The 72,089-nt window shown below is 33.2% G+C and overlaps 7 protein-coding genes across 7 annotated transcripts in view; 2 read left to right on the top strand and 5 right to left on the bottom strand.

The window, feature by feature from the left end:
- LOC134239435 (tetraspanin-9-like) overlaps nt 1-243 on the bottom strand; it is a 4,730-nt gene extending 4,487 nt beyond the window's left edge. The window contains exon 1 of the mRNA XM_062721620.1: nt 156-243. The gene's annotated coding sequence lies outside the window, so the exon portion shown is untranslated. The remainder of the gene's footprint in view (nt 1-155) is intronic.
- A 15,679-nt stretch (nt 244-15,922) lies between these two features.
- Nucleotides 15,923-21,232, top strand: LOC134239434 (Golgi-associated plant pathogenesis-related protein 1-like). The gene is made up of 5 exons (XM_062721618.1): nt 15,923-16,277; nt 17,376-17,522; nt 17,839-17,980; nt 19,192-19,266; nt 20,793-21,232. Exons 1-5 carry the CDS (start codon nt 16,092-16,094, stop codon nt 20,945-20,947), a joined length of 705 nt encoding a protein of 234 aa, XP_062577602.1. The 5' UTR covers nt 15,923-16,091; the 3' UTR covers nt 20,948-21,232.
- A 2,161-nt stretch (nt 21,233-23,393) lies between these two features.
- LOC134239424 (tetraspanin-18-like) lies at nt 23,394-26,008 on the bottom strand. Its single transcript, XM_062721608.1, has 7 exons — nt 25,883-26,008; nt 25,385-25,511; nt 24,801-24,949; nt 24,628-24,702; nt 24,287-24,394; nt 23,776-23,985; nt 23,394-23,495 (listed from the first exon to the last, which is right to left on the bottom strand). Exons 1-7 carry the CDS (start codon nt 26,006-26,008, stop codon nt 23,394-23,396), a joined length of 897 nt encoding a protein of 298 aa, XP_062577592.1.
- A 567-nt stretch (nt 26,009-26,575) lies between these two features.
- On the bottom strand, nt 26,576-33,214 carry LOC134239423 (uncharacterized). Its single transcript, XM_062721606.1, has 6 exons — nt 33,096-33,214; nt 31,774-31,894; nt 31,029-31,154; nt 27,892-27,998; nt 27,658-27,741; nt 26,576-26,811 (listed from the first exon to the last, which is right to left on the bottom strand). The coding sequence occupies exons 1-6, from the start codon at nt 33,153-33,155 to the stop codon at nt 26,719-26,721; spliced, it is 591 nt and encodes a 196-aa protein (XP_062577590.1). The 5' UTR covers nt 33,156-33,214; the 3' UTR covers nt 26,576-26,718.
- Nucleotides 33,215-36,859: 3,645 nt separating this feature from the next.
- LOC134239433 (uncharacterized) lies at nt 36,860-37,946 on the bottom strand. The gene is made up of 5 exons (XM_062721617.1): nt 37,871-37,946; nt 37,517-37,645; nt 37,301-37,429; nt 37,018-37,131; nt 36,860-36,921 (listed from the first exon to the last, which is right to left on the bottom strand). The coding sequence occupies exons 1-5, from the start codon at nt 37,944-37,946 to the stop codon at nt 36,896-36,898; spliced, it is 474 nt and encodes a 157-aa protein (XP_062577601.1). The 3' UTR covers nt 36,860-36,895.
- A 152-nt stretch (nt 37,947-38,098) lies between these two features.
- On the bottom strand, nt 38,099-49,641 carry LOC134239422 (uncharacterized). The gene is made up of 16 exons (XM_062721605.1): nt 48,677-49,641; nt 45,906-45,931; nt 42,663-42,788; nt 41,418-41,549; nt 41,176-41,301; nt 40,763-40,891; nt 40,523-40,651; nt 40,286-40,414; nt 40,069-40,197; nt 39,835-39,966; nt 39,380-39,508; nt 39,071-39,199; nt 38,834-38,965; nt 38,576-38,707; nt 38,351-38,473; nt 38,099-38,232 (listed from the first exon to the last, which is right to left on the bottom strand). The coding sequence occupies exons 1-16, from the start codon at nt 49,597-49,599 to the stop codon at nt 38,099-38,101; spliced, it is 2,760 nt and encodes a 919-aa protein (XP_062577589.1). The 5' UTR covers nt 49,600-49,641.
- Nucleotides 49,642-62,369: 12,728 nt separating this feature from the next.
- LOC134239432 (large ribosomal subunit protein mL41-like) lies at nt 62,370-66,786 on the top strand. Its single transcript, XM_062721616.1, has 3 exons — nt 62,370-62,628; nt 63,748-63,848; nt 66,473-66,786. The coding sequence occupies exons 1-3, from the start codon at nt 62,433-62,435 to the stop codon at nt 66,635-66,637; spliced, it is 462 nt and encodes a 153-aa protein (XP_062577600.1). The 5' UTR covers nt 62,370-62,432; the 3' UTR covers nt 66,638-66,786.
- The last annotated feature ends 5,303 nt before the right edge of the window (nt 66,787-72,089 follow it).

The raw sequence follows: 72,089 nt of genomic DNA, 5'->3' as shown, positions 1-72,089 counted from the left end.
ACATCAACTTTTATATTTCAAAAGAAGTTTTTAGTTTTTCATGTTTGTTAACCTTTCCCCTTCAAAATAATGATGAATTTTAACTTGTTAAAAAGTTACTGCTAAAAAGGATCTCTAATGACAGCATTATGTTTAAAATAAAGCATAAATCTTACCTTCAGAAATATAACTTCCAACGTTTTAAAAATCTCTTTTATAATAAAGAATCCAGATAAACCTTGCCAGAAACGTCGATACTGTTGTTCAAATTCAAATCAGTTCATGGAAATCAGGAATCTTCCACCGACTTTTAACAGCCCCAGCTTTGTCACATTAAACAACGGAGCGGGCGATCCATTGTGCTAATTAAAATTTTAACAAAGACATCAGGTAGGTGTATAGTTAATACGTGTAAAATGCACTGTAATCAAAAATAAGTAAAATAAATTTAAAAAAATACATAAATAAAAATTTCATTGAAGATGTAAAATTTAGATTTTACTGGATTGCAGCAAATAATTCAATAATTCACGAATTTCAAGTGTCAAAATATCAAACCTAATCATTGAAGAACTTGACAATGAAATACAAGGATTCAGGAAAGACTCTAAGGTATTGGTCATCTTAACCAAGGGGAACATTAATTCAAAATTAAATGAGTAATAATTCATATCTCTACTACCCCAGTCACTCAGAGTGTATCTTTAGAACGGTGGAAGAAATACCTACAATAAACTGAATCGTGAACAAAGCAAAATACGGATCCCTTAAAATACCAGAGGATGGATCACGTGCCTAGAAGGAATAAGCATGCCTGCCGACACGTATAAACAGTTGTGAGCAATTAGATCAGAAAAACGGTATAATCCATAATCAAATTCAGCATAAAAACAATGACATAAACTGTAAAAATGGGTATACAGATTGCGCCAAAAGTAACTAGTAGCTCATCTATTTTTGTAAAAATGACACAGAATTTATTCGTAAAATTATATACGAGAAAGAGAAACACATGCTGAGGCCTCAAAAAAATTTAGGTCGTTGTTTCAAGAATTTCAGCATCTTCATCTGGGGTCGGCATTTCGTAGGTTCTGTTAACGTTGTCGTTATAAATACCTTGTCAGGAGTAAATATAACCTTTCATATGGTCGTATTTCGGCCGATTTATTTCAAGTCGATTCTTGGGTTTTTTTGTTTTGATACCAGGCGCGGATCCAGAAATTTTTCAAAGGGGGGGTTGAAGTATTTTTCAAAAGGGGGGTTGAAGGCGAAAACAGTTAAAACGTACGTTGTACACATACATATAGTTAAATAACTCAATAGAATATCGATACAGGGTGGAGTATGGTTTTTGAAAGTGGGACGTTGCTCAATTGTTTACTTGTATACATTACCAGAAAGTTTTTGAAAAAGAAAGGAAAATAAATCTCCGAACCTGAAAATCCTATTTTGTAAAGGGATGGGGTTTTATTTTGTTTTTACAAAATTTCTTTATATATTACAACATTAACCTTTCACCTTACATTTTCTATAGTAAAACACAACAAAAAAATTGGAACTTTCTTATTTCTCTTTCTTTTTGCAAATCCAAAGGGGGGGGGGTTGCAACCCCCGTAACCCCCCCTCTGGATCCGCCACTGGATACTGAATTTGACTTCGTTATATGGCCAGCAAGGAATTCTTTCTTCTCAAAGACACGTGATCCCACCTCTGGAATTTACAGTGAATTGTTTTTTTTATTTACCTTTTCAAGATAAAGTGTTTATTGTTTTTTTGAGATCGGTATTTGTTTCTTTTTCATCCCAGTGAACTTGAAATAAAAGATACCACAGTGTACACCATCTGTCTGGATATTTTACTGGAAAAAAAGTTAATACCAACCTAACAAAAAAACTTTCTGATAAACTTGATGACCAACTTTTCAATCGTTAACTTGGCTTATTTATGTAGCAATATACCCTGATCACCTGCAGACCGAGTTAATGTCTTCCAGTTGATGCGACATGTCAGAGTTTACTATAACTCTTCGTACGAACAATTTCTTAAACGAGACAAGCTACTTACAAACAAGGTGTTGAAACAAAGATAACAAGTTCTTTGATCGATTCAACGAACTTTACAAGCAAATACAACCTAGCATTCAATCGAACATTGACTAAGTCTTATGTTTTCGTTTTGAAATTGGGAATGAAATAAAAGATACCACAGAGCCTGACACATCTGTTTCATATTTGGATCTTTTAGAAGAAGAAGGCGCTAATTATTGTCTAACAACAAAATTTTATGCAGCAATATACCTTTGTCATCTACATACAGAATTAATAGTCATCATTTCGTAAATTATATGGTCGATACTAGGGCTGTTCAATAAATAATGTCCTCGATGCTCGGAAAGAAACAAAAGGCGCTTTTCAATGATTTAGTTCTTTTTTTAAAGTAAACCACATGTCCCTGACAATTTATTCAATTTCTGATTGCTTTTAGAACACATTTCTGATTATGACCCTTCGTATACTGGAATATGGCAGATCCTATAATTCCTTGACTTGTTTCTTCTTTCTGAAAAGTGTTTTTGTTTAAGTTTGGAAAGCATTAACTTTCTATTTATGTCCAAAACTCCTAAGTTACTCTTCATGGCGTGTGGGTTTGAAGGCTGTCCTGAAGAAATTCAATGTTGTGGATTCCTGATTCTGGTTCCATCCTCTCATAAACCTTTCAATTTTTTTTTTTTTGCAAAAATTTGCTTTCTACACTTCTCCAGAAATTGAACTGCCTCCCTGAATAAAAATTTGCTAAACAAGCCACTAATGTTAAAGAAAATGGCATATAAACTGTTTTGGGGCTTTTGCAATTCTTGGCTCTTCTCAGACCTTGGCTGTTTTTGTCAAGTGCATCTTATTGTAAATTTGTTTTGAGAGTTTGAAGCAATGTATTCAAGTTTCATTATCAGTTTGGATAATTACAATTTTTGATTTTTTTTAATTGTTTAGATATTCTTACACTCTGTTGTTTTCACTTACATGTATTTTCAAAAAATAGGGTGACCATTGAGAACTAAGCTTTTTTACTGTCAAATGTTTCTTTAAAACAGTGTTAACTACCCGCAAAATGATGCCTATCAATTTTGCTATGTGTCATGAAGTCAATCAAACATCATCAGTGATAATTTGTTGAATTTTGGCAAACAGTGCACTTGTTGTTGTAAGTCTTTGTCGCCAAGGACGGTACCCATTTTTTGATGCCCATGTGTCTTTAAAGCAGATATTGGTTGCTGTAAATTACACATATCTCAGTGAATATTTCTTTGGGATTCTTAACGAGATTCACAGCAGCTTTCATGAAGCGTTTGTTTTCACTCTAGTTTACTTTACCATTCATTTTTAATGCAGTGTCTCGAATAGCCCTTGTTTTCCAGCTTCTCATAATGAAACTATGTAATGAAAAGTGGTCACATAAACTGTAATCAATTCATTAAAGATTAAATCATGAGAGAAAGTCAAGCTTTATGTCATATATTGTATATCATAGAGCTCAGGACATTGATTATTAAACAGCCCTCGTACAATGTCCTTGTCAGCAAAAAGGTTTATCACTAAGTCAAATGCTGATTGACTTTTTTCATACTGATTGTTAGGCCATTATTTGTACACTGAGCTGTCGACAATTTTCTCCCGTTATTTCCCAATCATGACAAGAAGCACACAGCCGTTGTGACCGGTCGGCAGGGGATGCTCACTTCTCCATGGCACCTGATCCCACCTCTGATGTTTCAGAGGTACTGTTTATCTCCATATATTTCATAGGAATGAGAATGAAGACCAGAAAAATAAAAAATACTCCACCTAGGGAGCGTTGTGGTCATTGACCTCTTGTTACGCTGTTAAACTAACTTCAAATTTTCTTTTTTAAGGTAAAGGAAATAATAAAGATTTATTGGAAAGAAAATATGTATATTTAGTGTTAAATCATTACCCCAAGGTATCCGCGAAAGCAGTTACTTTAAGAACCGTATATAAGCAGAAGTTTTAGTGAGGATTTAAATTTAGAAATAATAGCGAGGGTGTCGGAATCGCTAGAATTGAATATCGCTAAAATTAATTCGTTTAATTGTAAGAATTTCTCTATTTTAAAATCGCTATAATTACACATCGCTAAAAATAAAATACCAAGTATAAGGACAAATCCCTGAATTTGCGTCTCGCTAAAATTTTTCCACTTAGTAGGTTTATCGAACAAATTTCAAATTTATTACTTAGGCCATTTTTGACACATAAAATTGTAAACGGATTTCCCCGTTATTTTCCCTTAATGACAAAAAGCACATGAATGGTGTGACCGGTCGGCAAGGGATGTTCACTTCTCCTTGGCACGTGAACCCACCTCTGATGATTTGAAGGTCCGTGTTTGCTCTGCTCCAAATTGTTTACTGATAAATGAACTTTCGAACTTTGATACTCTTTGTTATCTCCATATATTTCATTAAACAAATGCATAGCATTACTTAAGGATATATAACACAAAATTTTTATGCATGAATTGATAGATATTTTTATACTGATTCTAAACACAAATAATCAATCCAGGAAATATTTAGAAATCTTAAATCTTCTTTGGTGATTAGATATGCGACGATGTGTCGTTTTCTGTGTAATTCTGTACAAATACATATTTTTGACATTGTGACAAAAGCTTACATAATTCTCCCATTAATCTATGAGAAAAATTGCTGATTTCTTAAAAAAAATTCTATGGCATTTATACTCACACTATTAGGGATTATTCAAACTTCAGATGGAAGTAAAAACCAAAATCATGAGAAAATTTAGTAACCAAATTTAATACACGTATATTAAAAACAGAAATATTTATCGATCTTTTATATTAATCCTAAGAAATTTTAAACCCAATAAATTATTCATTGGCTCTCATGTTTTACTGTCAATTTAGTTAAAGGTGGAGTATTTTTTCAGTTTTTCTTTGTATAATTTTAGTGCTATCATAAGGTTGTTTATACACTTATGTGTCCCTATGTAAAAAAGTTTATCTTAATTATTAGTAATTAAACAAAATGAATCAATCAATAAACTTTCATTCTACCATCTCATGTCGAGTTTCTCGACAGAGGGCCTGGAGACGACATGCCAATGCAACAAAACAATTTGGATGTGTACGTGATTTATAGTTTTAGTCACCATCTTAGATATTCAATAACTAGTTTAGTATATATTTTGTAATACTTTGTAATAAGGGTTTCTTAATGATTTGATTACAAGATAATGTATCATTGCGACCCAAATGCAGAGACGTCTCAGTATTGGTGAAATATTCTCAAATTTTGAGTTAAGAAAAAGAAATAACTAATTAACCGTCGGTCAATTAGACGTAACAACATACGTTTCGATAGATGTACGCAAGAGCATGATCTACAAATTAAAAATTTCTAAAACGAGTTCAGCTATTGACCAACAAATTGATGAACAAGAGTATCAGCAGTCTCATTTAAAGTCATCATTTAAAAAGTTTTATGGTCGATACAATGACCTTGTCAGCAAATATAATTTCTCATTGAGTCAAATGCTCATTGACGTTTTTCATACTAATTGTTAGTCCATTACTGAATTGTCCACTGATTTTCCCGTTATTTCCCAGTCATGACAAGCACGGCGGGTTTGCCCGGTCGGCAGCTCATTCCTCCATGGCGCCTGAACCACCTCTGATATTTTAGATGTCCCTGTTTGCTCTGCTCCTAGTTTGAATTGTTAAATGAATTCCGTTTTCTTCACATATTTCATGTGACACCATCTTTTTATTGCCCAAGCTATTTGTTAACCTAGATTTTGTCCTCTTTTTACCTTAATTAATAAATGATTTTTCCCACATTCTACTTTTGTTCTTGAGTGATTTTGAAAATCAAATAAAAAAGTGAAGATAGCGAACAGTGATTCTACTTACTATACGAATCTTGAACAGGCCAAAAACACGAGTCCGAGGTGTGGGATCAGGTCACAAGGAGAAGTAAGCATCCCCTGCTGACCGGACACATCCGCCGTGAGTCCGATACATGTATTGATCACGTTTTCAAAGTTAGCATAAAAATAAAGGCATACCAATGGAAAGGAAACACGTCAGCCAAAATACGACCCATTGATACCGAAAATATTTGCTAGCAAAGTCTTATGATGAATATAATCAACGAAATATTGTCCGTAAGCGGAGATGTCACAATCCCTGTAAGATCAATTTATTTTCAAGTAGCAGTCTCGTTTGAAATATTACCCGTCATACAAAGAGCAATGGAATAGCGAATACCGGTAGATTGGGAGACAGAAATGCCAGCTGCAGATGATAGCGGAATACTACTGCATAATTACATTATAATTACCAGGGGGTACTTTATAATAAGCAAAGCTGAAGTCTTCTTATTTGTCATATTCTGTAGTTGCTAGTTTGCAGTTATCAAATATGAGAAATACCGTTTAAAAATTTCGGTGTTTTCGATTACTTTTCATAATTTTCTCATCTTGCCACTAGAAACTGAAGTTGATTTTTGAACATTATTTATGGAAGTGAAGCTGTAAGATTTTCTGGGCTTCAGTTTTCTATTTATCCTTAATAAAATATTAATTTGTTGAAAGTGCATGTTTAAAAGTGAAAAATGGTTAGCATCATAACAGAACATTTTAATAAACTAAATATGCAAATATTAACCTTTTTTTTCAATAATAATACATAAATATTGAATAAGATCATTAAAATATTTGACTCATTCTGACATATCATATAAATATTGTAAGTTAGATACTAGTATTTGGACACCGAAGAATGGATCTATTTTAAGCGTTGACGATTCTTGATAATGTTGGCACATCCGCAAATATATCTCGTCTTTCAAAAGTACAACAAAGGGACTGTAATATAATAGGCATATTTAGATGTATAGCATTATTATGTCCTCACGTTTACAGATGTACAAGTGAACCACTCCTCAGCCCGCATTCCTAATTAATTACAAAAAAAGGGTTATATTTATTTGACAAATGGAAATAATAGACGGAATATTTAAGATAAATATCACAATTGCTCGTAAGCCTTTGTTTTTATGAAAAATTTGTCCAAAAATTATTCCTTGAACCTGTGTTATTTGTAACACTCAAGAAAGAACTATTGGTTGTGTATATAAGAGCTACATGCAGTTAAGCACCCACTACAGAAATTCCGAAGGTTCATATTTTATGCCGTGCATGTTCGGGGAATTGTACTATTTGTCTGTTTGTGTGTGTAGGTGTGCTCTTTATTTTTCATTTAAAGCTGGTGTGTCTGACTGAAAATAATATTTTTAGCATGTTTGTTTAACGTCCAATCGAGAATTTTTCAAAGCGACGTTAGGATCGAACCCTCTACCTGCGACTCTAGAGCAAAAGTTCAAATCACTGCATCATGCGGACGATTATTTAATTCGCTAATAAATTTTTAGTTTTAAGAATATATTTTTATGTACAGACCACGCTGGCATTTTTGATTCTTTGTTGGAATCTCTAGTTAGACTACATGTTGTAGTTTGTAATCAATAACTATTTTTTTTGAATTACTAAATTCTATTTTATTTCAAACTTTTACCTCAAATTATAATCTGAACAAGTAAATTCTGTCTAAAGTAAGGAGAAATAGAAACAAATGTCCCAGGAGCTTTAACTTCATGATACGGCTTGAAATTTAAATTAAAATGTACTTAAGTCCCTTTAAATTATGAATCCATAATTTAAAATTCCAATACAATAGTTTACTAATACTAAACATTTCGTTTACCTGATCAGTACTTAACGGTTAGTGTGATCGGTCAACAGGGAATGTTTACTCCTCCTAGCACCAAATGAAACTCCTGGATTTTCCTGACGTCCGAGGTTCATGTATTGTTTGTGGGTTTTATTGAGATTGGTCGCTTTCTTATTCTTCACCCGTTTTAAAATTATTTATTTTAAAAGTAGTTACTTAAGAACTATAATTGTATATTTTTCCTGAAATTGTTGATCTTGAACATCAATTTCTGATGGAGGTGTTTGCATTTATCTTATTTAGATCTTTAATTAAAGAAGGATATGGAGATAACGAACAGTACTCAATATCAAAGTCCATAAAACAATACAATATAGGAGCAGAGCAAACATGGACCTCCGAAACATCAGAGGTGGGATCAGGGCCATGGAGGAGTGAGCATCCCCTGCTGACCGGTCACACCCGCCGTGTGCTCCTTGTCATGATCAGGAAATGACGGAAAAATCCGTCGTCAATTCATTGTATAAATAATGGACTAACAACTTATGCAGCAATATACCTTCATCACCTGCATACGGAGTATATATATCTCAGTTGATACGCAAGAGCATGCTCTACGTATGAACAATTTCTTAAACGAGGTAAATTATTGACAAGCAAGTTGATGAAACAAGAATATCAACAGTCTCGTTTAAAGTCATCATTTCGTGTGCCAAATTCTATGGTCGATACAATGACCTTGTCAGCAAATACAATTTATCACTGAGTCAAATGCTGACTGACGTTTTTCATACCAATTGTTAGTCCATTATTATACACTGAATTGACGACGGATTTTTTCCGTTATTTCCTGATCATGACAACGAGCACACGGCGGGTGTGACCGGTCGGCAGGGGATGCTCACTCCTCCTTGGCACCTGATCCTGAAACACCTCTGATGTTTTAATTAAAGAAGGATATGGAGATAACGAACAGTTGTTTGCTCTGCTCTTATTTTGTATATTGTTTAATGGACGTTGAGATTGAATACTGTTCGTTATTTCCATATCCTTCTTCATGAAAAACGACAGTCAGCATTTGTCTCAATAATAAATTGTATTTGCTGACAAGGTCATTGTATCGACCACAGAATTTACGAAATGATGACTTTAAACGAGACTGTTGATATTCTTATTTTATCAACTTGCTTGTCAATAATTTACCACGTTTTAGAAATTGCTCATACGTAAATCATGCTCTTGTGTATCGAATCAACTGAGATATATACACACCGTATGCAGGTGACGAAGATATACTGCTGCATAAGTAAGGAAAGCTGACGACAGAAAAAGTTAAAGTCATCATGTTTATCATATAGCTTGGTTGTTAGATTCCCATTAAAGTCTTTTTCAAGTAAAATATCCAGGTATGAAACAGATGTGTCAGACTCTGTGGTATCTTTTATCTAAAGCTCACCGGGGTATATCGTATCGTTATAAGAATGGAAATGACCATTGTTAATTGACAATACGTCATCGATATACCTGAATATCGAGTTGAAGGCCACAGCCAGTGTTTTCTTCTTTTCACGAATAAGATTTTGCACAAATTCTGCTTCATATATTATAAAATTAGATCTGCTTACAACGGAGCGCAATTGATACCCATGGGAATTCCAATAGCTTATTGGAATACCTGGTCTCCAAAAACCACATTGATATTGTCAATCAGAAACTCAAGCATCTCTTTGATGTCAACTTCAGAGTACTTGTGTGTGCAATCAGAATGTGTTTTAACAAAAAATTTTGCAAATGACCAATGACCAGGTAAGTAAATTTACGAGTTCCAATTTTATTGAAAAAATAGCTGTTAGTGATATCAAAAAGCCTGGACTTTAATTTATGATGGGGAATGTTTGTGCATAAAGTTGAAAAGTCGCAAGTTTTTAATGGCCTTCTTTGAATGTTTTTATACATGAAATATTTGATAGATAGCACACAGTATTCAAGGTCAAAAGTTCATTCATCCAATACAAATCAGGAGCAACGCTATGTTCCATCTGGTTGCAAAAGCAGACATTTTGGGTTCCAACATATAGAAGGAATTTCAATCTGCAAGTACCCAGTCGTCTTCTTATATTACATCACTCCGTCGATATAGAATCCAAAAGCTACATTGTTAACAAAAATAGATTAAATTATATAATGAAATATGTGGAGATAACGAACAGTATTCGAGATCAAAAGTTCATTAATCAGTATAAAATAGGAGCGGTGTAAACATCGACCTCCAAAACATCAGATCAGATGCCATGGAGGAGTGAGCATCCCCTGCCGACCGGTTATATCCGCCATGTGATCTTGGTCATGATCAGATTATAACAGAAAAATCCGTCATAAAGTTAGTGTATTAGTGATGGCCTAATAATAACATGTATATAATAAAAACGACAGTCAGCATATGTTTGATGATAAATTGTGTTTGATGATAAGGTTATTCTTTCGATCATAGAACTTCCGAAATGATTTTTTAAAACCAGACTGCTGATGTTCTTGTTTCATCATTTTGTTTGTCAATAATTTACCACTTTTTAGAAATTGTTTATACGTAGAGCATGCTCTTATCCATCGAATCAACCGAGAGATATAAACTACGTATGCAGGTGATGAAAGTATATTGCTGCACAAGTAATAAGGGAAGTTAAAAAAGTTGAATTCATCATGTTTATCACAGAGCTTGGTTGTTATATTATCATTAGCGTCTTTTTCAAGTAAAATATCCAAATATGAACCAGATATGTCAGAATCTGTATTGAGGATCACCAAAGTCAAGTTCTTTCATTAATGTTGCCCTGAAAAGTAGCTACTGAAAAGCTTTTTTCTTGGTTTCTGTCTTTATATAAATGAAATTCTAAATTTGCATACCTTTTCATGTGTGAAATATGGAGATAAAGAACATTTATTGATATTTATTACTTATAAAGCCTCCAAATTTTCTATATATTCTTTACTGTTTTCCGGAATTTCTTTTTGCTGTGCTTGCAGATGATCCCAGCTGACTTTAGTTCGTACTCTTGATCTGACTTAGAATTAAGTCTAAAATTCATGTTGAGTTCCATGTTGATGGATGAAACATGAAGATAATTAACAGTAATCACTTCCCACCAAAGTTTTCCCCCTTAATTGGAAAATTCTCTTTCTTCTATAGTGTTCTTGTAGATTATTACTTATAGTATTTCAATATGTTATAACTGATTAAAAAAATTAAACAGCCATATTACAAACTACCATTTCCCTCCATTGTTACTTTCTCAAGCTTAGATTTTCCATTGCGGTAATGACACTCGTGCTACTCACGTATTAACTTGATGGCGCGCCATTAATATACAAAATATAGTTAAAACCGATCTTTATACCCCTTATTCCATCATCCCGGAAAAGTGTAGACCCCAATTTTTTTAAACTTAAAATTCACTCGAGTTTATGACACTTTAAAAATGCTATATTCAACGACTGTATCTCCCTTTCAACCATTGTATAACACTGTGAAAATAAAGACTCGTCTTTCTTTGCAAATTCTGATTTTATATGACGTTTAAATGCATAATATTATTATATAATGTTGCATATTGAATGTTTAGTAGTAACATTTGTTAAACATTAAGAAAGGTTGGAATTATCTAATTGTTCTTATTTGTATTTTTATTTCTATAAGATTTATCCAACACGCAAAATCAGCTTACATAAGAAATACCAATTTCTAATCAGCATTGAAATTATAATGCATTTGACGGTGAAATCTTGTCCAAAAACAACTCGACATTTAAAACCGGCTTGAAGTAAATTGTTTCAATATTTTGATTGGATTGGTAAACATGAAGTACAATCAAGGTTAATTCATCAGATACGTGTATCGACTACTAGATTATCACTGCTGTGAAGGTATTGTATTAAAACATACCGAAGGAGCAGTGTAATATCAAATGAGGATTTTAAAAGTCTTCAAAAAATCTTTTGGAAAATCGAAAATTGAAAATCTCAGATTTTTCACACATTAAAACACATGACCTTTCTGAGATGTGCAATCTTTTCACAAGACAAATTAAATTCTAGGTTTTTCAGTTTCCACGAATACCTTAACATGTTTTAAGAATGGATTTGATGTATCAGATATATGTTAAAATCTCGATTGAGGGGCAAAATCAGAACAAACTTTCAGTAATTCAGAAGTGAAAAATGAATTAGATAGAATACACATACGGTATGTACGGGTCCCTGTTGACAAAACAAGTAACAACGCTGTCTTTGTTTGCAAGACCCTCAAAACTGTATTCTTGAGAAACTGTGATCTTAATTCTACTAGAGGTAATCCCTGACCTATCCTATGACTTATCCATAGATCTCCTTCCAAAGAAGTAAATCTTCAAAATCATGTCAGTTTTCAATATTTTTTTCAATCCTTTATGCAACAATATACCTTCATCACCTACATACTGGTTTTATATCTCTCAGTTCGATGATTCGATGTGCAAGAGCATACTGTACGTGTGAACAATTTTTTAAAACAAATTTATGACAAAAAAGTTGCTGAAACAGGAATATCAGCAATCTCGTTTAAAGTCATCATTTCGTATGTTCTATGGTCGATACAATGACCTTTTCAGCAAATTTAATACAATTTATCATTGAGTCAAATGCTGACTGACGTTGTTCATACTAATTGTTAATCCATTATTTACATACTGAATTGTCGACGATATTTTCCGTTTTTTCCCGATCAAGATAACAAGTATACTGCGGGTGTGTTCGTTATCTCCATACATTTCATTTCACAGACAACTGCTTTCTCATTAAAAACGACAGTCGGTCGTTCTTTTGTCTTTCTTTGGATTTATGATCTATAAAATCATTTTGATTGCACATACTAGTACTTAAAACTTTAAAATTGATAAAAAAAAGATGCTGAAGTTTTTCAATGACAATATCTTTGTAGTCTTTGGAGCCCAGTTTCGGTTCGCTAACAATCTGTTGGATATTCCGATGGGTACTAATCGTTCTTTTTTCTTAACCGAGCTTTTATATGAAGTAGGATTTATTCAAAACGATCTTCACAATAAAAGAAATCTCTTGTCTTGGCTTTCAACTTAACATTTAGATATATTAACTTTGTCAATATACATGTATATGGAAAGTAACAATAATCAAGAAGTGGGTTGAAACAATACAAATCGAATTAGAGAAAACACAGACCTTAAAACACAAGGTGGGAATCAGGTGTCATGGAGAATAAACATGGCCTTAGAAAAAAAATGTTACTATCATTCAATAATGTAATTGACATTTATCCTACTGAACTCAAAATAAAAGACATTATAGAGTCTGTCACATCTGTGTCATATTTGAATGTTTTATCGACAATGTACGAAAGTGGCAAACTAATTACTAAATGTATGAGAAACAAGATCAGCATTTCATAGTCAACTTCCCTTATTCATGAAGTGAATAGCCCTGATTTTAAGCTTATTAACTTTTTTAAGCCATTTAAATGCTTTCTTCTCTATTGATCCGATGAAGACAAAGGGCTCACATGACAACTGACCACCAGTACACAGAGGATACTGACTTAACCACGACACCTGATCCCTTCTGTAATGTTTCCAGAGATTTGTGTGTGATCTGCTCATCATTTGAATTGTTTACTTTCACTTTTGAAAAAAAATTCTGTGTTTCCTAAAATTTCATTATATAAACCTCATAACTTTTTCTTAAAAAAGAAATTTATTTCCATCTACCTGTACACGTCATGTTCTTTGTTAAGTGAAACTAAATGTTCCAGCAACAATAGACAGAGGTATACAGGATATGTAAGTACGAGGGGTTATCAAAAAGTTCGTGGACTAGCTTCATAAAATTAAAACCGCTTCAGGCACATAAATGAATTTTAGAATATCTAGTTGGCATCATTTTTTCTATCTAAAGAATAAACCATAAACCATAAATTTTATTTTTTTAATAAATTAGTAATGTTTTTGTATGCAATGGTATGTCCAGGCGGCGCAGCCTCGAACACGACTTTTTTGCGACCTATGTGTAACTGAGAAATACTCTTTTGATATGTTTATATGACATCCAAAAATTTCGTTAATTCAGGTATTTTTTCGAGATACAATTGTTCCATCAAATATGAAAATTTCACCTCATTCTGGAAATTCTATGAAATTTTATCGTATATCTTACACGGAATGTCCAAACAAATGAGGCCTTGAAAATGACGTCAAAAGAGGGGAGGGGTTTCCGTTTCCAACATTCTATAAAGTTTTGCCCCTGAAAAAACTAGTATAGACCTAAAATATGTTGAAAGTAGCTACAGAGAAGTAAAATGCATCCATATTACTTGTCTTTTAATGTCAAAATAGATTCAGAGAGTAAAGGGATACACAGTTAATGTCGATTTGCAGTCAAGGTGTGAAAAATTAATCACGTCAAAAAATGACATTGATCATGTATTGTAAATATTGAACTCCCAAAACCAAAATATGCCAGTACAATCAAGCGCGGATCTCTCCCCATGTATTAATCCATTTGGAATATTGTATTCAATGAAGGCCACTGGTCATGGCATTGTAAAGTCATATAAACAAGGCTGGTTTAAGTCCTTACTCAGCTCCAGGCAATCTCACCAAAAAAGTGTATGAGGTAGAAGAAGCGGACATTGAAAAAACAATGACGTTATCGAACGTCATGGAAATAAATGACGACAGCGCCGGGTGATCATATCATGTCGTTTTCATTTTATAATAATTTGGCAAATAATGACGTATCAGGCTAAATTTTTCAACATTTCTTTATTTTGTGTTGTTTTATGTTCCATATAAATTTTGAAAGCACAGACTACATAGTACTAATTTTATAGCCTCAACAACTTTTTGATAACCCCTCGTATGTCCTGAGTATTTATCTGTTCCTTTATTATATTTATATATTCTTGTCGCTTCTTTCCTTTTTGTTAAGGTAATAAAGAGGATTGTCACTGAGATTCTTTACAAGGTTCGGTACATTACCTTATCACAATAATCTGTCTTTTTTTTAAAAGTGCAAATCAATTTTGCGAAAGAACTAAAAAATAAATTCAATAAACCACCCAATGCTTGGTAACTCTGTATACTTTCATTATTATATAAGACAGCGTTGCACAAAAGCGGGATTTGCAGGAAGAAACCTCTTTTTGTCGAATCATTTTTCCAAGAAAAACTTACTATACTTGGATAAGAGACAACTTTAGGTCTATAGACTTTTAAAAGTGGGAGAATCAAGTAAAACCCTGTCTGGAAAAAAGGTGTCAATCCTAGTGGCTGTTCTAATCCAAGAAAAAGCTTTTTTTTCATAATATCAAAGGCTTAATACAGTAAATCTGTAATTTTCATCCCCTCGCAGCGAAGTTTGAAGGGGAGGGGATACAATTGTTGGTCGACGAGTGCGCGCGTAATGGGTGTTACGCAAGTAAAATATCATCTGGGTGTAGATATGCACTTTTACGAGCTGATCCGCCACTTTACTTTTGTATTCAAATGTCATATTTAAAGGTCAAATTCAAAGGTCATGCAAGGTCGTAAATCCATACATTCTGTATGTGTGCAAAACTTTCATTTCGGGTAGACATCTCAAGAAAATTTGAGTTTTTGTAATTAAATTTTATACCATAACTCCCTATGACTCCCCCTGCCCTTCTTAAAGTGTCCCCTCGACCCCCTTCACCCCCCAGGTCAGCACATTTTCTTTTTTCTTTAACAGGGCACACAGATTCTTTGAATAATTTTCCTTTTTCATTTCGATTACATAAAGATAGATAATTTGAAGAATTTGTTCTATTTTTGTTAGCTTATATTAAACTAAAAAAACAAAACAAAACAAACAAAAGCACGGGTAACATTCGCAGTAATCAAACTCGAACGTATTAGAAATCAGTAATAATTTTAAAAATATATATTACTTGATGTACATGAAATACCTCTATAATTATATCCATTTAAGTATAAAGCGAATAGTTGTACATGTAAATCTAATGTATATTTTAATTAACACAAATTTTCTCATTGTGTTAGAGTATAGATAAACACAATGCGGATATAAGTACTAGGATTAGGTATTTAAAAAGTTAAAATGAATTATTCAAATATCCCGTACACGTATTAGCACGCCATGCCATTTCGCTGAAATACCCGAAGTCCTGGAATTCACCGTACTAAAGGTATTTAAAGCGTTTGTTCCTGAAATAAAACTCTCAGAAAGGAAAATTGGCGTGAACAACCATACAAGGACTAAACTTTAATTTTGATTCATATTAAAAAATAAAAATAAAAATGAGGAAATCGACGAAGAAATCTACAAGAACAGAGACAGTGAACGGGAAGACCATCACCACGACGATAGTAGAGGAAACAGTGACGTACCCGGACGGGCGGGAGGAGACCACCGTCACAGAGACAGTCCAGGGGAATGACGGGGGACCCCAGGAGTCGGTCAGCAAATCCACAAGACAGGTGGAAGTAAGTCGACAAGCGCCATTATGTAATATAATTAAAATTAAAACCAAAAAGCTCTTTACAGTTGCTGTCGTTTAAAGGTATGTAAGTTTGAATTTCTCATATTATTTTTTTCATTATTTCAAAATAGCATTTCTATCCATATTGTATAAGAAGTATGTTTTCTAATTGTGCTATTAATAAGTTTTTCTAAAATAAAATCAGTGTTTGTGTGAAACCGCGAAAATGATTCCAGATGAAAATTAAAATTGTTTTCATTTCATTAATCAAAATAGCATTTCAACTAAATGCTTTTCCCTCCGTTAAACATGATTTCAGCAAATGCGCTTTGTTGAAACTAGTGTTGTCAAATCGGTTGAAACTCAGAATCGATTAATCGGTAACATCTGTTGACCCTAACCGACTGATCATCGGCCAATAATCGAATCGGTAACCCTTTGCATAAAATAGGCATTAGATTTTATAAAAATTAGAATTTTATTGTTAAATAATGTAAGAAAGGTGCATTGTACAGATCCAAATTCTAAAAACAGTATATATATGCAGTTTGATTAACGATTTCAGTAATACAGATTTTTGCATGATTGTTACTTGTGCATTGACAGATCAGGTTTTAATTTACATGATCATCTAAAATGTATATGGAATTAATTTTTTAAACTGTTATAAGACATTTAGTATTGAATATTCCTTGTAATTCCTTATGAAATGACAAGTGAATTCCCCCAAATACTGAAAATTAATATATTTTATTTAAACAAGTAGTTTAGTTTCTTCATTTATACAAATATCATTATCTTTTGATTTATTTTAAACAGATTTTAAGTCCATGTATTTTAAAATAGTAAAGGACAACTCTTGAAAGATATATATTTTGATAATCAAGAGCCTGTTCTTGAAATAAAGGTGAAAAACTGTAAAAAAGATATGTGCTGAAATATACCTTAATCGATTGTTAAAATCATGATTTCAGACAGCCTTTCCGAATGCGATCATTGACAACACTAGTTGAAACACTGTTTATCTTTTTTTAAATGTGAACAAATTTTAGTTACCACGTGACAAAATGAATAACTAGCATCATCACTGCTGATATTTCAGGCTTCCCCTTCTGCCTCCAAAGCAGTAGGCAATAGCTGTTCAGGACCACAGGAAAACCAGGATCTGGATCAGTGTAATCAAGACGCTTTGAAGAGGCACAACGAGTTACGCGCCAAACATGGCGTACCACCCGTCAAACTGGCTAAGGTAGACTTGAATCTCTTTTCTTCCATTCTTGATCTTTGACTTGAAATACGAATAAAATCCTTTCCTGTTTCCAAATATAGAATCAAAAGACATAAAATTATTTTTACTTTATGTACAGCATGAGTATTTTCAATGAAATATAACTGTTTAATGGTAATTTGAACACTTATGAAATCATCTCTGATGAGAAAGCCATATTTTCTAACAGGAAGGGGAAAACCCTTAAGTATACTGCATGGCACATGTGTAAACCCTTCAATATACCCAAACTCAAAATCTGGTCATTTTACGGATGTTTTTGTTTTATTTACCATAGGATCTACAAGAATATGCACAGAAATGGGCGGAACACATGGCCCAAAAAGGCAGTTTAAGCCACAGCAATTGTACCCTGAATGGAGGAAGATTGGGGGAAAATGTGGCCTTCACGGGTTCCTCAAGACCCACCGACTACGCAGGTATTCTAATAAAATAACACTGTCACACCCACCCCTCCACGGAAAATCTCAGCATGCAGGTATCTTAGCAGAATAACGTCGTGATATGCACCTGCTCTTTCCCCCCTCTTCTTCTGAGAATCTCAGGTGGAAGGCAGATAACGTCCTCACCTGTGTCCTTTCCCTGAGGATCTCAGGTGTTACAAATCCGAAAACAAAAACTTCATGTCATCGATTTGTTCATATTATTGATTTTGTTTGAAATGAAAAACTTTTATAAATGTTGACGATGTAAACTCGTCTACTTCAAGGACTTATCAATAATAAATGAAGGCAATTGTTAACACACTAAAGCACGTACGTTTTGTTTTTATCGAGGATTATAGCTAACCCCAACACCAATATAAAACAACACAGATAAAATACTTGACTGAGGATTCTCTGTTATGACCAAAAAATAAATTATAACGATAGGTTTATACACTGTTTACAATATTCGTGCACAAGAGTATACGTTATTTTATCTAACAGAAAGTTTCCAGTGAAAAATATTTTAAAAATCTACTGGGTTTAGTTCAATGTTTCGCAATGTCAATTACATGCGAGTAAAAATGTATCAATCTATGTAAATGTTCCACAGAACAAAAATATACTTGAATGCATATCGTTTGAATTATTTCTTATGTCATTATGCACTAATGGTGTATTTTTAAATCATTAGCTTTAATTTCATATCCATTCAACAAACAAGAAACCCTTCGCTTAATCTTCATTTTTATACAATAATTATACATATAACAAACCAATAAAATGTGATATTGTCACCAAATGCCACTCTGCTTTCTGAGGAGGGAGATCACAATGACCTCTCCTCGTTGTAAGAAGTCAAAATGTTGGGAGATGAGCTTTTCTTTAAATTCTTTATATTTTTTTAAGAGTGTTATTTACATTGTAACTTAATATTACAGAAACGCGATCAAGAGCAATTCTATATAACAAGTATACCGGTGTATTATAACATTAAGTATAATCACAAAAATAACAAAAAGTCAGGGAATTTTAAAAACGTGTTTTCCCTCAATGATATTTTTTTTTATCTACATGGGAATTACCCTGAAAGATTAGAAAATTTTATCTGCTTCTTGAATTGTGATAATTTGTCATTTGTTATGTAAATGATAATTTTGTTATTCAGTGTTCAAAGGATAATTTCAGCAATTTTAATTTTTCAGGGAAAGATTTTACAGACTCCTGGTACAGTGAGATTAAAGACCATAACTTCGGCAAGGACCATCAGCCCGGAACAGGTAAACCATGACCCCCACCCACAAGCCTGGAAAGGTAAATTATGACTGTCTCCGACAACCACAAAACAAGCACCCCCCAAAACACACACACACTAGAACCACCAGTCTTCAACAGTTTAACTCTGAACCCCCCTCCCCCTTCCAAGTGTGGAGTAGATAAATTATTTTAAAAAAGACTCCTCCCATTAAGCCAGAGCAGGTAAATTCTAAAAAAAAAACCCTCTTTCCCCAATATCTACAATTACCAGCCTGGAATAGGTACATATTCCGACAAACCCCATACCCTCCACCATCAACCTGGACGAGGCTAAATTTGATAGAACCCGCCTCCCTTATTACCATCAGTCTAACAAAAATAGGTTATTCTGAAAGACCCCTCCCCATTCTTAGATTCATCTTGCAGAAATGTCTGTATGTTCATCAACCCCGCCCTAATTTGGTATGGAAGTACTGTTTGTCCTCTTCAAGTGAGAAATTAGAGCCTTAAATATTTGCATTTAATTCTTGGGTCGAGTGGTTTTCAAAGAACTCATATCATATGTCATCAGATATATATATAGGATCTCTTTACATGTTTAGCTATAAGTATATACAGATGGATATTAGTAAGTGAAGATGCTTAAAGTTCTGTGAAACTACAAAATGATATTATCGTCACTCTTTTGGCACACATCTATATATGAAATACAACACTAAGCAAAATTAACATGCTTTAATTAAAATAATAGCCAAAATAAAAACAGTTCAACTTCAAAGTGGACAATCGATATTCATGACTGCAAAAAACGTGTGCAAAGTATAAAAGTATTTTATTAAATGGACGTGTTGAATAAAGAGAATTTAAACTCCCCAATATAATGACTTTATGGGTAATATTTAATTAAAGAATAACACAGACGTTAAAATAGCTTTAAAGACTCAGCCAACAAGGGCATTTAAAATTTAAAAACACAAAATCAGAACAATTGTACAAGAGATTAGAGGAATTGAATGGGATTTCTGGAACTCGGTAAGTTTTGGACGTGCTAACTTGTTCATCAGTATTGCAATTGTAATATGCATCATTGATCCTATTGAAGCTTAATCATCTTTTCAACGAATTCTAGATCCTTTTTTCAAAACATATCTCATTTTATATCTATTGATTTAATTTAAACCGTAAAAAAACCCCTGAAAACTTTAAAGCTAATGCAGTAAGAATTATTTTCGTAGTTACTAGTGGTAAATTAAATCCACAGAGATAAGGGCCAGAGTACTTTATGGCTTCAGGGAGAATGTTTAGGATGTTTCAAACTAAATTCATGTAAATAAAAAAAACTGTGTAATTTTGAGTCGAGTCAGAAGTCTGATTCTATCTCGCCCTTCTTTGAAAATCGCTATAAGGTACATATACGCCGTCAAAATGTAGATTTGTGCAGATATCTTAATAAAATGTAATGTATTGCAATTTTTCGTTGGCCGTTCACTTGACAATCCAGAATAAGAAAAAGAAAATATAAAAATAACAACCATTTGGTGTCTTTCAGGTCATTTTACTCAAGTTGTCTGGAAGGGCACTACGGAAGTCGGGTTCGGGAAGGCAAAATCTTCAGACGGATGTCGTGTGTATTGTTGTGGGAGTTATCGCCCGCCCGGAAATATGCTTGGAGATTTCAAAAGCAATGTTTTCCCGCCTAAATAATTATTCACTAAGATTTACGTAGTCACACCATTTGGACATTCCAAATTATCTTCACATCCTTATTTGGATATGGAAAATATTTATATCATAGTAGTACATGTACATGTAGACGAATTAAAATAAGCCATGACATTAACTTTTATCATTTGTTATGCTGTGGGCATAAAAAATTATAAAACATTAGGGCATAAAAAAGACTGGTAGTAAACGTAAACTTTTTAAAAAACTTATATACACTGTAATTAGATCTATTTATTAAAGCACTATATATTTTCTCCATATAAATCTGTGATATTGTTACCTTATAATAATAAATGAATAAAAATCAAAAGACTGAATTTATTCCTTGAATGTTGGTACATTGTACAATGTATTTCAATATGAACAAATATACAGTACATGTACGTCATTGTACAAAAACAAATATCGCATTGAAATGATATAGAAATCAATACCGTTTTTTTAAACATCAAGATTACATTTTGTGTCTTTTAGTGTAAAAAATACTTTTCATAATATAAGTTAAAATAAATACAGGTGTTTGCTCAACATCTGTATCAAGATGACAAAGAATCATTCTGCATGTTCCTCTTCATATTTTCCAAGAATTAAAAAAAAATTTAATTTAAAATGCATCAACAAAACTTGAAAATGACACATGCAACAATTTTCATACAATAAGAGGCAAGTCTTTGAAGTCTTAAAAAGAAAATGTTAAATTTGTACTCTATAAAAGGTGAAATCAAAGTACTCAGAAGTACAGAGAGCGGGTGCATTTACAGGCGATAACATATTCTGATTTATTTTAAAACTATCAATAATTATATCACTGACAGTGATTTTTCTTAAATTACATTCATTTTGTCAAATTTAATAACCCGGCTTCAAACAGGCCAGTCTTTCCCTCTCCTGCTTTACATTATGTGTAGATGATTTTATCAAAAATCCTTACGCTAATGAAATATGCCTATGAAGTTTTCAAAGTCATTCACAATGTTTATTTTATATAGGCTTTGTTTTTTTTTGTTGCTTTATTTAAACACAAAAGCGACAAAGTAAAAATAACGTGTTTAAAATTCAACATCCTGCCTGCATTCAATTGCTCTTTGAGTAAGCAAAAATTTGAAAAGATAAGATCATATCTTAGATACCAATGTTTATTAGCTTTAAAACCAGTGATTGTCACACACCGATAGCAAAAACCTTTTATTCAGAATACATGACGGAAATAGAAAACAAAAAATACAAAATAAGTATAAAAATCATGACAATTTCTCTGTATACCTTGATATGTATCGTTTTTTTTAACTAAAATATATTTGTTGTCAATTTGTAAGGGAAAAAAAGTCCACTTCCTTTTTCTGTATGAACATTGAAGATTTGACAATTTTCCCTGTATAATATGATTTACATTAATCATTTACTTTAAAGAAATACTGTGGATAAATTTACATAAATTTGTGGATTCAGACATACTTTTATGAGTATGTTTGATTACTTAACTGCTATTTTTATAAATCTGAGGATCGGACTACCTTAACAATGGTAATTTCCATTCCTACGTAAACACGATATATCCGTATGAACGGTTTTCTTTTGTAAAAGAATATTTTACTGAAAAAGACGTTATCAAAAATGCTAAATTAAACGCGATGACTTTAACTTCTCTATCGTCAACTTCCCTTATGCAGCAACATACCTTCATCAAATGCATATATATATTTTGATTTGATACCTTGCTTACCCAAATAATGAGGTAAATTATTGACAAGCAAGTTGATGAAACAAAAATATAAGCATGTATGTCATTTCTTTAAAATTTTTTTTTTAAAAAGTGCGTTTTCATTTGTTATTTGTGATACGCAGAACACTTTTTTCAGTTTTTCCTGATCATGACAATCACACGGCGGGTGTGACCGGAGAATGCTCATTCTCCATGGCACCTGAACCTCTCAAGGTACAAGTTTGCTCTGCTCCTATTTGGTATTGTTTTATGGAGGTGCAACAAGATCAAAAGAAAATGTTAAATTTCTAATTACTAGTATATGACTGTGAAATTATATCAGATGGCATTTCTTAAGTTACATTCATGTGACATTGAATAATCGGGTATTCTCTTTTCCTTTTGATTTTGAAAAAGTTTTGAAAAAATGGTATAAACTTTGAAAAGTTTTCAATGTTTTATTCTACTCTTCTGTTACTGAAAGAATCAAAATTGTTGATATCCATAAATTATGATGTATAAAATTAACATAAGAATGAAAAATGGATATCGTTGGGTTTGTCATAATCGAGTACACAGGAAATTCAGTTACCAAGCTATAAACTTAGCTTTCAGGACTGTCTGAAGAAATAACCACTACCCATAATAGATCTCTCTGAAAAATTTATCGACAAAATTCGACTTTACAAATATTTGACAATGTTAATATTTCAGTAAATTTTATCAAAAAGTGACGAATACCTGTACAGCGCAAATGCCAACAGTGGGCAGTATCATTTCCCCAGAGTACCGGGATAAAAAATTCCAGATTTTTTCCAAACATCCCTATAGAAAACCAAAAAAGTAAAAATTGCTAATTATTCTTAATATATATGAAATATGGTAGAAGTCAGATGAGTTCAAAAGAAAAACATCATCCATCACTTGAAATTTTATGGAAATTTATGCATAATTTAATTATTTTAAAAAGTTTTATTAATTGTAGTGAAAGTAGGTTTTCTCTGAAAATATGTGTTTTCAATTTTTCACAAGGGGTGATTTCTGTGAACAGGTAATCTGCATTTAAACTAGAAGAGTATAAAATAACAAGTATCTTTGATTTCACCTCAAAATAATGAGTGTCTTCTCGATGAATGGGATACTTTGCGCATGCGCCTGGCTCAAAGCTTGTCGTCCTTGATGCACTGTTGCAACAAACTAAAGGCGTTTGTAAGTTGCTTAACAACAAAGTTTGATTAAATACTTGGAGTGTAAAATCTCGACTGAATCGAGAAAACTCGAAATCTCTACCACTGTCCACGCCACAACAAGAAAACTGAAAATAAGCAAGTAAAATGTATGATACTTCTACGTATACAGCTGATAGAGGATGTCTTTATTATTTTATTTTGCTTCGTATTGTTGATTTTCTTTATATAGATTAAATTAAATATTTCTTTGAGTGAAAAGGCAGGGTATACATTGATGTTTTCTTTTTATAATACCACAAATGAAAGTTAAGCAACTGTATTAGATTACTTCAATCTAGAGTACTTTCCTTCGAAAAGAAATCTCTTTATTTACCTTAAATAAATTGAAATTGAATTAAAGTCCATTGAACCTGAGATAAACCTTACCTTGATCATGACCATATTCCAGGTAACAGAGACGGAATCCCTGGCTAGGTCCCCCCGGTATCGGGATTGTAATGACGTCATAAGAGGGTCTCTTATCCACCCCTTTACCTGGAAACAAACAAACAAACAAAAAAAAACAAGGTCGATAGTTATCATAAAAAAGAGAGATGCATTTCTTGAAATATGTTATATATTTACACATGAATAAAAAGAAGTTTTCTTGTCACATGTCACAGTTTTAAAGTGAGAGATTTGTTAGTCCTACTGGATGTTTAATGATCCTCCAATCAAATTAAGATTTAGAAATCATTTTAATTTAATTTGTTTAATAGGGTACTTACTAAATCCGCTCGTAGCGAGGAAGTGATGATGAGAGCGGTTTTGGCCACAACAAGGATTCCTGTAATCACGATATACTAAAAAGATGCAGGAAAATTTGAATAATTAATCCGTTTCTATCAATATACATCCCCCAAAACTCGAACAATATAATGTTTGAAAATGGCTTACGTACAATTGCTATAAGCCATAATTTGTTGCTGTAGAGCCCGGAAATACCGAATAGAACCGGAAGGAGTAAAATAAATGTAGTAACAAGAAGCACCAATGATAAACCCTGCAGAACGTCGGTTGTGTCATATGATGTGATTATATTTCTGTAATCTTCAGTATCTGAAAAAGAATCACATGATGGTGTTTGATAAACTGTTTATGAGCAATTTGTTTCAAAATATTTTCAGTACAGTACTTGCAATGTTTGATAAGACGTTAACCTTGGTTATATTATCTGTTTATTAAATGAAATGAGTTTCAGTGTCACTCAATCAAATTTATTTTTCTAAAATATAAATGTTATAATTTACAAATACACAATGAACATCTATCATGATTAAAATATGAACAGAAACCTAAGTTTATTAATATCAAACTGCTTTTTATGGTTGATAATAGTATTTCCCCCATATTTTGAATTGATGCATTTTAAGGCATATAACTCATATATCAAAAGTGTATAGTTAAATATAAAAAAAATTGATATCATCTTATATGGCTTGATATTGACTACATGTACACCTGTCCAGTTGAGGGTTGACTCACCACTGACTAGCTGTATCTCCGTGAGGCCGAGTCTGACAGGTGCGAGGTAGTATAGTATGAGTCGCCTGATGTACACCTTGTCAAACCTGACAAACAGACACGCTACACAGCAACCCACTCCAATCAGCTAAATATCAATGATTACATGTATATAAATATCAATACTTTTGTATGATTAAAACGTATTTTTGTCGAAAAAAAATGTTACATTTAAAGTTTTATTTCATTAAATATTGACATCAAGTCCATCACTATACCTTGAAATTGAAATCCTCGTATTTGAAGTCTGCCAATTAAACCGTTGACATTAATCAGAAAAACTTTTTTTATTTTCAATTCTGAGCAATGTTCTAAAAATTTTTCTCCAATGTGTGTATCAATTACCCGTAAGATTAATAGAAATGACATATTTTTATAGCCTTGATTAAAATTTGTCAATTGCACAAATATGTGAAAAATATTTCATTATCATGACAATTAAATTAACAATTTACTTACCGTTTGTAATGCGATGAGAATTAATAAAGCACATTTGACACACTTGGTTGCTGAAGATACATAAGTTAATTCCTTAGTTAAACCAATCTCCTTTGATTTAAATGGCTTTTTAACCGCTGTGTCCATTTTATGTTACATCCTTACATCGGTAATAGGTAAGATCAAATATACAAATACATACTTTGATTAATTACTTAATATAAAGCGATGACTTAGTCACTTTAAATTAGCCATCATACGGAGCAGAGTTGTTTATTGTAAATTGTTGTGAATATTGTTCAGCGTGCTGAATTTTGTAAGTTTTCTTCTTGCACCATTCGTCCAAGTCTGTCCTTCTTGTGGCAAATAGCAAGAAAGCCAAAGAACCAAATTTACAAAGACATTAATTTCCCAAACATAATAATAACAAACACATATGTACCACTTGTGTCATTTTAATATTTTTACAATATTTAATAGCATACATTCAAATAAGAAGCCATACCATTCCGACAAACTGACTTTTAACTGTAATTTTTATTTTATATACCTTCATCACTCAAACTGATTCGTAGCAAATGAACATATCGATTAAAACAACATTAATTTAATTCTTTAATATGAAACAAAAAAATTCGTTATTCCATATAACATACATATTCTATAAAGTTTCATGCTGTTCAAAATGAATAAGTAAAAAAAGATCAGCAAGGAATTACAAAGATGTTTTTTCTTCTTGTTGAAATACATTGTAGAGAATTCATCCAATGTTGGTCATTTGGAATCATATTTCTCTATGTATAGTTTCAAGTACCACATACATTTATTTTAAGGAGTGCACATGTACAAAGCAAGATTTATTTCTTTCTCTTTCTGCCTTTCTCTGAGTCCACTTTATTTTTTTTGTCCATACCCTTGGCGATGTATATCGCAAAGAAAGCAAGTACAAGCTAAAAGGAAAACCAAAATTAATAACTCTGAATCAATTTTGCTATGCAAGTACATTGGGATTAAAATGGATGCTATTTCCTTTAAAAATTTGCAATTATTTCCTTTTTTAAAACAAGAGCAACACAGAAAAAGTTAATTGACCAAATTCTCATTAACCTTAAATACAAAAACAACAGAAATTTGACCATAACTTTTGTAAACATTTGGTTGTTTGGAGCAATGGCTTTAACATTTCACATGTTTTTCCTGTATACTTTTTATTCAATTTGTATATTTGACTATTTGTTGTGAAAAATTTAAGAAATAAATGACCCTTTGTACATTTGGTGATATTTTTACTTCACTTGTTTTAACTTTTGTTGTAACAATTTTTGGATATTTAAAAAAAATAACTTTGTCCTTAGCTTTGAAATAATTTGTGCTTTTATATTTTACAGGTGCATTGCTTGTGACAAGACCTTTCTGGGAAATCAACGATTTTGCCCATTTATTAACATTGACCTAGAAATTTGATCCTCACTGGAAAAGTAAACCGTGGACATATCTTTTGAACAGTATGTATTTAGGCTTTATAGTTCCTAGTTATTTTTAATACAAGTCCTTTCTTTACATTTTCGATCTTTTGACCTTGGAGCTAAGCTTACTTCGAGAAACTTCGTCAAAAGCTGTCAAATGAGGGCATCAACATTAAAAAAAAATGTTTTGATTCTTCCATATCTTTTGGATACCCTGTTAATAAAATGAATTAAGATTTTTCTTCTCTCAAAGTAGAGATTTTTTTGTTTTCTTTTAACTCGTGTTTGTAATTTCCTTCTTTGATAATGAATTAAAGCGACATAACAAACCTCCAGGCCTATTAGTCCGCCGACACACCCCACTACAATGTTGACATACTTCTCTAGATACCTCCACACTTCATCATAACAACCCTGGAAAGACAAAGGGGGTAAGAACGATTCAAATTTAATTTCACATCCTCTTTGATTACTGGTATGATGGATGAAACAAATATACCTATATTCTAGCAAAACAGTCGTAAATTCATGTTGAGAAGTACGGTTGACTTGTTCTTTGCTTACTTTCTCGAAATTTGATTTTAGCCGCGTTAGAGGTTGCATGGCACATCTCCACCAATTATTGGTCGACTTTGACCTTTCAGCGTTTGTACAGCACATAATGGGTGTGTCTAGTCGTGTAAGATTATGAACAATATCAGCTGTAGGTGTCTTATTCCATACCCCGCCAGTAAAATCCTTATACACCCCTACTAATGTTATTGTGATTTAAATTCAAGACACGTGGTTTAGGTTGATCTATTCAAAGGTTATAGGGTAGAACCGGTTTTATAAATAAAATTGGCAGTAAACATGATATTGCTATAGCCTGTTTCTTTTGAAAACATGTCCTGTTATAAATGTTTCCAGCCCTTTCTGAAAGACTTTCATGATTTTCAACTGATAAAGGGTGGCTAAAGTAGGGGGTGTTAAAATAACAATATATCTTATACTTTTCGGCGAAAATTAAAGCTCACTAGTGACCGATTCGCTGGTAAAAAATCTGCACTATCATCTACACTGACAAACTTTATTTGCCTTATATGGCTATTGTTATAAATGCGCAAAGAGGATCTTACCACGAGCAACTGACCAATCGTTGAATGAATAGCAACGTTTACGACAAATACATGTTTACATTTTACTTCGAACACGTAGTTCAGGTCAATCTACGATCATGTTAATGGAAGTGCCAAATAAAAAAAATGTTCTTACGAACAAAATATACTGACACGCAAAAGAAACGCAAACCCTATTTTAGGGTGAAATAATTATGCAAAGTAAAGAATTCTGTATCTTAAAATTATGAATATCTTCAATTTGGTGAACATCAGTAAATTAACGGTTGAACGATTTCCATACCATAACCGGAAGTCAAGTTTTAGTCTGCTTAACAGAAATCAAAAATTGCATATTTAATAAAACATTTGGCAATATTATGGAGTTTTTTGGGTTTTTTACTGTTCATCATAAGTAATGCAGCAATATTTCAAAAAAATAAACTCTACTTTCGTTTCCAGAAACAATGCTAAGGCTACTTGAAAATGGCTTTTGTACGCATTGCCATTGCTCTAGCTGGAAAATTTTAATGTGAAGGTGATGGAGAGTTGCTGATGCAAAATTTCACTACATTTCGTCTCAACAGGGTCTTACTTATCATATGCATTAAGGACAGTCCTTGTACCGGAAGTCCAAGGGTGACTACCCTGCTCTAAGTTAGAGAAAATTCGACCTAATTATCTGAAAAACGGGCATTTAAAAATGTCAAAGAATAATTCCTTCGCTGAGATCTCGATATTAATGAACCTATTGTATCGTAGAAATTAAGCTGCAATTGTTGTTTAGATAAGTCTTGCACGTTTTACTTGAATGGCTGGGAGGGGGTGTTTTAACAGTCATATTTTACTTAGTAAAGTTAACAGATCAACATTTAACATTTTTATCAAATCTCTAATGTTCTGAAAAGTGAATTTAGCCGTACTTTATTCGCTTTTGAAAATCATTAGATAAAAAGTCAAACATTTGTAAATTACTACTTGTTGCGTTTCTTTTGCGTGTCAGTATACAAAGATAAGAAACTACGTAGTTTGTGTCTAGTTTAGAACACCAGCGTAAGGCTAAGGAAAACGAGCAGCATCTCTTATGCATTTAAATGGACAAAACTTTATGTTCCTTATCACGTGTTCGGCCAGGGAATTCACCTGGCAATTGTATTCACCGATAGTGCAACAAAGGAATTAAAACAGACGCAAATCACTTGTGCAGTATGACTTTCAGAAACCTAGACTTCCGCCGTTTATTTAACAAATGAATTGTTTGTTATTATAAGCATGAAAGCTTCGCGGTTTACAAAGCGTAAACTGCCCCAACCCAGTTTATACCGTATAAAATGGTTAGCTATTAAATTCATTCCTTAAATATGATTGCCACAACCTAGATTATCAGGTCGTAGTTTATGAAAAACAAGCCAATTTACGGATAAAAAAAAAGCATGCGCAGATCGGGGGAGGGGGTTTATAGGGCGGGCGGGGCCATAGGGAGTTATGGTTTATGACATTTAATTGCAAAAAACTCAAAACCTTCTTGAGATATTGACTGGAAATGAAAGTTTTACACACAGTCACACAGAAGTATGAATTTATGACATTGACGTTTGAACCTCAAAATACACAGGGATATTCCCTACGCCATATATATGGCCGTAGGGAGTTGTGGTATAAAATTTCATTGCAAAAGCGAAAACAAGTGTTTAAACAGACAGAATTTCTGAATTTAATACCTTGACCTTTAACCTCAAAATCAAGAGGGTCTTCAAAAGGCCATATAAGGTGTAAACAGTTGTGTAAAATTTTACTGCAAAAGCTCAAACTTTACGCAATATTGCGGAGAAGTGAAAGTTTTACAGACAGACAGAACTATAGATGGACAGGCAGACAGACTGAAATTGATATTCTCTAATTTCAGCGGGGGACAACAAACGAGCAAGCTTAGCCAGTTGTGTTTTCTTTCCGAAGTATCTGTTGTATGATTTAACAAGTCTGTCCGCTTTTAGCATCGGGATCGAAATGATTTGTAGTGAAAACGAAAGTAAAAGCAGTAAAAACTGAAAAAGCTAAAAATATGTAGTAAAGCAATGTTTGTGCTGGAGATTTAAATACATAAGTAAAATACCTTCAATATATTTTATAAAAGAGCTTCAATTTACGCGTCAAACACTAAATTCACCCAAAAGTAGCAACTGTATGCTTCGCTGCGTAGAACACATGATCAGGTGCGAACCAGTTAAATTACTTCGAACCAGTAAACTGTTTGTATGTTTACAAAAATAAGCATCGGGAAATTCCTTTTTGAGTTGAATTTACAGATTACTTTGGTGTTTAATAGGGATTTATTGGTTTATAATCTTTATTGATTTTACTGAAATAAAATTAGCAGGAATGATTTACTGCAGAACCACTCCCAGAATTCCAGGTCACGCAAGCGCATTGGAAGTTCTTCGTACCATAACTAGTCAGCCCGCGGGCTGACTAATCATACTAATTAAATGGTTTATATTATATATGGTTTGATAATCCTCGTTGGTTTTCAAAAAAAATTAAGATAAATATTATCTAAGGTATATATTACCATATAAAGGGCACACTTAGATTTGCAGCTGATACCATAACAACCCCAGAAAACAATAAAGAGCAAAATAGCACCAAAAACAATAAAAACAACAGCAGCTTCGCCTAGCAACTTATCAAGGTCAAGGTTATCCAAAAAATCCGACGATGATTTGTGGGTAGCTACAACGAATGAATAAGATTCCAATCTGTCGTGTTATATGTGTAAGACTCTAAAGTCCGATGGTGACGCCAAAGTCCGATGGTCTCGCAAAACCCCGATGGTCTGCGCCAAACCCTGATGGCACTCTGTCTTTACCGACGCCAAAGTCCGATGGTCACGCCAAAGTCCGATGGGTCGTTTCCTATTATGCACGTTGCGCTAAAGTGCGATGGTCTGATACGCCAAATTCCAATGTTGCGGAGAAACAATCAATGTTTATGACGTCATAATAAATATTACGTCAATCCTTGACGCCGTATTACCATATAAAGGGCACAAATACAATTTTATTGATTTTACTGCAGCTGATACCATAGCAACCCCAGAAAACAATAAAGAGCAAAATAGCACCAAACACAATAAAAACAACAGCAGCGTCGCCTAACAACTTTTCAAGGTCAAGGTTATCCAGAAAATCTTATTTATCTATACTTATTTTAAAGACCTTGATGATTTGTGTGTAGCTGCAAAACGTTAAATTTCCGCAAATTAAGATTTTTGGCGCATCTGTCAATTATCTGTAACATTGTAACATATATATGAACATTTTTTTAAAAACCTCTTTTTGCATTCTGATACCTTTTAAGATTGGCACTACCTTCTTTACGAGTTCATTCATCAACTCTGGTAACATGGATTTGAGGTCGTCAGATCCGTACTTCACAAACATCCCTCCCACAAAACAAACCAGTCCAACCAGCTGAAAAATATTTCATTGATTATAAAAATGTAAATCTGTAAAGAAAAAATGATGATTAACATACCTTTAAAAATACATATTTTCTATTAAAATTAGATATATCTACTAATAAGTCCTACGCAACTTTTTCTGTTTAGGTAGATATGCAAGTAATTTGCTTCTGATTAGAGAAACTGATGTTGCAGCTGCTTATAGTAGATAAATGCTTTAGACTCACTCCTTATAATTCATGTCAACAAGATGCATTCAGTTATATTATGTATTAACTAGCCTTGCATTGAAAAAAATAGCACTAATACATCAAGGAGTTAAAAAATTATGAATTAAAAGGTTAAACGTTATACTCTTTCGCCCTTATCAGATGGTTTGTAATAATTATCATTTCAAATCTATCGTTGACCCTGCATATGGCGATAAAATTTGAGTTTTACATTTAAATTTGGACTTTATACAATGTACATATTTCCTTGACTTTTCAAAGATAAAATTGTCATTAAGCATTTAAAATCTCATATTTCATTATTAAAAAATGTAAAGAAAAACTGATTACGCTCGCCTTTGAAAAAACTGCTACAAAAATTAGATACCTCCACTTTATATACGTTTCTTGTACAATTTTCTGTTAAGATATGATAATTTACTTCTGATTAACGAGAAATTTATTCTTCAAAATAACATCAAATATAAATATACTGGATGTTAAAATACACATATCAACTCCCTTATTTTTTTTTATTTTAATTGGCCATGTATGAACAATGATAAAAGTGTTTGACATAATGAACCACACAAATGAATAATGTTTTCTGGTGCATTTTAAAAATACAATCAGAATCTTGTTACCTATTCCTAAGAATGTTTATTCCAACTACAGGCACCTGATTTCATCCCTGAGATTTCCGACGGTTCCTGTCTCATGTTCTGTTTATGGATTTTTATTCTTTTTAAAAATTTGTTCACGGTTTGTTATCTTCACTAATTCATCAAAATACATTTTGTCCTTTTCTCTACCAAGAGTTTCATCTCTTCACGACAATTTTACAATCGTATTGGCTTCTTTTATCTTTTGAGATGAGATAAAATTTTAATATCAGTAAAATAAATTGCCTTGTTTCAGCACCCCTCATTCGTTTTCATACTCAGGAATAATAAATGAAAGTTGTTTTATATATACAAAAATTAAAAAAAAATCGATACAAACCCGAAATAATCCATTGATAAGTAAAATGATTTGACGTCCACATGTTTTTACTATCGACATTGTTTCACTTTTAATGTAACTTTTCTTCTAGAAAGTAAAGAAAGTTTAAAATAAGAAAAATATCAGCATATTTTCTTATGGTGCCATAGGCGAGAAAGACAACTAAAGATTATTTCTTCAGATTTTTAATCGATGGAATACAAGGACCTTGTTATTGGTTTAAGTAAAGACGAGTACGTGTAACATCAAACATAAACCCCTCCATTAAAGCCCCCCCCGAAGGAAAACCCTGTCAAACTGGCCATATTCTCCGGCAATCTCCCTAAGACACGTTATCTACCTTTATCCAGTAATGCAGCATTTATCAAAATCCCAGCAAGATCATTTTAATAAAACGTTTGATAGATAAATGTTTTAGCAACACACATTGCAAAAAAGTAAATAAAGGGACGGTAGCCGCAACCGTTTGTCTAGTCACATAGATATACATCTATCTTTTGAACATCATATATAAGAACATGAAGAAGAATTTTAACATTTGAATTTTATAATAATCAAAGGAACTTGGATAAAGTACAACTGTTTCTAATAATGTATAAACCAACATGCCCGGTTTTATGCATGTAAATTTATCAATGAAAATTACTGAATATCCCTACGTTGATAAGCTATATTCCTTTGAATTCTATATAAAGATACCACAGAGTCTGACACGTCTGTTTCATGTTTGGATATTTGCTAGAAAAGACGTCAATGGTAAAGTAACAACAACAGTTTAAGATGGTCATTGCATCGACCATAGAACTTACGAAATGATGACTTAAAACGAGAATGCTGATATAATATTCACTAACTTATTGGTTATTAGTTTGTCTCGATTTAAAAAGTTATCGTATGTAGAGCATGCTCTTACATATCGAATCAACTTGAAAACAGAAAACCCAGAAGGCATGTGATGAGGATACATGAACATAAGTATGGACAGTTGACAATAGAAGGTTTGAAATCATCAAGTTTACCATAAATATCAATTGTTAGGCTACCATTTAAGTTTTTTTGTACTAAATATCCAAATATGAAATAGATGTATATGTCTTTTATTTCAATTTCACTGGGATATGTTGTATCGACATATTAATATTTCTTCAGAAAATATTATTGATATTACGTCGTCGACGTATGTAGTGTCGAGTTAAGGGTCACAGCAACAGGTTCGTGTTAAAGGAAGGATATGGAGATAATGAACAGTATTCAGTCTCCACAAAACAATACAAAATAAGAGCAGAGCAAACACGGACCCCCGAAACATCAGAGGTGGGATCAGGTGCCATGGAGGAGTGAGCATCCCCTACCTACCGGTCACACCCGCCGTGTGCTCCTTAATTGTCATGATCAGGAAATAACGGAAAAAATCCGTCGACAATTCAGTGTATAAATAATGGACTAACAATTGGTATGAAAAAAATCTTTATTGTTAAAACAATTACGTTGTCAGCAAATTCAATCCATCATCAATACGAATAGTGACTGACGTTTATCATAACATTAGAAGGCCCCTTTCCACTGTATTATTTAGAAATTTTCGGTTTGTTATGACAAGGAAAACACTACGGGTGTGACTAGTCGATAGGAGTGTTTACTCCTTGATGGCACCTGATCAAACCTCTGATTTTGAAAGGTAAGCCATAGCTCTGCTCCCAATTTGAATTTATTTGCAGTACCTTTGAGCTTGATTTTTGTTTGTCTTCATATTTCACTTTGATTCATACTCAGTCGTCTTGCATTTCGTAACAATATCATAAATCCCCCCATCAGTTCTTTATTAGCCCAGCGAAGAATCCATGCAGGCATAATTAGGTTCAATGTTACGTCAACATGAAATTAAGATAAAGTTAAATGTTTTTTTTTTTCCATTAGGCAAGACTATATTATAAAGTGAAAAGGATGCTTCTCGTTTTTACCAATGCTTTCTATTAGTTGAGCTTGGCATTTCTGGCACTTTTTTGCAGAATGAGTCAGACACAATAAGAAACAGTAACAATAAGAACCAGATTTGTTTTACTGTTAAATTCTTGAAAAAAATTGATGTGATAGTAGTGTTCTTTTAACGTATAGGTAAATACAAAGTAAATAGTCTCAATATTGTCCAAATAAAAGACGTTTCTTTTGACATTATTGTTAATAAGAAATACCGGTATTGAACGAGTTAAAGGAAAATCTCGAGTTGTTAACAATATATACCCGTTAACGTTAATTTTTCCATATTCAATATATACACAAATTTACAATTCAAAGTAATATGAGCTGCATTTTTGAAAATTTTATTTTGCTGTTAAAATATGTTATGATATAGTTTTATATGTAACTTAAACCTTTATATGATCAGATTAAAATAAAGCAGAAAAAAGACTTTTTTTTATACGATCCAAAATGTTTGATACAAGAAATCATTATTGTACAGGACGACAATCATGTAATTTTGATTCAGTCGAAGCTTATAGAGTTCTTCCATCGCACATATGAACAACAGAAGTTTGCTAACGTTATTTTTTTCTGTCATTGAAGTACAGTTAATTCTCGATAAACCGCCACCTTTTGTAATTTAGAAATCATGGCGGTATAACGAATTTGGCGATGAATTGAATTTTCTATCTTTTAGGAAAATAGACGTAGAGTTATTGTTCTTAGAAATACCATTTAGCGTTTCTATTCTTACTTTCATATGTACATGTATATAAAACATATTTCTAACTTTGAAAATACCTCTAGTAATTTTTTTTATGTAAATTTCGCTAAAACAAAATATTTAGTTATGAAATAAAGACAAGTACACGTGTATGCATGTAAATCTGCGCGTCTAATATTGAATAAAAAAATGCTGGGTCGATCATCGTGATATATTGCCTATAGTATCTAAAATGAGTCCTTGAATAAATTCATTGTTTATGTCTTCATTGTTAATGAAACGTTCCCAATTTCTGACTTATAATTATTTTGAAGCAAACTTTGCATTGCTTTTTAAAAGCAGAGATAATCAAAATAATATCGTTATCGGCGTACTTTACAACGACCGCTTTCGTGGCGAAGCCTTAACTAAATGATTTTATTAAACAGAAAACAAAATTATTCTAACAGTTCACATTAAAATTATTGTTTACTTAATTGCATGTTCCTTGACTGGCTTTGCATCACAGGATAGCGTCAACCAATTAGCCGCACTTCACTGACCACATTCACCTGTGGCGGTATTATCGAGATAATTGACATTTAAAAATGGACGTTTGTTTTGAAAACAGGGTGGCGGATGGCGGTATGCGAATTTGGCGTTATAAAGAGAATTTTATATAGCAGGAAAAACGTTCTTGGGAAATCATGGCGGTATTGCGAAAATGGCGATGAATCGAATGGCGATAATTCGAGAATTGACTGTAGTTATTTAGTCTATATTTAAAACTTTGCAACAAAAAAAATCGACATCAAAGTTGCAGCTCATATTGCTTTAAATAATGTCTAGGTTATTGGAGCCAAATATACGGAAATAACGAACAGTATTCAAGCTCATAAGTCCATAAAAATACAAAACAGGAGAAGAGCAAACACGGACCTCCAAAACATAAGAGGTGGGGTCAGGTGCCATTAAAGAGTGAGCATCACAGCAGATAAGCAATCAGACGTAATGTATGATATCAATTGAAAAAATTTAAAAAACTGCATTTAAAAGCACTGAACAATGAATTTTACATTAATATTTATTGAAAACATCGATACAAACAATAAATAAAGAGAAAAAAGACAAGTCTCTACCGCTCCTCAATTTGCAGCAACCCTAAAAAGGAAAGTAAAAATTGTATATTCATCTGCACATCACAATCACAAGTGTAGGTCAGATATAATATTTTTGAGAATGAGAACGAGCACTTACCAGGCTTGATGTGATTGAGAGCTTGCTTTGCCCAGATAATGGCGTCCTGCATGGATTTACGTCTGTCCAGAATGTCAAGGAGAGGCGTGGCATCCAACTCCTTCTTCTTGTCGTCTGAAAAACAAGAAAATAAGTTGTTAATGTCAGTACTTACTATTTCTTTTCAAAGAAAGGTAATACATCTACCCTTAATAAATATCTGTTCTAAAATCTTGATTTGTTCTAAAATATCAATTAACGGTGGTCTGTATATAATTCATGTAGGGCTGAAAAATATAAATACCATCAGTGGCGAGTGTGACTAGTTTACAACCAAATATCTGGATATCAACGTTGTCTGGAAATCTACCCATGATATCAATCACCATGGATATATCATAACATTCCAGTAAGTTTGCAAGGTCTTCACGGTCTGCAAACAAAAAGTCACTTGTTTACAATGGGCTTTAAGATTCTTACAAACTACCCGACATAAAAAGAATCAAAATGAAACATATACCCGATTTAAGTAAATTTTCTAATGTCATGAAGGCCACAACAATTAGTCTAGGTTCATTTTGGAATCTGTCAAGGATGGATAACAGAGTCCTCATCCCCTCACGTTGTAAGAACGCAATACTTAGTGAGTCTGAAATGAAAAAAATCATGACTTATATCTCCCTAAAACTGAACAACAAAAAGACATCATGTAGATTATGAACAACAGACAGCAAACTTCGTCTAAACCAAAGCTCATTTTTTGCGTAAAAATTTGTAACATTAGGCATAAGTTCCAAGTGTTCGTCAGGAATACTTGTTTTACATATGTGTATCCCTCTGATAGCAGATCACATTGCTTTGTGGAGAAAATTACCTTGCTCTTCTGTCATATAACAAAGAGCTCCACAGCATACAATCTGTAGGTCAAGTTCTTCTGGAAATTTCTTCATGGCAGAGTGAATCAGAGATAAAATTTCTGCTGAAAACTTCGAGTGGAATCCATCTGGGAAAAAATTCAGTATTAGATATTTACGATATTTTTTCATCCTTACTCTTTTTCTTTCCGAAGTAAAATCAATATCTAAAAAGGAACAAAACGCTGTTACTCACTCATGGCCAGAGCTGCTAGAATTTTACAACCATAGAACTGTAAATCATAAGTGGTTGTGTTGATATTTAATAAATCCAATAACTTATCAAAGGATCCACCATCCATAAACATATGACAACCACTCACTAGAAAAGGAAACAATACAAAATCTTAAACTTAGTATGTAATTTTATTTCAAACTAGGAAGCATTACAATTTTACAGTGATCATGGGAGTTTTTCCTCAGGAAATACGACTACTAACCATTGGAGACGAGTTTTTCGTAATACTGCACCAGATATACATCTACACTACTGCTGCTACCCTGACTCTCAGACACAGTACTCAGGACTCGCTCTATGTTCTCCAGGTCGCTACTGGGGATACCTACAAAAATAAAACATACTTCTGGATTCCCTTCGAAAAAGCCTTTGAGAAAAATATAGTTTAAAAGAAGCATTTTCATTTTATTGAAGGTAACTAACTTACCTCTTGCTGAAGCCAACTGAATGAGGATATTTCTGATCCATACTTCTATTTCTTGATCAAAGTTGTTCTCCTTTAGTAAGGTTTCTAGAACATCTAGACCTTTGTCCTCGATGAAGTGATGACAGGATGCATCTTCAAAGACAGAGATAAGAAATTAAATTTTGTCATTCATATTGCTCTCTCATCACTAATACTTAATATTGTAGAATCAAATCATAAAAAGTGAAAAGTCTTAAATGTCAAAAATCATATACTTACCAAGTTCGATCAGATTTCCCAGTAATTTTAGCGCTAGTTCTACAACATCCGGGTTATGTGACATCGAAGTTAAACTTGTAATGGCGGCCTGAACACCTCCATTTCTTTCCACAGTTGATTTGTTTCCATAAACTACAAAAGACAATGGAAGATAAAATATGAAGTTATATATCAATGAACTGATGATTTGATGTTACGTCAGATGAAGAGCAGGAACTTAATTTGACATGTTCTTACTTTCTGCGGATAGGTTGGTGAGGGCTATATGCGCATTCTCGTGGATCTTGTCCGAGTTCTCGTGATGTAGTAGCGCTGTGATTATAGTTCTGGAGGAATTCAGTCTCTCTAATACTGTTCTGTTAGCCTCTGTCAATAAGTATATTCATTTAAAAAAAAAAATTAATATTAGAATTTTATGACTTTTTAAAAAAAAAGTATTGCTGAAAATTTTTCTGATTAACAAAATGCATGTATCTTTAAGTTTATTCGTCAATATCTCAAGGTTCTAGGCATAAAAGCTATTGAGTATTCGAGTGATGAACTTACTATTGACCGCTAGTGAGCCTATGATAAGACAGCCATGTTCCTGTATGACAGGGCAGTCAATGTACGTGGTCATTCTCTCCAACAATATCGACACCCTGTTGTCCTGTATAAACTTTTTCTGGATATCTTCTAGAAAATTAAAGAAATTCAATTTATTTTATTATCTGTATTTTTCATGTTGCTTAGAATATTTTAATAAAATTTGTTGGGTACACTGTGCATTCAAAACATTACATGAAAGGACTTTCAAACATTTTTTGAAATTTTAAACTAAGCAAAGACCTGAATTATAAAGGGTGATTGATTGATTGCTATTGAACGCCACCTGAGGGCTTGTTATACCTTATGATTAATGTCACACCAGAGTCACCTTGTAGGATTAAGTCTGTCATACATGTATACTAGTAGTTTATCTGAGCAGCATCAATTGATATGTCTTCCAGTATCTGCTTTACCTGATATTGCCAGTACTGGGACTAAGAAGATGAAGATTTCCTGCTGAAGTTGGAGATTATCTGGGAATTGGGTCAGACACTGACAGACGGTCTCCACAATGGCGGGTAGGGCTAATTCCTGGGCACCCTGAACTGCAAAAAGATAGAAAAATCTTTATCCTAATGCTTGCTTATTAAGATATGTTTAAATAAATCAAACAGAAACATTATGGTAAAGAGTCCAAGGAGATTTACCAGAAGAAGAGATGTTACAAAGTGTGCAGCAACCGTATTCCTGAAGTGTTTCGTCATACTTGTATTTCTTCAGTGTATCAATAATTGTCGAGATCTCATTTTTCTTACATATATGTTCCCCTGCATCAGCTGTAAGATAGTCAATAAGAAATCAAATGATATTTTGTTTTCTGGACACTGGAAATTTTCAGTTGTAGGAATATTCGTCTAAACTTACTACACTTGGTAAGACAAGCCAGAGCCCATAAAGCACACTCTAAAACAGCGGTACTGTCTTGGAAATTTTTAAGAGTTTGTAAAACCACGACGATTCCTCCGGCATTGGAAACATCAGAACTTAGATCCTCTGTAAAATAAAAAAAAAACTTCCTCAAAATTATGTTTGATGGAAAATATCGCTGACTGTGCTGATTTTTTTTCCCACCAGAGATAGATATTTTACTCCATAGCTTACCATGGAAAGAAAAGCTCCCCAAGGCCCTACAAGCGTTCTCGTGAACTAGATCGTCATGTCGGAATCTCTCCATGATTCTTACAATCACGTGTACTCCTCCAATATACATGACATTTTTAGCTGTTTGATCTGGCAACAACAACAAATAAATGTTCATTTAATTATTTTTTTTATTTTTGTTCAGATAAAAAGAATATTTCGTTTTATAAATTGACAAAATATGCACTATAACAAACGTACAATCGTTGGCAAGATTGCTCAGGATGAAGCAACAGTTGCTGACAATTTTGTTGTTGTCTTCATAACGAGACAACAAGGTCACAACACTAGAAGGCACCGCATCCTCAACCAACTTCTCGAGTAGCTCTTCTACAATAAAAGTACAGATGCAAGCTATAGTTTTTTTTTAATTTAAAACTTTAAAGCTCTACAAATTTAATTACAATGCATGATCTTAATTTTGTTTGTAAACTTGTTTTCACTTTCTATTTCAAAGATGACCATAGATCTATGTTTCGTGTCAATTTCAGCACATAGTTCCCTAACAATGCATGTTCTTAATTCTATGTTTTTTAACTTGTTCTCCTGTTTTTAAGATGACCATAGAACAGTCTATCATATTCATTTAGGACACACAATTTCAGTTCCCTAACCTACGGCGGACATGCTTCCCAGGATGTCCACAGCGCCCTCTATGACGTCTATGTTATTGCTGGAGTTCGTCAGTCGCAGAAGCTCTGCTATACCCCCATTCTTCTGTATATGAACACAACTGGCATCTACTCGAAAGGATCGAAAAAAAATAATAAATGAAGGAAGTTGTTCTTCTGGGCACTATAGATTTGTTTTAAATGCTTCAAGCTTGTTTTAAGGCATTATAAGACATGCAACCTACCCGAGGCAGCGCACATGCGTGCTACAGAAACAATGGCGGCGGTGAGTATTTCGGTGTGATTCTTATATGTCGTCAGGGCCGTCATTAGGCAGGTTACCCCCTCATTCTTAGCCAAAAGAACAGACAATGAATCTGAAAAAGTCACTGAACATTAAAATATGGGTAATTAACACAACAATGACGATCCTTTATAAATTAGCAGAGAAATGACAGAATAGTTATTTATCTGGCTTTTTACAGTATTGAAAAAACTTCTGGGTTAAAAAAGCTGTTTTCAAAACATATACATGTTTTAAAATATGCATGGGTATTAAAGTGATCTACTCAAAAAATTTCCGAATAAAAAGTGACCCTAGATTTCATAGAAGTCGTAAATACTTCGAAAAATGGGGGACTGGTTTTTGCAGAGCAAGTCTACTACCCCGGTATTTCAAAGTTGTCTTTACGCTACAGATGCCCTATACGTATTTACTCAGTATGTACATGTAGTATCTTACAGTCCTATGTAAATGATCAGTACAAAAATAAGTGCGCTTTCTCTCATCAATTACAGCCCCTTTTATGTTGCTCTTTACGCTGTTTTTGATATCTAATTTATCTTTGTTAAATTATGTTCATTTCTTCATTCCAATTCAAATTGCTAGAGAGAGTCAAGGCCGAGTTTAACTTCTAAGTTATTTTATACTTTAAACTACACTAAACATAAATAATTGTGCTTGGGAGATTTACAATTTACAAAAAAGTAATGCTACAAAATTCAAATTTCACTTTACAATTATCTATTTGGAACCTAATTTGTTTGTAAATTAAAACTTTGTTTACATGCAACAACGCTCCTTACGTCAATATTCTCAGCTATCAGTGATGTTTTTACATTTAAGACATGATGTTTGGCAAGGTTCATATAAATATCCCACCGGCGTGATTTTTTTTGTACAACAAGACAGATTAAAGTTTTCATAAGAAATTAAAACAGTCGATTTGGTGACTTCTTTGACTAATTGATCAAAATAATTTTACATATATGCTTCAAGAAATAAACTTTCCAAACTATTTACTTGTAATTTTATGTTAATAAAAAAAATATACCAAAAAATCTGTTTCTTTCTTTTCTTCACGATGAAAATTTAAACATTTTTAGCACAACAATAATTATTTTTACGTTAATCTCCGACCATATCTTTTGATTTTTGTAGCGCTTATTATGAAACAGGATTTCAATGAATTTTCTCTTTTATAATTTACCGTCATTGGCAAAGCTGCCCATGCTTTTACAACCCTTCAGTTGGGTATTTAGGTCATCCGGGTATTTCTGCATCATGCTGATGGTCTCCCCTATTGTTTGTTGTTTGCATTTCTGAGTTTCTGAAACTGAAGGAAAAAGTCATAAAATAAAATTGTATCTAATAGCAAATTTTACTGCATTTGTTTCAAGGTTTTAAGGCTTGATCTAAAGATAATGTCAAAAAAAAAAAAAATTCACAAACACCTCTTTCTTTTTGATTTTTGTTTTAAGGGGGCCGACTATAGTTTTATTGTGTGAAAACTACAATAGCGAAACTCTTCATCTTTATATTATATATAACTTACATTAACTTCGGTGTACATGCTAAGTTTGGGGGAAATCTACCGTCCAGGTATTTTTGAGGGACCGACTCAAAATACAGGTACATTTCCTATAGGATTATATAGGAAAATGCCAATTTTTAGCACTTTAAAGCAAATTATACAAATACTACAATAGACATTTTGTTCAAATTGTATTATTTGATGAGTAATACTATATTATACAATATATGTAAAAAACACAAAATTCTACCGTCTTGTTACCAGAGGGGGCATCTCAAAATGAAAAAAAATAGCAAATTTTACTATTCTTATAGAGTATTACTAAATATGACATACACAATGGATTCACATGAAAACATAGTAAAAATATTGGACATATTCTCAAATATCTATGTTTTAAATTTCAAGAGCGTACGTTACTTTTTCTTTAATAATATTTTTATTACCCCTTTCTCTAAGAGCTACAGATTATCATAACGTCAAAAACACACTGCAATGGGATCAGCCTACCTATCAATTGCAAAACTGGTTTAAAAATCAGTTATATCAAATTGTAATGACATTTTTATACCTATAATTTCTTAATTTTGTTTAATTTTAATAATTAAGCGAAAAAAGTTGCATTAAAACAGTAAATACGCTTCATTTTATTATGATGCGCGAAATGTTGCGCAATGGAAACTATAGTCGGCCGCCTTAAACCCATTCCTTTTTTGCATTAAACTTGAGCATCAATAAATTTAAAATGATGGTCAAACGGAAACGATGTCGGTACATTATTGCCGAGCGGAAAATTTAATATACCGTACCCAAGGATGTGTTTATTTTAATATTTCATAAAAATATTGCATACATCTGAATAAAATATTTACACAAAAAAGGTATTATTATACAAAAATAGAATCTGATTCTCTATAGCATTTATGACATATCTTTTGGATCAACCCTCGTAACATGCAGAAATAAGCCTAATTGGAATCATGCTTCCCGATTCCCGATTTAGTTATGTTAATTTTATTTAGAATTTCGGAGAACTCAAAGATTAATGAAATTGAATAATTTTTATTTAAATTATCCAAAGCAATCTGTCAATGTATTTTGAAATTAAAGTCGGCCATGAGGAAGACTCTGTAGATGATGTAGTGCACAAAGTATCTAAAAATATGCCATTTTGATTCAATTAGAACATGGCTGTAGAAACCAAATATAACCATAGAGGGTAAAAATAGATACTAGTAATGCAAATAATTACAAGCTTCAATGGATGTGCAAAGGCTCCAAAAATTGTACAGTTATTTCTAAATTCATTTTATCCTTTTCATGTTATTTGCTAAATTTTTCCTTGTCTATTTTTTGCAACTTATATTAAAATTAGTTTCTTTGCTTACTTTCCAAATGTCAACAACGTTCGTTATTTTTATCATACTTCCAGTGAATTTATTAACACATACCAAAGCAGAAAATTGAATTTTCATGCTTAAATAACTTGAGTAAAATGCTATACTGTTTAAATAGTTTGTATCTATATATCGGGTTACTCCAACTTACCAAAAGAGTTGTTAACATTTCCAGAACAACAAAATCTACCGCATCCATTGCAAAATGTCTCCAGTGATTGTAAAGGATGCACAATATTATTTTTACGGAATATGCTATGTATAATAGCTTTCCAGCAACCCAGTGGGTTTGTCATGATTTGTGAATTAAGAGTTAATCGTCAGATCCTGGAAGCTAGCACTCCCCAATCCAACAGAACAGAACTCTAGGGTCTCCACAATGACTGGTTAGAAGTACACTTACAACCGTGACTACAGAGTTTTTAGGACTCTTACATATTATTTTAACATAATTGATGCATTGTCTAATTAGAGTGCCACGGTTTGGTATCAGAGACTTCTCATTCATTCATTAACATATATCTAAATGCAACGGACTGGTTAACGGTTTCCGACCATTATACAAGAGCGTATTACATAATCCTAATCTGAATTAACTGCACAAAAATTAATTGCTTCTTTAATGCATGTCTACTTTAAAGAAAAACAGATATTCTATTTCTATGAGGATATTCTTCCTATTGACAATTTTTCAACGTTCACTTTTAAAGAAAGAAAATATTGGACTTTGCAAAGGATGTAGTGGGGATTATCTTTGAATTCATCTACATGATTGGAGACGTAGTATTCGCCAACATTATATTTTTTCTTCATTGTTTGTTTTAAATAAAACATCATGCCTTTATTTATTTTTCATTTAACTATTCCTTTGGTTAATTATTCCAAAAAAAATATTGTCACTAATAAGAATCTTTCATTAATAAAGTCTTCTGAAATTCTATGAAATTTTTTGATAAATATGAATTATTTTAGGCTTCTGAGAAAACACTTTTGACGGCGAAGTACCTAAATATATTTAACATTTAGTCTAGAGAAAAAAAGCGCACTAAGTGATCATGACGACCAATCTCATTTTCTTCTTCCTGTTCTAAGCATAAGATGTATATTTTGTATTGTTTTATGAACTTTTGATCTTGAATACTGTTCATTATCTCCATATGTTTCAGTGTATTATACTTCATACTCCAAGATATTTTCCACACGTGTTCTAAAAGACACGAGAAATGATATAAATTTGTGCTTTTGATTATGAAAAAGTTTTATTCTGAGTCTTACAAAAATAATTTATAGATTTATAGAAAAAAACTACACTATTCCATGAAAACATTTTGGAAATTTTCTCCCTGTGAAATGTTTTTCATTTCCAATTGCAAAAGTGAACAGTTCATGCAGGTAAAGACATTCTTATGCAGATAAATTATGTTTTACTTACCGTACAATGACATGATCAATAAGATTTCTTTAAGCAGTAAATTACAATATTTAAATTCATATCTGAACCTTTATACGGAGACCTACTTACCTAGTGGTGGCATCGCGGCGGCGGCTCTCTCTCCTACAAAGACAATAATACATAACCATCAGTCCTTCATGGCTTTATACACTTCATTAAACCGAAACAATCAAATATTGAAGCCCCGGAAACACCCCCACAAATTACTCCTTGGCGTGTATTTTTACTCTTTACCCTCCCCGTTTATAAACCATGGAAATTAGACAACAACCACAAACATGCCACTACCTCGTTATAGATTAAATGGATCGGGATCGAACTACAGAGGCGGACGTAAATTGATGATTTCTTGCTGTAAGTCGATCGAAGGATTCACATTTTGTGTTTATTTTTATTTGAAGAGTCCCGTTTTATAAATACTTGTAGCTACGCCCAGTCACTGATCACTGTTTGGACAATGACAGCCAGGGATTAAGGGATTTATTTCTGGATCCGAAGTCCTTCTTTAAATAGCTCTGCGGTTTAAAAGGGAGATTGCTTCGGAAGTTATTAGTGTTGCTAGGAAAAGAAGTCTCCTAATTGACCTTTTTCTAAATTTGGCTGACCCATGTAATCAAATTTAGAGATTTGTTGTTTAAATGTTACTTTTTGTTGGATAAATGTCTATTTGATTTGTTTTTCCCCCCGTTTAGATAAAAATAAAAGAACGAAAGTACTAGTATTTTCATCTTTTTCACGACGCATGGCTTAAAATAGATAATATTTTATCTTAACCTCTTCACAAGTTATCCTTATTTAAATAACTCGCTTTTCTTTACAGAAATACGGACCAGCCGAACTTCTGTCATGTTTAGATATTGAATCATAGAATTTAATCATATTGCTCATTTCTTAAGCAAGAATTGGACCAAGTTCCTCTCTGGTTTCGCATTCTTCGTCTTTCTTACTTTAAATGATGAATATACACATGCATGCATTGTTAGTAAGTTTGGACTAAAATTCAGTGTCATTTTATGAAAAAAAAAATGACTTTAATTGCCAGGATCTTCATGCTTATTGCTCTTTTTTCAACTGAATTTTGCAATAAGAAATTGAAAAAAAGAGCAATAAAAATATAAACTAAGAAACTGGCAATTTTCATTTTTCGTTTCATTTTCAGTCATTTTTTCAAAAAATAAAACTGAATCTCTAACAATGCATATGTACAGTCATCGTTTAAAGTAAAGGACGAACTCTAATTCAGATGAAGAGAATTTATTTGGTCCAGTTTTCAGCCTATTGCGCAGTATAGTTCCATTTTGGTTATATTGTTTTTTTTTTGTTAACAAATCTCTAATTATCACCATCCGACTAATTAATTATGTTATGGTTAGTTTTTTTTTAAACAAAAAAAAAATCAGTTATATGATACATTTATTTTAATTGATAAAAACTTATTTCAGTTAATTATAGCGCAACATTTTTAAGAAATTAATGTAAGTGCTTAAACGTTCAATGTTCTGCAAGTTTTATGCATGTGATGAACATCAGTGCAGTTACACCAGTATACTTCCATTAGTTTTCAAATTTAGTTTTATTTAAAACAACTTATCTAATTTAAGTAGATTTTATGAAGACTTTGCGGTAGGCTTTCATGTATTTGTTGACATAACGAAAGTGAATAAAACGTATTCAGGATTAGCAATAAATAACTGGCAATAAAAAAGTATAAATTGCAAAACCCATTCAGCAATTAGCAATTGCAATAAAAATTGCGCAAATCTTCATTAGAAATTGACAATGAGCAATGGACGATCAATCAACAACCCACGGTCTGCCACGGTGTACAACTGACATGTAACGAATAGCAGTATCTAGTAGTAAAAGACTATTTGCATAAAGTTAAATTGAGAATTAAAATGTTTTAGTGCACATTATATTTTCATGTTCATTTACAGGCCCAAACACAGTAAGTTGTTCGTGGAGTATTGTGTAAGCAAGTGGTTACATTTCAGTCCTTGGTCAACTTTCATCAACGTACAAAGCAAATTTAGTACTCTAGAACAACACTGCATTGTCAGCCTTGGTCAACTTTCAAAGCAAATTTAGTCATTACATTTCAGTCCTTGGTCAACTTTCATTTTTAGTACTCTAGAACAACACTGCTAAAGATGTCGGTGGCGATTTGGATTTCGAGCTATATCACATTTTGACGAATTGGAAGATCTAAATTTGAGTCAAATTAAAAAAAACTTGGAGAGCATGCTGAGGATGCAGAAAATTTATAAATCTTTAATGAAAATGTAACTAGTTGATAAAATTATTGTTACTTCATATGGAAATGACAGTGTTTGGTTACAGGTATACAACAGGTATAAGTCGAATGTTTTATCGCTGCAAAGTAGTAACAATGAAATCTTGTCATCGATTTGTGTTAATCATAGGGTATAGGTGCATTTAAAAACAGGTCGTTATTTGTTTTTCAGGTGGAAGTCGGTCCGGGCTCAGGTGATGTGACAGCGGACATGTAATCAGCAGAAAATGTAACCTTTGAAGCAGGTACCTTTGGGAGCTGTCATGATAAATAGGGTCGTTAGAGACACCACTGTACTGGTATCAATAGCGGCCCCGTTATCACAGCATTAGTCAGCTATCTTTTTTGACAGTATTAACCAACATCAAGAAAATAAAAAAAATCTAAGATTTATGTTTGAGAGATTGTCATTCCGGATTTAGTCTGAGCATCCTATCTATTCAAAACTTGTCTGTTTGTCTTTTCTTTGAAGTCATGTTTGGAGACATGTCCAGTAACAGACAAGTTAATCTCCCTTGATAAGTTAGCAACAAACCTTGACTGGTACTCACTTTTATCTGAGGGAGGCGTAACCTGGTTCTCTGTACACTCGTAAACCAGATAACTTTGTCCGGACAAAATCCGGGTCGTAGAGGCTCCAGCCTTCAGGCCGGCATCACAGAGAGCCTTCCGGATGGTGTCAATGTTGATACAAACGTAGTTCCGGTCATCCGTCTCAAGTTTCTGGACCGGAAGTACGACGCTGATGAAGCCATTTTCTTTCAGGATATCAGGGACGTGTTCGATTCCCTCATCGGATTCGTCGACGGACCTCCTGTGAATGCTGTAACGGCTGTTCCGTCTCTTGTGGGGTGCTGTGAACGACGACGTGCGCCGAGTGACGTTTCTATCACTTTCATGAAAATCTTTAGCTACCACAGAATCTCGTCGGCTAGTCTTTTGAAAAACGTAGGACGAGCTTTTTCTGAGTTTTTCATTGTTGTTAAGAGTCTCAATAGGTAAGGACGGCATGACTTGGTCTTCTGAAATATTCGGAAGGTTACGCTCTTGATCAATCTTTTCTCTTTCTAATTTGCATGATTTATAAATAAAATTCCTATCTCTTTTCGGCGGGCTGTTTTCGTACGTCAGTTCAGTGGAGCTTGACGGTCTCTGTAGGATTAACTGTCCCTTCTCTTGGTTACTCTCCTCGGAGGCTTTACACCTCACACCGAGATGAGCACAAGTGTCGGGGATGCGCAGCTTCCTGCCTCTGAGAAGAGTATTTCTTTTGTTATGTTTTTCTTCGGGTCGGGTATCATTTTCGCCCAGCTTCAAATTATCACCATTTAATGAGAGTGAAATGTGTTTCTTCGTGTTCACTTTTTCTAAACAATTCGATAATTGTTTGTTTTCTGACATACATTTCGTAACATGTACCAGTGGCACTTCAGTGTCCATTTCTCGTCCATTGGAGTTAATTGTGTCCATTTTTATGCAGGAATGAGGTCTAGGTTCTCATCTGATCTCAAGTTCAAACGTATATGTCTCCAATTATCTAAAATATGATACAGTATTATATACACATTAGGGAAAATTAAGAGCATTTTGTGGCAAGTTTCTTATTGTGATTAGAAAGTGCGTCAACAGGCCAGACTTATTTATTCATTAAACAGGTTTAATAAGATAACATTGAGTAAAATATCGGAGAACACATTTCACAGCCTCGTGAAGGTACTTAGCAGGCGCGGATCCAGGTTTTGGAGTTAGGGGTGGGGCGCCAAAATTAGGCAAGGGGTCTGGGGGCCGCCTTGAGGCCCCCAGTGGGTCCAGGGCAAAGCCCTGGTGGGGGCCCAGGGGGCGAAGCCCCCGGAAACTCCTGGATTTTAAGATTTTGAAGGGTTAAAATGAGGTTTACCAAAGCCCTGGTGGGGGCCCAGGGGGCGAAGCCCCCGGAAGCTCCTGGATTCTAGAGATTTTGAAGGGTGAAAATGAGGTCTACCAAGTAAACATATTTGATTTACGCTAACTTTGAAAATTTTAGGGGGGGCGCGCGCCGGGTGCGCCCCCCCTTAAATCCGCCACTGCTTAGTCAACGTTTTAATGGTGTGTAAAGCAATACATGTAGTTTACGATAAAGAAAAATCTCACACTCTTCACTAATTAAGTGACGGCTATTGATCAATCTATCTACTGGTACGAATGGCAAAAGACCGCAATATTACGTACTTGGAATAACTGAAATACTTTCTTGGTTTCGTTATTTAAAATTCGTATAAATAACGTATTATTAGTATATTTAGTACTATCATGATTACATTTATCTTTATACTAATACAGAAAGATTAACCATTGCATGCATGGAAATAGGTGCATTACAGAGTTTGTTTGTTTGTTTTTTTTTTTTTTTTGGAAAATCGTTTTGTGAATTCAATTGCTTAAATATTTTTTTTAAAATCAAATTGAATTAATTTTAAGTTTTAAAAGTACATGTACTATTAAAAGCTAAAAAAATTGAACAAGGATAATCGTTTTTTTCCGTAAGAAAGACAATATTTTAATCTGTGAACTTTCACATGAAGTCACATATAAATTGTATTCATTAAATTATATTAATATTCTTTTAACAAATTATTTAAAAAAATAAAAATAAAACACACTTGAATACTCACACAAATAAAGACTGTGAAAACAAGGTATAATTTGACCGTTGTTATCTTTTAAGACGGGGAATAAGGACTTTAAATGTGAGATAAGGATTATGAGGGGAGAACATTGTATCCGTTCAGGGGATGTTCTATCTGCCGGACTCAGATAACAGGTCAACGATCCCCGGGATAAAACGCACACATCACTCTCCAAGACACTTCCGGTTGTCGTAACACGTCTAAGAAGTTGGATCTATTTGCTTTTGTAATCAAAGGACAAATAAAGTGTGAATGATTCTACCAGTTAAAACTTTCAAATTTTTCATGATCTCAAAAGGTTTTAATGTCAGTTATCAAAAGCAAGTGCCCATGGAATATACATGTATCAATTTCTAAAAGTATGTTATTCGCCATTCTTTTATTTTTGCAACTGGAAATTTTGTATTTTGAATATTTGTAATTTATTTCCAGGTAAAATACATTTACCATGCAGATTGCTTTTGTGTTATATTCATTATCCTATATGTAACATATTTTTTAAACTGATACACAAAGCTGAAAAAAAATCGTTTTTGTCTGAGCATGATCTGAACAGTGACCCAGGTGAGCATGACAGGATATGTACAGTACTAATGTAGGCCTTGTCTTGTGAACGTAATTATGGCGAACTTGATGAACTGTGGATCGTATGTGCAGAAACTAAAATAAAAAAAAGAAAAGTAAATGCAGTTCACTATCGCACCATCAAGTATCAAATAAGGGGTCGATGTTGCGATATCGACAAAGCGATTTTGCGATGATGGTGTAATGACGCGATGACGATGCAATGGTGCGAAAATGCTATCCGGATTCTATATAGCACTGTTGTACTATCGCTTCGTCGCCACCCAACCATCGCATAATCGCCCATGCGATAATGAAGTATACATTCATCCTGGCGAGCAAAATAAAAAATCAAAGTACTCAGAAGTACAGAGAGCCGGGCTCATTTACAGAGTAGAATGGATTTCTTACATGAATCACGTTTATATTCTGATGAAAAAAATTATTTTAAAACTATCAATATAAATAATAAGACACTGACAGTGAGTTTTTCAATCCTAATACCACGGTCCGATTTTGTCAGAATCAGAATTAATCTGGTACCGCAGCTGAATGTAAACAAACAGGCCAGTCTGGTTCCCTCTCCTGCTTTACCTCGTATGTGTAAAACTACCGTAACGGTAACACTGATTATCAAAAATCCTTACGCTAATGAACTATGTTCTTTGACTTACGAAGTTTTCAAAGTCATTACTACAAATGTTTATTTTATATAGATAAAACTTCGTTTTATTTTTGTTGCTTTATTTAGCGTTTGTATTATCTCAAAAGCGGTTGAGAGTAAGAACTATATTTTTGCACGTAACTTTAAAATGGCGACTATTGGGTTAACATCCTGTCTTGAACAGGATCACATAAGCCGGCAATTGCTCTTTGAGCAATAAGCCCGGTGTAAAGACGAATAATGACCCCCATCGAATAATGACCGGGGATCATTTTTCGACAGCGAAAAATGACCCCCGGTCATTATTCGACGTAGAAATATGACCCTTTTGCCCGTAGAAAAAGTGTTACTTCCCTAAAAATTTGCAGAACCCACGTGAAGAAAAATGACCCCCGTAGAAAAAAGACCCTGTAGATTAAAGCTAAAGTTTTAGGGGGCAAAAAAAAATTGGATAAAGAAGCATATTGGCCAAAATGCTCACCTGAGCTTATTGGGAATGACCTGATGATATGTTGATCTCAAAACATTATACAATTATAGCTATATTTTAAGGTAAATACAATGATTCAGAATCTAAAGGAGTAAAAGATTTATCAAGCCTTAGGTAAACATTGTTTTTTGATGGTGGAAATCATCGAACTGACAGAAAAAAAATCAGCAGTATTATATATTATTTAATCCTCCGCTTGAAAAGCGGGAGGGTATATAGTGATTGGGATGTCCGTCCGTCCGTCTGTTACGCTTTGAGGTATCCATCTCTTATCCGCAAATCCTCATATATAAAAAGATGTGTTTGTGAAACAGCTATGCCCCTGTATGGCAACATAGCGAAGATTAAACTTTTCTTAAATGCAATTTAAATATATTGTTACCCAAAGTAGGGTCTTCTCACAAGAAATACAACTGCAAAATAGGAAAGCCCTAGCACCACTTGTTCAAAAGTAATGGCTAAGGATAAGTTTTTGAAAGGTAGGTCAAACTCAAAGGTCAAAGTTGATGATTTCTTAAGAAAATGTTTAACGTAACAAGGATTACATATGTGAAGTATGAATACCCTAGCCTTACCGTTCAAAAGTTATGGCCAAGGTAAAAAAAAATCATAAGTACGGAAAACTCCAAGGTCAAGGTCAAAATGTCAAGGTTTTTAGTATCCAATGAAAGGTAATGCCAAAAAACTAGTATCTACCGTTTAAAAGTTATGGCCAAAGTAAAAATTTGGCATTTTTGTGTAAAATGGGACTCCAAGGTAAAGGTCAAAAGGTCAAATTTGGTGGTACCCAAAGTAAGGTCTTGTCACAAGGAATATACATATTAAATATGAAAGTCATAGCTCCAATAAATGAAAAGTTATGGTAAAGGTTAAGGTTTTGTGGACAAACAATCCGCCACAATGTTTTCAATCTTCAATATGATGAAGAACATAGCCAAATGATTTCAAAAAGTGATTAAAATATATACCTTTCCCCTCTAACTAATGAATGATAGGCTATTTACCGATACTCATATTCCTGACCTATTTGCACTTACACGGGATCTAATAATTAAATGACTGTTTGGGGTTACTTTCAGATTAAATATTTATCAGAAATTGTACTTTTTCTTTTAAAAGATCATATTTGATAGAAAAATTGTAATCAAACACCAAGAATATGAATAGGTAACAAATAATATAAAAGGCTTGTCAACTTCAGGTCTAGATCTAGTAAATAAAAGGTGCCTACATATTTTCTCTTATTCCAGAAATATATTGCCATTAAGCATTATAAACCAAAAAATATATGAATTGAATCAAGATTATGTTGGCATGATTGAATTCTGTGAATTTCAAAATGCAGTATTTTCTACCATTTTTATTGAAGCTGTCAAGTACGGGAAAAAGTTGCATTGAATTAATTATGACGTCTTAATGGGTTAGCACAGGTTTAACACATTTACAAGTTATGATGTCACACGAAGTATGTTCTACGTTAAAAGAAATGTAATGAATACTGTGTGCTAAATCAAAAGTTTATGTCTACATGTATAGTTTTTGCAGAATGACTGTGTATTTTACACTAGCCCATAGCTTTACAGAGCATATTTTTAGGTCTTATACTTACCTCACCCCCTTTCTTATTTAGGAGGAAGTCGATATTGAACAAAAGCAAAAAAAAACCACCCTACCTTTATTTTTCTATAAGAAGGAATTAAAAATAAGCTTAAAATAATCTACTATTCTACTAATTTTTAACTGTTACTTTGCCACAATACTTTAAAGTATACCTCCACCAACACTTAAAGTATGCTTTAATCATGGCGAAGTAAATTATGATATGATAGTACTTGTGTGAAGGCTTAACTTCATTTCAATATTTTATCTAGAGCCTCTTTCAGAATTATTGAAAGGTATAGAGTTTAATTTATATATTTTTGCTTTTCATTTATTATTATTTTTTTGTTTTGATTTACGTAATGTTCTTTTTTGGGGGGGGGGGGGGGATAAAAATTTCTTCCACTTTCATTGTCAAATAGGATTTGCCAAACTTAAACAAACTAAAAGTTGAAATGACGGAAAATTTAATTTTTCCTATTAAAGAGTATTTAAACCTGATTTTTGCATGGTTTGATTTCTAAAAACAAGTGGAATATCATTCTTTAAGCAAACATTATAAGGAGGAATATTAAAAAGAAATTTTATTTACTTGACAATTAAAGAATCTCTTTTCAAACACAATTTTAGCATTGAAAGACTACGTGAATCTCTTAACTACTAGTATTTCATACGACTTTTTGTATTTTTCTGGTTACAGAAAATGTAAAAATTAGTTTCGCTGTAAAAAAGATATCAAAGAGTGTATATTTTGTATCACTTTAAAGGGGGTCATTTTTCAATGGGGGGTCATTATTTTATAGGACTAACATATAAAATAATGACCCCCTAGGACCCTTTTTCTACAAAAAATTATTTTTTTCTACGGGTGGGGGTCATTTTTTGTCGTTGAAAAATGACCCCCCGGTCATTATTCGATGGGGGTCATTATTCGTCTTTACACCGGCTAAAAATTAATCAAAGTACTCAGAAGTACAGAGAGCCGGGCTTTTACAGAGTAGAATCATTATGAATTTCTTACATGAATCATACGTTTATATTTGTATCAACAGATTAAAAAAAAGAATATCAGATTTAAAATTCTGATGAAAAAATCATTTTAAATCTATCAATATAAATGATAAGACACTGACAGTGAGTTTCTATCCTAATACCACGGTCCGATTTTGTCAGAATCAGAATTAATCTGGTACCGCAACTGAAAATAAACAAACAGGCCAGTCTGGTTCCCTCTCCTGCTTTTCTTCGTATGTGGGTCATTTTCAAAAAATGTCCAAATTCCTGTTATACAAGCTTTTTTTTGAAAATTTTGCAATAAAAATCAAATTTTTTTTACCTGATGAATTTAACAACAATCTATAAGTGTAGAAAAAAAATTAAGTGCGATTAAAAATTGACTTGAATGCTGAAAAAAGTCCTTCAACCTGAGTAAAATTAAAGAGAATTGCTTGTGATTTCGCCGGATGTTTGATTTCAACTCTGATTATTGATGTAGTAAATATAATTAAGCAGTGTAAAATGACCTTTATTGTGTTGTACATGTTTAATACTGTCTAAATGCATGCTAAAATGTTATTGAAAAAGAGTAAGAATATGATTTTTTTAATGGTAAGTGTGTGTTATTTTTGCCGTGTCCTTGGAGTAACCAGGACATAAAAGTTATCTGTAACAGTTATCTTTCCTAAAGAAACTCTTCACTATCAGCCTCCTTCTTTTGGTGTCACAACAGTATTAATTTCTGCTATATATTCTTACCAAAAATGCGCAAGTTTGAGTAGATGTAACTAATTCAAAACAAACTTCTGAGAAGTTTCCTTTTCAGATCTTGTAAAACCATTCTTTATAAAGATTTTAGTACCAAAAAATACATAGCCATCCAGCAAGGCACGCAAGTTTGTTTCGGTCGAAGTCGAGCAGGTGCTTGAAAATCTAGTCCAGGGCCTAATCACTCCCCACTCTTGACAGTATATAGAAAAATCAGCACGCCCTAAATTTTAATAAATCTGGTCAATACAGGAAGTTTACATGTTGTTTTTCATCTCATAAAAAAATTCAGCTCCAGTCTCGTATCAAAATGCCCGAATCGGAAGGGAAGATTCCGGGATTATTTTTCGTCAGCCATGATTTGACGTGAACCAAAGTGTAATACTGTTATGACACCTGCAATTAAACTTAAATTTTTTCCTTGCCGGTATATTGCTATTTTCCCGATCTATGATGATTATCTAATGTATTTACCAAGTTTCATAAAAATCCATCCCAAGATAGGAAAATTACGGGCAAAACTCTGTGACAGGGGGCTTCGCGGTGAACACGGATTTCTAAAAATATGGCAAAAGTTGAACTGTATGTAATGATTTTGCGCGTTAAACTTGTGGTGTTTTTTTTTCGTTTTAATTTTTTACTGGATGCATACTGATTCACATGAGGATGAAAAATTGTTCGAAATAAGTTTGCATTTTATAATAGGGCGAAAGAAATAGTTTTTGTCATAAGGTTGGGGGGTGGGGTTAAAATGGGCATCGAAAAAATAAATATTATTGAAATATTAAAGTGTTTTCTGCTTAATTACGATTGATTTGCCTCAATAATTATTTTTTCCAACCGGATTTCTTTACCTGTTACCAATGTGTTCCAAATAAACCGATATTTACACATATTCAGAATTTTTATTTTGCTCCGAGTGTGGTCTAAATTTTTTTAATTTATAGATTTTAAAATTAACCATGAGTAAATAATGTTAACGAGTGTGATGGCAAGGTATTTTTTAAGCTGTCCTCTAAATTTCATGCATTTCTCTCAACCCGATACATCCAAATCAGGCCGTGGTGTGGCCAACATAATTTATTTTAGAGGAAATCTGGACTAATTTTCTATGCTCCATTAAACATGAACGAACAGCAATGACGGCCGAAAAATGCCATTATTTCTCATTTTCCGTCTAAACTCACAAAATAAAACCTTAATTCTTAGACTACAATATTTCTAAGTACAAAATTCGGTTTTACTGCAGGTGTCACAACAGTATTAATTTCTGCTATATATTCTTACCAAAAATGCGCAAGTTTGAGTAGATGTAACTAATTCAAAACAAACTTCTGAGAAGTTTCCTTTTCAGATCTTGTAAAACCATTCTTTATAAAGATTTTAGTACCAAAAAATACATAGCCATCCAGCAAGGCACGCAAGTTTGTTTCGGTCGAAGTCGAGCAGGTGCTTGAAAATCTAGTCCAGGGCCTAATCACTCCCCACTCTTGACAGTATATAGAAAAATCAGCACGCCCTAAATTTTAATAAATCTGGTCAATACAGGAAGTTTACATGTTGTTTTTCATCTCATAAAAAAATTCAGCTCCAGTCTCGTATCAAAATGCCCGAATCGGAAGGGAAGATTCCGGGATTATTTTTCGTCAGCCATGATTTGACGTGAACCAAAGTGTAATACTGTTATGACACCTGCAATTAAACTTAAATTTTTTCCTTGCCGGTATATTGCTATTTTCCCGATCTATGATGATTATCTAATGTATTTACCAAGTTTCATAAAAATCCATCCCAAGATAGGAAAATTACGGGCAAAACTCTGTGACAGGGGGCTTCGCGGTGAACACGGATTTCTAAAAATATGGCAAAAGTTGAACTGTATGTAATGATCTTGCGCGTTAAACTTGTGCGGTTTTTTCGTTTTAATTTCTTAATGGATGCATACTGATTCACATGAGGATGAAAAATTGTTCGAAATAAGTTTGCATTTTATAATAGGGCGAAAGAAATAGTTTTTGTCATAAGGTTGGGGGGTGGGGTTAAAATGGGCATCGAAAAAATAAATATTATTGAAATATTAAAGTGTTTTCTGCTTAATTACGATTGATTTGCCTCAATAATTATTTTTTCCAACCGGATTTCTTTACCTGTTACCAATGTGTTCCAAATAAACCGATATTTACACATATTCAGAATTTTTATTTTGCTCCGAGTGTGGTCTAAATTTTTTTAATTTATAGATTTTAAAATTAACCATGAGTAAATAATGTTAACGAGTGTGATGGCAAGGTATTTTTTAAGCTGTCCTCTAAATTTCATGCATTTCTCTCAACCCGATACATCCAAATCAGGCCGTGGTGTGGCCAACATAATTTATTTTAGAGGAAATCTGGACTAATTTTCTATGCTCCATTAAACATGAACGAACAGCAATGACGGCCGAAAAATGCCATTATTTCTCATTTTCCGTCTAAACTCACAAAATAAAACCTTAATTCTTAGACTACAATATTTCTAAGTACAAAATTCGGTTTTACTGCAGGTGTCACAACAGTATTAATTTCTGCTATATATTCTTACCAAAAATGCGCAAGTTTGAGTAGATGTAACTAATTCAAAACAAACTTCTGAGAAGTTTCCTTTTCAGATCTTGTAAAACCATTCTTTATAAAGATTTTAGTACCAAAAAATACATAGCCATCCAGCAAGGCACGCAAGTTTGTTTCGGTCGAAGTCGAGCAGGTGCTTGAAAATCTAGTCCAGGGCCTAATCACTCCCCACTCTTGACAGTATATAGAAAAATCAGCACGCCCTAAATTTTAATAAATCTGGTCAATACAGGAAGTTTACATGTTGTTTTTCATCTCATAAAAAAATTCAGCTCCAGTCTCGTATCAAAATGCCCGAATCGGAAGGGAAGATTCCGGGATTATTTTTCGTCAGCCATGATTTGACGTGAACCAAAGTGTAATACTGTTATGACACCTTTGGTCTTGTTCCCGCCAAAATATCATGAGACACTTTACACAGATCTTTTATACCATAGGCACAATATGTGGTTGAAGGCAAGTTTGATTGCAATAGTAATTTATTTTTGAGTCCTAGGAGTTACTAAGTACTTCGATATTGTGATGATAAATTGATTTGCCATTTCTTTGATGCATTGAGCAAGTTTATAACAAAATACCTATGATCTAGGAGCTGTGCTTTATGTTCATAAGTCAGTTATTGCTTTTATACTTCCAATTATTTATATAATAATTCCCTGGTGTTACTGTCCATTTTGTTACTGCAAGAAAAGTAACTCTAAGGATGTATCTAGTTACTCCATGGACAATTTACATAGAAAATAATTAAAAAGAATGAAAGTTGGAGTCATATGTTTTATTTTCCTCCCTTATTTAAAACTAACCAGTAACTAATTTTGTTTTAAAATGCCAAATTATTTACTAAATGTTTTTACCATTTGAAAATCATATGATTTTGCAGTCTTGGTTATGCAAAGGACAGAATTGGGTAACTCCGCGGACCAATTGAAAAAAAACCCTTTAAATTCCCAATTTTAATACAACATTTGTGTAAAGTTTATTACAATATAAAATAACAGAAATATTTTTATCAAATTGGCATTTATTTTTCATATTATGTTTCCATGAGCTATAAATTAATTCAATAAATAATTTGAGTAACACAAAGGACAATGTTTGGTAACACAATGGATGTAAAAACGATTAAATATTTATGTTATTAATATACTCTTGCATGTTCTTTTGTTTCTGTAGGAAAATATACAACTTTTATTCCTTTTGAATAAATTGAAATATCAAAATTCATTATGTAATGCAATCATATCCCCTTTTATGCTCTTTAAAGTAACCTATGGTAACACCATAGACAAATTGAGTTACTCAAGGGACAGAGCAAGGATTAAAGATAGAAAAATGAAACAAGCGTATTGCATATGGAGTGGTAATAGTGTTCATTGTATTGCAGAAAACAAATGTGGTGGGATATTGCAATTCAAGTAACAATAAATAATGAAGTGCTAAAAATATATGATGGTTAAAAATTGTAACACAAAGGAAGTTTTAGGTAACACAAGGGAATGTGAAATAAGGCAGAATATGATTTGTTTTCTTGAGTCTGAGGATTCCAGTTATGTTTTCTTGATGAAGATGATGTAAACAAGACACATTAAAAAGTTGCAATGAAGCCAACAGAATCCAAGACGTAAAAGATAGTTTTATATCATTGAATTGAAAATACCTTTAAAGTTATATCAGATACGGAACATTTCTTTGCAAATGCATTTAAAGTCCTTTAATCATGTAAACCCTTAGATGAAAAAGTCACAAATTGTTCATAACTGTTCTAAAAGGATTTCAAAAGGATGTTTTTAAGGAGACAATGTACCAGTCATTACCCTAGAATACAGTTTTGCATATAGTTGAGGATGTTCTTCAGATTTGTCCAACTGAAATCCCTCATGACTGTATTCTACATCCTGTAAAAGTTGGTGCTGAAAGAAGTTTTTAACCTTGGATGTACATATATAAGCTTTTGGAAAGTGGTGGTAAAGATTATAAAGTCGAGGCAGCATTGGACAACAAGGCCAGATGTGGTGGCAGACCACTACATTTCAAGCCACTTTGTTGGATTGTTACCCTGAAGAACTGTCAATGAAAGTTTGGCAAACGATCAGTGGATACAAGAGCAAAAAGGGCAAAAAAATATCAATGAAAAAAATGAAAAAGAGTACAGATTAAAAAAAGTCGAGAGTTCCTGATAGGAAATCCGACTAAAGAAACTGAAAAGACTGACACCCTGGAAGAGAAAGAATTGGAGTCAATAATGAACATCAGACTACAGATGAAGAGAAATCGGATCCTTTGGGAAGAGAGACTGGATAAAGATACAGAAAAAAATGAACTTAAATGTTTGCACGGGATTAGACAGAACCTAAAACCATGTTCCTTTTTAAAGGCCAAAAACTTTAAAAGATAAAAGCTGGTATAGCATTGCTAATGTTTTAATAATATTGTCACCATCATATCTTGTAGATGTGTATTATGTAGAGAGCTCATTGTGGAAAGAGGCTAGCTGTAGATAAATGAAATGAAAATGTAAATTCCATAAAAAGATTAATGCATTCTATATATTTGAAATCTGGTCATTTACAAATACATGTACATGTTCTAGTTTCACAATTATTTGTTCATTAAAAATTAGTTTTAGCTGATCTAAGACTCATCTATGTAAACCTTTGAATCTTTTAAAGGTGTCCTTTGTGTTATTTTTTGTCATTGGTGTTACAGCTTCTGCTTGGATATGTAAATACACTAACAAGTACTGATCAATGATTCAAAGTCATGTGATAGTAATTATTTATTATTCAGGCATAACAATTTGATTTCATTTTTCTACTGTCATATATCTTATGATTGGATAGTTATGTCTATGTCGTTACTGTCTTATCCTTGGTGTTACTAGTCAGACTCAAAATGTATAATGAAAGAAATCCCCCGCCAATTTTTTATGTTAAAACCATATACTCTTATATTCACCTCTAGGGTAATTTCATTACTATCCTTTTCGGAAGGAAGGAGAACAACTTTATTATTTCTTTCTAAGTATTACACAAAATATCCTTAGTGTAACCTTTATGTCCTTTGTGTTATGCAAATATCCTTGGTGTTACCAACACATTTTTCCTATATTTATGTTCTAAATCTTTATACAATTTTATCGAAACTTGCAACACAATACTGTCGTTTTCTAATACTAACTTTATTTGCAAAGCAAGTATTTTGTGCTGAGGTAAATGATGTATGCCTTAAGTAAACGTGTAAGATATATACAAAAGTTACAACACTTACAACTTCCAGCTATACTTTATCTGATAATTTTCTGTTATGAAACTTCAGTTTGATTCAATAGAATAATTTTATCACTATGTTGAGATTGTTATTCTAAAAACCTTAATTATCAAAACTCCTTACACCAATGAACTATGTTCTTTGACTTAAGACTGAAGTTTTCAAAGGTACTAAATATGTTTATTTATTTAGATAAAACTTCGTTTTATTTTTGTTGCTTTATTTAGCGTTTGTATTATCTCAAAAGCGGTTGAGAGTAAGAACTATATTTTTACACGTAACTTTAAAATGGCGACTATGGGGTTAACATCCTGTCTTGAACAGGATCACATAAGCCGGCAATTGCTCTTTGAGCAATAAGCCCGGCTAAAAATGTGCTTTAACAAAGTAATGCGGACCGAATATAAAACAGCGACAGGAACCGATAATTCATAACAAAAAGGTCAGTGAAGGCGCGTTTGTATAGACATTCTTTAAAAATGGAAATTAGCCTCAGTGCAACTTCTTCCCCTCAAGCTAGCAAAATACCACAACTTCTAAGAGTGATAATTCATTCCATTGTCCTTTTCTGTTTAATCCGGAATACATATGACCATTAGTCAAGTGTTTATTTTTAGTTGGCGAGGAAGATTTCCTATTTGAGGTTACACACATAATTCAATGACAAAAAAATTGTCGAAATGAACCAAAACATTTGTGTGCACTGTTTGAAAAGAACGTTTAGTACAACGACTAGTGTCTTCAGAAAACCACCAATATGGCCTGCTAAGCGGAGCAGACGACCTTTTGATGAGCGATATCCCGTTTCGGCAAAACACGTGAATGAGAGGAGACGTGGAGGGAGCCGGGAACTAGCTGAGAAAGTGGCACTCCACCGTGAGTTTTATCTCAATCTTCACTTAATATTAGTTATATTATCGTATGATATTAATTTAATATATTGCTGTTTTTATAGCAAATGGAATCGCGTTGATGTTTTCCCAACCATGTTGTGTAGTAAGAATACGTTAGAGTTATCTTTCTTTCCGCTCTTTGAAAGTTTGTAAACATTACAGTCACTGAAACAGGCGCGGATCAAGGAAATTTTTCCAGGGAAAGGGGGGGGGGGGGGGTTTCCAGCCCAGTCCACAAAAAAAAAAACCCAGAAATTTTTATGACAAGCAAATAAAAAACATCACCTCATTTCCCAAAGTAACAAATTGGGGTCTTAGTCGTTGAAATTGGAAGCTCTGTAGGCCTACCTATGACTTTTCATACTTCACAGAGATGCGTTTTTGAATGGGATCCAAGGTTACTTGGATTAGTATAATTATACATTTTCTTACTCAACCAACTCAAGGGAGTGGATGGCAGGATGGGGTCTAAACCTCACCTCTAGATCCGGGCATGACCAATATTTATTGATCTTCTTTCAGTGTCATGTTCAGTGTCGTTTTGCAAAAAGATTGCACACAAGGTACACATGCTCTTGTCCTTACATCTCTAGTAGTACTATGACTATGAAAAGATTATTTGACAATGATTATGGTAAATTCTACTACAGAAACAAGTTCCTGTGTCAGGTCCGGCGCAAGCTATAGTAGCTTTATTTATAATTAGCTATATAGCTTTTTTAAGTTATTCAGAAAAGCTTGATTTAGCTATTTCATCACACTTTTTCCCTCAAAAACACAAGACAGCACACAGTTACTCAAACATTTGAAATACATATTTGCTTAGAAGTATTCAACAGCTTAGTTTTTGAGCAAACTCATTTTATTTCCAGCTAGATAGATTTTACAAGTGTTAATTACAGTTGTACTTTATAGGTATTTTTATTCTTTTTATAGTTTATCTAGGTACTGAGTAAATTATCTGATTCTTCAGTAATACCCATAAACTAAAACCTACAATCCACACTTTATGTCACATTTACATTAATATTATTGATTCCCAAATTTATGAATACTTTATATCATTAACATGAACAATTATGTGTGTAATTTTTTTTTCCAGATGTTCAACCCACTGGATTTATTCACATGAAATATAAAAGATTTTTCAGAGTGAAGGAAATGACACCAGAATTAATTGTCCCAGATCTTAAAGACTGCAAGGTTAGAACAATATTTCTATGTACATCATCAGTTATGTAAATACATGTATATGTTTATATATTCCCCAAAGAGAGCATAAATAATCATTTAAGAGCTACATGTATCAGTGCATTAATTTTAATAAATTTACTAGCCATATACATTTCTTATTGATCACAGGATTAGTTGGGAATAGAGAAATCTTTTTTTGCATATTTATATGTGTTCATGTTATGTTTATAAAAATTAGATGCCAATAATTAATTTTTGAAAGATATATTTTAACTGTAAACTGAGTTAAAAGATCAAAGACCATAATACAAGTAAAACTCCCCACAAACACAAGAATACTGGAATTTTGTAAGTAAACTATTAGAAGTTTGCTGATCACCATAGGATTAGGATTGAAGTTGATAAAATGTCAAGGTCATTTTGTTACAAATACAATAAATAATTCATACTCTCTGCATGATTTCTTTTCATATTTGTTTGTAAACGAATTTTTATTTCGTTTGAACGAAATCTGATTTTATGAATACGAATTTTTAGCTCACCTGAGCCGAAGGCTCAAGTGAGCTTTTCTGATCACATTTTGTCCGTCATCATCCGTCCGTCCGTCCGTCTGTCTGTCCATCCGTCTGTAAACTTTTCACATTTTCGACTTCTTCTCAAGAACCACTGGACCAATTTTGACCAAACTTGGTACAAAGCATCCTTGGGTGAAGGGAAATGTAAATTCTTAAAATGAAGGGCCAAGTCCCCTCACAAGGGGAGATAATCAAGAAAAGACAAAAATAGGGTGGGGTCATTAAAAAATCTTCTTCTCAAGAACCACTGGGCCAATAAGGCTGAAACTTAGGTGGAGGCACCCTTGGATAGTGTAGATTCTAAATTGATCAAATCATGATCCTGGGGGGTTGGGCGGGGCCACAATGGGGAATCAAAGTTTTACATAGAAATATATAGGAAAAATCTTTGAAAATCTTTTTCTCAAGAACCACTGCGCCAGAAAAGCTGATTCGATGTGGAAGCACCCTGGGGTAGTGTAGATTCTAAATTGTTCAAATCATGTCCCCCGGGGGTAGGGCGTAGCCAAAATGGGGAATCAAAGTTTTACATAGAAATATATAGGAAAAATCTTTGAAAATCTTCTTCTCAAGAACCACTGGGCCAGAAAAGCTGAAACTGATGTGGCAGCACCCTGGGGTAGTGTAGATTCTAAATTGTTCAAATCATGACCCCCGGGGGTAGGGCGGGGCCACAATGGGGCATCAATGTTTTACATAGAAATATATAGGAAAAATCTTTGAAAATCTTCTTTTCAAGAACCACTGGGCCAGGAAAGCTGAAACTGATGTGGAAGCACCCTGGGGTAGTGTAGATTCTAAATTGTTCAAATCATGACCCCCGAGGGAAGGAGGGGGGGGCACAATGGGGCATCAATGTTTTACATAGAAATATATAGGAAAAATATTTGAAAATCTTCTTCTCAAGAACCACTGGGCCAGAATAGCTGAAACTGATGTGGAAGCACCCTGGGGTAGTGTAGATTCTAAATTGTTCAAATCATGACCCCCGAGGGAAGGGCGGGGCCACAATATGTATTAAAAGGGGCGAAATCTGGTAAAGAACAATATGACAAAAGATTCTCAGGTGAGCGATGTGGCCCATGGGCCTCTTGTTAATTTCTTGGAATGAAATTAATTTGTGGGAACGAACTTTTTGTGGGAACCAAATTTAATTTCGTGAGAACGAATTTTATTTCATGGTAATGATTTTTTTTTTGTAGCAAAGACTTTAAAAGTATATATCTCAAACATATGTCCAATAGCGGCCACTTTAAGCATTACCTGTATTTCCCTCATAAAGGAAAAGGCTAACACATGTCTGATCAATTATTTGAGTTTTTACCTAGATGTGTCCAGGGGACGTGAAACAAAGAATTAATTTGCTGTGGCTTTTTACGTATACCTTGAATATGCTTCGGAAATGGTATAAAGCCAAAGATCGTCGGAATCGAAAAACAAATTGAATCTCGCATGTTACTTGTCATTTATTCATATATTAAGTAGAATATTTTCCACCCAGAAGCTAAAGCGCTGAAAAAGAGGGATAGGTAACTGGAGAGAGAAAAAAAAAGTAAGAACCCATCTTTTGCAAGTGAAATATAAGCGTTGACTGCTGCCGCTCCAGCTGTTTGAACTACGCTCATATTCAAAATGTCTTAGGTGTAAAAATATAATCCAAGAAAAAGTCTTTTGCCGCCCTCTCTCTTTAAATTTCGTCTTGGCAAATGAATGGCTTCTCCAACCAACAGCACCTCACCCCCCTGGATCCGCCAAAGATAAGGATTAGTGGATTATATATGGGAGGTAGTAACTGTTTGTCTTTTGTGCAGGTGATGGACATCCAAGATAAACACGTATTGAATTTCTGATACATTTAGCAACACCTGTCTTCTTTTGTTTTATGATGTCGTATAAAACATAATCCCCGGTCCCAGTGTTTACTTTTGTACTTAATCATGCTTTATTATTTTGGTTACCTAGGTAATGAGCAGCTCGAGATCCTTAATGATGTTAAGGCTACCTTAAGTCAATGACTGTTGTGTCGTCTTAAAGTGAGTCGTTGTTTGATATTTACAGCTGAAGCCATATGTGCCGTACGACATAAACCCCATCCAACAGAGCGAGTTCACCGCCCACGATCTCTTCAATAGCTGTTACGCCAAAGACATCAACGAGAAATTTGATAGCGGGGAATATATGATAGAAAATGATGAAATCGTCAAAAAACCCTCATCATCGTGATTATGAAATATTGATGGCGACCGTATGTCCCTGCCAGTGTGATTGGTATATGTGTCCCATGGCACGGTGCGACAGGTGTGGAGATATTCATCAGCGATAGCCGTGACGTCATCACCTCTGACATGCGGGAATCACATCCCTGGAATCCAGTCTGATGTTTATGGCATGTGTAAAGTTTATGTTTATAATGTTCACTGTAATATGTGGTAATAAATGATGTCTAAAAATGACTGATTTCTATTAAAGTACGCAGAGTGCTAATGCTCAAATAACTACATGAACGATTTTAAACTTTAAAAAAAATCGTTTGTTTTGTTTGGATATTGTATTTCTATTTTACTTTACACCTGGCATTTCTAGTTTCTGAGTAAAAATAAATAATTTAGTCAAAAATGTACTGGATGAATTGAATGTGTGAATTAAAGTGTTTGAGATGGAAATAAGTCATACCTGCATCATGAAATCATACCTATAACACGTGGGCAACAATAAGATTAAGGCGAGTTATCGAATTCTTAACTTATTTAATCACAGTTATATCTAACAGACATACATCTACTTTATAAAGCACTAACGAGGTTTTTTGCCGTTACATGTACTTTTGCTTGCTGGATAGATTACATTAGCGATAAATGACGCCAGCTATTGACAAATTGGTATACCTAATAACCATATCCATCGATAAGGTATCCTTATAGGAATTTATAGGCGTAACATTGGATATTTACAGCTTGATTATATTACAAAATACAAAAGTACATGTATTCGGAAGTGATATGATATGAAAGATGACATCGGAAGAATTCGTCATGTTTCCGTGGGTTGGTTGAGTATACTGAGTATATGAAATCCATATTCCTCTTGAATATAAAATAACACTGCAGCAGTTTTATTTTTTTTATCTATAAGATGTAATAAATGGAGACAGCGAATAGTATCTGAGCTCAGATGTTCATTCAAACAATGCAAATTGGAACAAACACGGATCTCTTAAAATATCAGAGGTGGGATCAGGTGCCATGGAGGAATCACTCCCGCCGCGTGCTCCTTATCATGATTTGGAAGTTACGGAAAAATAAGGGTATAAATAATGGTCTAACATTTGACTTAATAATAAATTGTATTTGCTAACAAGGTCATTGCATCGACCATAGAACTTAGTACGAAATAATGCCTTTTAACAAAACTACTGATTTTCTAGTTTTATCAACTTACATGTTAATAAATTACCTCGTTTTAGATTTTTTTTTCATATTCAAACGTACTAGTATATCCATAGCTCCCTTTTTAATCAGGAAATTCTTTAAGATCAGTTGTGAATATTTTTAATATGCCCAACAACGAGAATGAAATTGAGTTACCATATCTATACTGAGTTCTAAAACTTCACAAAAATCTTGACAAAGATGCATGCTCGAATCGTACATTGCAGGTTCCAGTAAATGTTCTTCCAAGCCTTTTACTTACTAAGATATTAACAGTAGTGAGGGAGAAACTTTAGGAGTACTGTGCAATAATATATTCGAGAAGTGGTGTACATCAGATATGGATACTTAAACATTCCAAGGAACTTCCTAAATCACAAAATTTTACCAAAATTAACAGTATAAAAATTTACGTCTTAACAACTTTTAATATAGAAAAATTTCCCACAATAAATCAAAGTCCAGGCATTTTGATATTGACAGCTGCTTTTTCAATGAATGGAACTCGTAAATTTACTTATCTTATCTTTGGCCATTTGCAAAATTATTTTGTTAAAAACATTATGATTGTACACATAGGTACTCCGAAGTTCACATTTAAAAGATGCTCGAAATTCTGCATGATCGACAATATCTATGTGGTTTTCGGAGACCAGGTCTTCTAACAATCTATTTGAATTCCCATGGATATCAATTGTGCCGTTATTAGCAGACCAGTTCTGTATTCAAACGAAGCAAACTTTGTCCAAAATCTTATACCTGAAAGGAAGAAAAGCACCGGCGATTGCCATCAACTCGACATTTAGATATATCGACCGCATATTGTCAATTAAAAAGGGTTATTTTCATTCTTATACGGATACGATATATCCCGATGCGCCTGAAATAAAATTAAAGGTACCACAGAGTCTGACACATCTGTTTCATATTAAGATATTTTACTTGAAAAAACGCCAATAGTAATCTAATAAACAAGCTCTAAATAAACATGATGACATAAATCGTCAACTTCCTTTACTGATGCAGCAATATACCCTCATCACCTGCACACGGGGTTTATATCTCTCGGTTGATTTGATACACGAGAGTATGGTCTACGTATGAACAATTTGTAAAACGAGATTAATTAATGACAAAACAAGATGCTGAAACCAGAATATCAGATTTCCGTTTAAGATAACCATTTATTCAGAAATTCTTTGGTCATTCTGCACACGGTTGGTTTGACCGGTCGTCAGGGGATGCTCACTCCTTCATGGAACTTGATTCAATCTCTGATATTTTGGAGGTCCCTTTTTACTCTGCTCCAATTTAGCATTGTTTAATGGAATTTGGAGATTGAATGCTGTTATTTAACTCCATATATTTCATGTAAAACATGCTCTGACGTATTGAATTAACTGAGAGTAATAAACTCCATATGTATGTGTTAAAGGTATATTGCTTGAAAATAGAAAAAAAATTATCTTAGAGCTTGGTTGTTAGATTACCGTTCCTGTCTTTTATAGTAAAATATCCAAATATGAAACGAATATTATCCTACTGAGCGTGCAGTAAAAGAAACCGCAGAGTCTGACATAAATTATCTGTTTGGATATTTGGATATTTTACTATAAAAGACGTGAACGGTAATCTAATAACCAAGCTTTAAGATAAAAGATTTTTGTGATTTCAAATTTCCGACAATTTTCTTTAAGTATCCACATTTGATTTAAACCACAGTATCCATGATGTTTCTCCTTTACTGCTGTTTAAATTTTATTGAGGAGCAAAGAAAGTGATTTGATAGAATATGTATTTGAATCCGCTACGTATCTTCGATTTGAAAGTAATTTTTTTATGAAGTTTCGGAGTCCAATATAGATACATGTACATGTATATTAATTCGAATTTATTTTGATTGTAGAGAATATAAAAAGTATTCAATATTGACATATAATATGTATAAAAAATCATTAGAATTTATTCCCCCGGCGATTGAATGTTGTGGTAATAAATAATATGCAGGATCAAATAAATCATTACTCTCATGATAGTTAATTCATAAAGTATTTGGAGAAAAGGAACAAAAACAATACGAAATAGGAGCAAAGTAAACACGGACCTTCAAAACACCGGAGGGGGATCAGCTGCCATGGAGGAGTGAGTATCCCCTATGGTCACACCCGCTGTATGCTCCTTGTCATGATCGGGAAATAACAGTTCAGTGTACAAGAAGGATATGGAGATAACGAACAGTATTCAGTCTCAAAGTCCATAAAACAATACAAAACAAGAGCAGAGCAAACACGGACCTCCGAAACATCAGAGGTGGGATCAGGTGCCATGGAAGAGTGAGCATCCCCTGCTGACCGGTCACACCCGCCGTGTGCTCATTGTCAAGATTGTGAAATAAAGGAAAAATCCGTCGTTAATTCAGTGTATAAATAATGGACTAACAATTGGTATGAAAAACGTCAGTCAGCATTTGACGCAATGATAAATTGTATTTGCTGATAAGGTCATTGTATCGACCATATAACTTACGAAATGATGACTTTAAACGACTTTAAACTGATATTCTTGTTTCATCAACTTGCTGGTCAATAATTTACCTCGTTTTAGACATTGTTCATACGTAGAGCATGCTCTTGCGTATCGAATCAACTGAGATATATACACTCCGTATGTAGGTGATGAAGGTATATTGCTGCATAAGTAAGGAAAATTGACGATAGAAAAATTTAAGTCTTCACGTTTATCATATAACTTGGTTGTTATGTTACCATTAACGTCTTTTTCAAGTAAAATATCCAAGTATGAAACAGATGTGTCAGACTCTGTGGTGTGGTATCTTTTATCTCAAGGTCTTCTGGATATTTCGTATCGACGTAGGAATGGAAATTACCATATTGTTAATTGACAATACGTCGTCGATAAATCTGAAGGTCAAGTTGAAGGCCACAGCAAGTGTTTTCTTCTTTTCACGCATAAGATTTTGCATAAATTCTGCTTCATATGAATACAAAAACAGGTCTGCTAATAACGGAGCGCAATTTGTTCCCATGGGAATTCCAATAGATTGTTGGAATACCTGGTCTCCAAAAACCACATAGATATTGTCAATCAGAAACTCAAGCATCTTCTTGATGTCAACTTCAGAGTACTTGTGTGTGCAATCAGAATCTTTTTTAACAAAGTAATTTTGCAAATGACCATTGACCAGGTAAGTAAATTTACGAGTTCAATTTTTATTGAAAAAGCATCTGTCAATGATATCGAAAAGCCTGAATTTTAATTTATCATGGGGAATGGTTGTGTATAAAGTTGAATATACCAATAGATTGTTGAAAGACCTGGTCTCCAAAAACTACATAGATTCCCATTAGTAAAACGTGGGAGTTTAAAAAGCCTATGATTTGCAATATCAGTAATAGCTCCGAGCCTGTATTCTGGTGTTGAGGAATCAAAAATGGGCTTTCCTTGACATTTTCAAGAAGACTATTTAAAAGTTCCAAAGGGATAGAGTTAAGTTTGGTGCGAATAAAAGCTTTAATTTAGGCAATACTGTAATTACATTTAAGGACATATTCGCTATATTTTACTCACTGCTATAACGGACCATAAATATCGTCTTCCTTAAATGGGCTGGGGCGTCGTGGCCCTTTTCAGACTATTTTGACCTCCTTTAGAAAAAGAGCTCCATATAAAGATATACTAAAATGATAAGATTTTAATACTAAAATGTATAAAATTTTTCTTTGCCAAATGACAGCTTAAGCTATCATAGCTAAAAATTCAGTTAAAATCTGATGGTTTTGTTGACCCCCAGCCTCCTTAATATGCTTGATGTTTTAAAAAAATTAACAGTTATAATTTTTCCAAACAAAAGCAGAATTCATAGATCCAGATGTTTTCATACAAGCCATACAATGGTCAAATCATACATACATGTATATAGAACAGTATTAATACACTTTTATGCATGATGGATATTAATCCGTGATATACTGTTGCGCCCAAAGGCTAAGGTTCTTAAAATGATATCCTTAAAAATACATGTATATAATTCTTCTAACGGTCATATTTTGAAGCATTATAGGAAGATGTATTAAAAATGTCAGATTGTACAGAAAAGACTAATACATATATTTTACGTATACGTAGTACAGTGGCAGTTTGATTTGCAGAATCATATAATTTTGAATTCTGAACAATTTTTTTCACTTCAAATTCAATTGATAAAGGTTATCCGATCCTCAGGTTCT

This window comes from Saccostrea cucullata, unplaced genomic scaffold (assembly GCF_032062105.1).
Source record: "Saccostrea cucullata isolate Sc308-1 unplaced genomic scaffold, CSIRO_AGI_Scuc_v1 ctg344, whole genome shotgun sequence".
Taxonomy (NCBI): Eukaryota; Metazoa; Mollusca; class Bivalvia; order Ostreida; family Ostreidae; genus Saccostrea; species Saccostrea cuccullata.
The sequence above is the reverse complement of the archived record's forward strand: the minus strand, read 5'-3'. Positions and strand labels throughout refer to the sequence as shown.

Excerpts from the sequence above, each read along its gene's own strand:
- LOC134239434 (XM_062721618.1), top strand. The coding sequence starts at position 16,092 with ATGAGGAAATCGACGAAGAAATCTACAAGAACAGAGACAGTGAACGGG. Across the intron at positions 16,278-17,375 it reads AATCCACAAGACAGGTGGAA|GCTTCCCCTTCTGCCTCCAA; the intron begins GTAAGTCGACAA and ends CTGATATTTCAG. Across the intron at positions 17,981-19,191 it reads AAGACCCACCGACTACGCAG|GGAAAGATTTTACAGACTCC; the intron begins GTATTCTAATAA and ends TTAATTTTTCAG.
- LOC134239424 (XM_062721608.1), bottom strand. The coding sequence starts at position 26,008 with ATGGACACAGCGGTTAAAAAGCCATTTAAATCAAAGGAGATTGGTTTA. Across the intron at positions 24,703-24,800 it reads AATTATGGCTTATAGCAATT|TATATCGTGATTACAGGAAT; the intron begins GTACGTAAGCCA and ends GCATCTTTTTAG. Across the intron at positions 24,395-24,627 it reads CCTCGCTACGAGCGGATTTA|GTAAAGGGGTGGATAAGAGA; the intron begins GTAAGTACCCTA and ends GTTTGTTTCCAG.
- LOC134239423 (XM_062721606.1), bottom strand. The coding sequence starts at position 33,155 with ATGTCGATAGTAAAAACATGTGGACGTCAAATCATTTTACTTATCAAT. Across the intron at positions 27,999-31,028 it reads TGTTTTCTGGGGTTGTTATG|ACACACCCATTATGTGCTGT; the intron begins GTATCAGCTGCA and ends TTACACGACTAG. Across the intron at positions 27,742-27,891 it reads TAAAATCAAATTTCGAGAAA|GGTTGTTATGATGAAGTGTG; the intron begins GTAAGCAAAGAA and ends TTGTCTTTCCAG.
- LOC134239433 (XM_062721617.1), bottom strand. The coding sequence starts at position 37,946 with ATGAAGAAATTTCCAGAAGAACTTGACCTACAGATTGTATGCTGTGGA. Across the intron at positions 37,646-37,870 it reads TTATATGACAGAAGAGCAAG|ACTCACTAAGTATTGCGTTC; the intron begins GTAATTTTCTCC and ends TTTTCATTTCAG. Across the intron at positions 37,132-37,300 it reads AGTCACACTCGCCACTGATG|ACGACAAGAAGAAGGAGTTG; the intron begins GTATTTATATTT and ends CTTGTTTTTCAG.
- LOC134239422 (XM_062721605.1), bottom strand. The coding sequence starts at position 49,599 with ATGGACACAATTAACTCCAATGGACGAGAAATGGACACTGAAGTGCCA. Across the intron at positions 41,550-42,662 it reads GGGCAGCTTTGCCAATGACG|ATTCATTGTCTGTTCTTTTG; the intron begins GTAAATTATAAA and ends TGACTTTTTCAG. Across the intron at positions 39,200-39,379 it reads AGGCTCACTAGCGGTCAATA|AGGCTAACAGAACAGTATTA; the intron begins GTAAGTTCATCA and ends ACTTATTGACAG.
- LOC134239432 (XM_062721616.1), top strand. The coding sequence starts at position 62,433 with ATGAACCAAAACATTTGTGTGCACTGTTTGAAAAGAACGTTTAGTACA. Across the intron at positions 62,629-63,747 it reads TGAGAAAGTGGCACTCCACC|ATGTTCAACCCACTGGATTT; the intron begins GTGAGTTTTATC and ends TTTTTTTTCCAG. Across the intron at positions 63,849-66,472 it reads CAGATCTTAAAGACTGCAAG|CTGAAGCCATATGTGCCGTA; the intron begins GTTAGAACAATA and ends TGATATTTACAG.